The sequence below is a fragment of the Lineus longissimus genome, chromosome 14 (genome assembly GCF_910592395.1).
Source record: "Lineus longissimus chromosome 14, tnLinLong1.2, whole genome shotgun sequence".
In the NCBI taxonomy this organism is placed as follows: Eukaryota; Metazoa; Nemertea; class Pilidiophora; order Heteronemertea; family Lineidae; genus Lineus; species Lineus longissimus.
In genome coordinates, this window is record NC_088321.1 from 7,733,738 (window position 1) to 7,805,384 (window position 71,647).

The 71,647-nt window shown below is 41.9% G+C and overlaps 4 protein-coding genes across 10 annotated transcripts; 2 read left to right on the forward strand and 2 right to left on the reverse strand.

The window, feature by feature from the left end:
* The first annotated feature begins 10,427 nt into the window (after positions 1 to 10,427).
* On the forward strand, positions 10,428 to 12,288 carry LOC135499056 (uncharacterized). Of its 2 annotated transcripts, none has more exons than XM_064789695.1 (4): positions 10,428 to 10,448; positions 10,722 to 11,369; positions 11,671 to 11,915; positions 12,054 to 12,288. In XM_064789695.1, exons 2-4 carry the CDS (start codon positions 11,101 to 11,103, stop codon positions 12,245 to 12,247), a joined length of 708 nt encoding a protein of 235 aa, XP_064645765.1. In that variant the 5' UTR covers positions 10,428 to 10,448; positions 10,722 to 11,100; the 3' UTR covers positions 12,248 to 12,288. The 2 variants fall into 2 exon arrangements, with proteins under 2 accessions (XP_064645765.1, XP_064645766.1); XM_064789696.1 differs by lacking the exon at positions 10,428 to 10,448 and having other exon boundaries at positions 10,650 to 10,911; positions 11,100 to 11,369.
* An 8,679-nt stretch (positions 12,289 to 20,967) lies between these two features.
* LOC135498745 (uncharacterized) lies at positions 20,968 to 40,520 on the forward strand. Of its 5 annotated transcripts, XM_064789143.1 has the most exons (18): positions 20,968 to 21,057; positions 21,501 to 21,824; positions 22,406 to 22,520; positions 22,744 to 22,978; positions 23,407 to 23,540; positions 23,967 to 24,140; positions 24,419 to 24,514; positions 25,338 to 25,414; positions 25,693 to 25,871; positions 26,253 to 26,333; positions 26,818 to 26,889; positions 28,405 to 28,497; positions 28,864 to 29,539; positions 35,159 to 35,227; positions 35,547 to 35,615; positions 37,831 to 37,914; positions 38,249 to 38,371; positions 38,674 to 40,520. In XM_064789143.1, the coding sequence occupies exons 13-18, from the start codon at positions 29,531 to 29,533 to the stop codon at positions 38,752 to 38,754; spliced, it is 435 nt and encodes a 144-aa protein (XP_064645213.1). In that variant the 5' UTR covers positions 20,968 to 21,057; positions 21,501 to 21,824; positions 22,406 to 22,520; positions 22,744 to 22,978; positions 23,407 to 23,540; positions 23,967 to 24,140; positions 24,419 to 24,514; positions 25,338 to 25,414; positions 25,693 to 25,871; positions 26,253 to 26,333; positions 26,818 to 26,889; positions 28,405 to 28,497; positions 28,864 to 29,530; the 3' UTR covers positions 38,755 to 40,520. The 5 variants fall into 5 exon arrangements, with proteins under 5 accessions (XP_064645213.1, XP_064645214.1, XP_064645212.1 ...); XM_064789144.1 differs by lacking the exon at positions 22,406 to 22,520 and having other exon boundaries at positions 24,419 to 24,556; XM_064789142.1 differs by lacking the exon at positions 22,406 to 22,520.
* Positions 40,521 to 41,092: 572 nt separating this feature from the next.
* Positions 41,093 to 55,743, reverse strand: LOC135499039 (uncharacterized). 2 transcript variants are annotated; one of them, XM_064789672.1, is made up of 7 exons: positions 55,401 to 55,743; positions 54,772 to 54,868; positions 54,258 to 54,429; positions 53,329 to 53,422; positions 52,867 to 52,966; positions 52,603 to 52,702; positions 41,093 to 41,681 (listed from the first exon to the last, which is right to left on the reverse strand). In XM_064789672.1, exons 1-4 carry the CDS (start codon positions 55,551 to 55,553, stop codon positions 53,380 to 53,382), a joined length of 465 nt encoding a protein of 154 aa, XP_064645742.1. In that variant the 5' UTR covers positions 55,554 to 55,743; the 3' UTR covers positions 41,093 to 41,681; positions 52,603 to 52,702; positions 52,867 to 52,966; positions 53,329 to 53,379. The 2 variants fall into 2 exon arrangements, with proteins under 2 accessions (XP_064645742.1, XP_064645740.1); XM_064789670.1 differs by having other exon boundaries at positions 52,867 to 52,976.
* Positions 44,518 to 50,220, reverse strand: LOC135499229 (uncharacterized). The gene has a single exon (XM_064789890.1). The coding sequence runs from the start codon at positions 50,218 to 50,220 to the stop codon at positions 44,518 to 44,520; it is 5,703 nt and encodes a 1,900-aa protein (XP_064645960.1).
* Positions 55,744 to 71,647: the final 15,904 nt, after the last annotated feature.

The window sequence follows — 71,647 nt, forward strand, 5'->3', positions numbered from 1 at the left end:
AAGTATGATGAGGTGATGACGATAGTGCAATTGACTAGGTGGCGCATTTTAGAATCAGCAGTGAGCACTGTGTGTAACATGGTGGAGGCAGCGGAGATAATAACTGTGTCGAAAGTATTGTTATAGGGCCTTCCCTAGGCCCATGGGGTTAAATTTACAATCCACGATTGAAAAGACGTAGTTTGATCGCATTCAACTATAAATCCATTGAACAGTTGTGTTCCTTGGCTTTAGTCAACCGATGACCTTTTGTTGGGCCATGATCGGGGATTGTAAACTGTAAATGTATTATGGACTGGGAGACGGGGGAAACACAAGTGAAATAGACCAAAACAAGTGATTTTGGGGCTTTGGTTTAGACGCATGTCCCACATGCGCCATGCGGGATTATGCGGGATTATACGGTTCATGTGAACTTGTTGACATCTACATGATCTAGTGCCGTTATTGGTCATGGTACATGGTAGGCCTAATCATCATGGCAATATGTTTCAGGAAAAGCTCGGAGTAAAATGAACTGCCGATGAATAATGATGTTGTTCATGTTTACCATGTTTACTATACATAGCCATAGGGTATGCACTGGCCAGTGCACTTTCTGCACGTCGTCATGATGGTCATGTACGTGATACCTTGCATATTTTGTTTTTTGAATGCGCATGCTTTTTGGGCAAAATCACTTGTACCAACACTAATGAATAATGTCTTCTTATCCCTATGACTCCATACACAGTGAGGGCATTGTCCCATTCTCATCAAATGGTAACTTATTGTACCGTATTAGGGTGGAAGTTGGGGAGCAGATACCTACCGCTGCACGCCTGTCATAATCAGCAGTGATGAGCTTAGCGCGATATGGAACATTCTTCAGAAACTCAAGCGAGGGAAGTCTGCTCATTAGCATATCTCGCGCACTGCTCCTTATTGTCAAACATCGTAGTGAAATCGTAATGGGAAACGTCTGGCTTTGCGCCAGACGTTGAGACTAATAAGTGAAGAACTAGTAGGTAAAGAACTTCTACTTGCGCGAGACTGCTCTGATAAAATTATCATTGCAGAGACTACGGTGACGTACACATATATTTTTTACAATCAAAAATGCCCTCAAAAGACGACATGGAATGATTATTTTATTGATATTTCCTACTATATACCTTCCAATTATCACTTTATACAAATAGATCGGCGTTAGGTCGCATGCTTTTCTTTCCTGGTGACACTATAAAGCAAAATAGTTGCAACCCCGTAAATGCGCTATAAGTCCAATAATAAGTGACGGTGACCCGTTATAAATGTTTCGCCAGCTTCGCTTTTTTGCCGCTACGCGGCGCGTTGGGCCCTTGCGTCCAGGACGATGCCAATAGCAGAAAGAGGGTGAGTTGGTAACAACTTTCAGAGTTATATTAGGCTCAAGGTCGGATCCAGGATTGGTGCAAAGCGGGGTTCCCTGACAAGTGTTGACTTGCGTCTCAAAGCGATAAAAGCTTGAAGTTGTAATTTCTCATATATGGTGGTGCATGCCTGGGAGGTACCACGTCTTATCTCTGTCAGACGTAATGAGCTGTGGAGGCCACATTGGTGAAAATTTTGGCACATACTAAAAGACTGACTCCCACGGAGTGAACGTGCGGATAAGGAAGAGGATGAGGTGTGGGCGCAAGGCTGTTACTAGGTAATGAGGGAGTATGTTTTCCAATGTGCAGGTTTCTCAGTAAAATATCATAACCCATCCGGCAAACCTTGGACGTGTTTTCCTGAGCCTGTCCCCATGCGCATGTACGGTCGGAAAATCAACTTCGGTGGGAGAAGACTCCATCGAGGGCACACCTCATTTATCAAGTAGTGGGCACAACTTTGTGGGTAGCCTGTAGCAAATAATGTAACGAAAGCTGGCGGGGGGGGGGGTCCTTAACGTTATTTGATCCCTGCATAAGCATAATTTTTCGATTACAGGTTGCACCCATCGATGATGAAAGTGAGACTGAGAGCACGAGACTAGCCTCGTTGGAAGCAAAAATTAGGAAAATCCAGGAGTCATCGGCCACTGTTTCAGCGGACACCGCTTTGGCACAGGTGCGGGCACTAGCAGGGAGAGAGTCCTCCTTCAACTCACAGATTATTGCAGCTGTCGAGGTCCTGGTGGACACTGCAACAATTCACGACCACCCGGAAAAACAGCAGTTCAAGACGGCACTAAAGGTCATACGGGAGAAGGAGTCTCTTGGTTTTCCTCTGCAAGGCCTCGCCATTAAGCTGCTGGGCAATGATGTTGAAAAGAAAGTGTATTCGAGCGCGGAGGCCTGGGTCAAGACACAAAAGAAGCTAAAGCCTGACACTAAGGCGAAAGACGACACCGGCCGCCACTCATCTGGCTCTGACTTAGCAGCCATCTTGCAACAGGTTCTGGCTCAAAATCAGACCGGCCAAGGTCAAACCTATGGGGCTTATCGCAGAGGCAGGGGGTACAGGGCCCCGCTGCCTGGCCGTGGGGGGCAGAGGCCAGGAGGGGTGCGCTTATGTTACCTATGCAAATCACCCGACCACTTAGTGCAGTCCTGCCCCAAAATAACGGAAAATTCGTCAGGGAAAAATTGAGATATCGGTGTGTTAGGGCTGTGTCAGAGCCAGATGAGGGCTGTCGGTGTCAGTAAAGTTTCTTCTTGAGTTTGTGGTTCTATTTGAGTGTATCTCTCTTGTTAGTTTAATTTGTCTTCTCCAGGGTGACTTGAATGGCACACTCCCCACTGCTGTGTGGCTTCTGTGGCTCCTAGTACGCATTCACTTTGTGTGGTAAATTTTAGACAGGTCTGAAATACTGTAACTAGGGGTAAAATAAGTTATTTGCTCACTAGTTCAAGTAGTGTTGGTGCTTCCTTAGGGGTTCTTTACCCTTTACTGGTTCTCTCCATCCCCCAGGGACATCTAAGTCCCAGTGGTTCGCCACGCGGGGGAGGGAGGGGGCACCTTGCAATTGTCTGTTTAAAATTCGGATACCCTGTTCTTTTCAGGACACCACAAGAGCAGGGTACGACTTTCCCGCATGGGAATGTGATGCAGGTTTCGAGCCGGAAAGGGCTCTTAGTAATAAAAACCAGGTGAAGTGGATAGATTGCAAGGGTAGCCCCCTTCCTCCCCCAACCGCGGACAAGAATCCGTTGGAGGTTCCCTGGATACAGGAAGGAGAGCGGTGGGAAGACATCCTGGAAAGGTTGCCTCTTAGAGACCCCGAGACATTTGTTGCTGGCCAATTACACAACAACTTGAAGGGCTGGGAGACTTTGACTGCCAAGGTTAACAATTCCCACTCAAAGCGTGTGCGCCAGTGGATTAAAAATGGGGTGGATGTTAAAGAGTTTATGAAGCCCTTTAAGGGTAATTTTATGGGCAGGGCATTTGACCATGATAGTCCACCAGCAATGATCATGAAAAATCATAAATCCTGTGAGAAGTTCAAAACAGAAATTTCCCAACAGCTGGAGGCTCGTTTGCAGAATGGCTCCCTGAAATTGTCGGGTAGGGTAGGGGAGGTGGACCCACCTCTCCTCGTGATGCCAATAGTTATGGTCGAGGGTTCCAAGAAATATCGTCTCTGCCATGATGAAAGGTTCCTTAATCTCTTCATGGAGGGTGAACACTTCAGTCTAGAGACGCTAGCTGTTATACCTCAACTGATCACTGCAGGGGACTTCATGGCCAGTACTGATGAGAAATCCGCGTATGATGGGGTGCGTCTTACTCAGGAGTCGAGTACCTACTTTGGGTTGGAGTGGGCAAGCTGGTACATGGTTTATACTACCCTCCCCTTTGGTTGGAAGTTATCCCCTTTCATATACCAGACCATTGGCATGCAGGTGACCCAGTTCTTGAGAATGAATGCTATTGTCACAACCCAATATTTGGATGACCGGTTCCTCGGCCCCTCAAACTTTGTACAAGGAGTAACTAGGCAGCAGAGCACTGGCCTATCACTGGCTTATTCCACGGCCACCCTGACTTTCTTGGGATATACTTTTGCCCTGAACAAGATTTCATGGATCCCAGATACATGCTTGAAGCACTTGGGTTTTTTCCTCCACTCCCAGGATAGGCATTTCTCCATTCCGGAGGAAAAATTAACCTCGTTCTTAGCCTTGAGGGAGTTCATTTTGGCTTCAAAATCAATTCACATCAAACTTCTGCAAAGATTCATGGGCAAGTGCATTTCCTTTTTCTTATGCGTGCCAGCAGCAAAACTCTACATAAGGGAAATGGCTGCGGCGGTTGCTAAAGCAACCAAATCCTCCAAGCCCATTGAGGTAGGGGGGTCTCTGGCTGAAGAGATTAAAGTGTGGGACTTTGTGGGTATGAAAGAAGTCCAGTGGCTTCCCTGGAAGTCAGACAGGCATGTCTCCATCCCTCTGTCGTCAGATGCAAGTGGTTTTGCTTGGGGTGGCGTTGTAGGGGATATACATGTAGTCGTTAGGGACCTATGGCGCAGGGACGATAAGCGTCCCATTCATCTCAAAGAGGCCGAGGCCTTAGAGAGAACACTGTTATCCGTCCCAGATCTAGTCAGAAATACAAGGGTGGATGCATATGTAGATAATCAGGCACTATTAGCCGCTTGGGAACACCAGGGTGCCAGGGATAGGCTGTTGAATGAGATTCTTAAAAGAATTTTCACTCTGACGATGGAACTCAATTTTGACCTAAAATTACGCTATGTGCCTTCAGCCCTTAACCCAGCAGATGCTCCATCCAGGCAGCTGTCTCCTAGTGACGCCTGTTTATCCAGAGACTTCTGGATTGTGGTGGAGGAAAAGTTCGGCCCACATTCATTTGACCTCATGGCGTTAGATTCTAATGTGCAAAATGATAGTGCAGGAAAGCCTCTGCCACACTTCACTCCATTTCCACTACCCCATTCAAGTGGAGTTAAGTGTCAGTCCATGATACCACCATGCAGGATCATGCAAATGGTGGCAAGGTGGGGGGTCAACAGATCTAGTTGTAATTTCTACCACAGACCTGTCCTAGGGTACTATGGAGGCTGGTGGATTGGTTTCGAAAATAACCCCACAGTTTTGGGGTACGGCTGTTAACCATTTCCTACTCATTTTCCTTTTAAAAAAACATGCATTATCCCTCAAAATAGGCTAAGTCTTTTGTCAATTTTCGTGCATCAAACAGAATTATCACTAAACACCGCCTATTGAAATTGAAAGTACATGATCTGAGCTACCTTTTCATGCCTTTTGTTTTGCCCCAGGTACATTTTATGACAGGTACAGTACGTCCCAAAAACAATGCAATCTCAAATTTCAGTAAAAAGTTTTAACTCTCCTTTAGCTCCAACACTGCAGTTTTTTAGGTGATGCCACTTCCAGGTAAGGAAGTCAGAGTGCTGTTTTTTAATTTGCAAAAGAAAAAAATCCGGCCGCCCTTACGGTTTTCCGGTGAGGGGGTCGAGTCGCGCCCTTCTCACTGGTGCCCATTTCTTGCCCATTCCCTCAGATAACTGACGAAATACACATTTCCAAATAAAATTACATTTTTAGATGTTAGTGAACCCCCCTCTCCCTTGCCCCTCCCACACACTCCCTCAAACAACCTAGAGGCCTTTATTGCCCCTGTGGAGGCTTAGCGGTCTAGGCGGAAACGTACACCAGCAACGACAACAACAACAAGAGTTACAGTTACAATGCATTGTGTACATGCACGTGTACATTGTGTGATAGTCTATTGAAAATGGAACCTGAAAAATCACAGTTGAAATGTGGATTTGCTGTCATACCCAAGGATATCGAGTGTGGTACTGACGCTTCATACCCCAATGATAAGAGTGTGATCCCCTTGAAACAATGTAAGAAGGACGTGCACTCCCATTTGATGCGCTGGATGTCCTCCAGGAAAGCCAGTCAAGTCAAAATGAATGGGAGCTCATAGCACTTCGTGCTGGCGTGTTTGATATGAGTTCTCCAGTTCTGGACACCACAATATGCCCGAACCACCGATACAAGTTGAGTTTATCATGGAATCAGCAGAGGAGATGCCAGCACCCACTTCATCAACCCTCTAAAACAAGTCGGAAGCCCAGAAAAGATGGAGGTTCAGTTCATCGAGTGATGTCTCGGGAAATATACATCATGGGGAGTTTTTGTCCCAGTTGGCTCAGGTAAGGGATCAGTCTCAAAATCACTGAAGTAGAAAAGAAGCAGTAGGCCTGTGATGATACCCACTCTGACTAAACCTAACTTTGGTGCAAAACCAACTGAGTGATAACGATTTACCACTTCACTTGTGTTCTTCCTAGAAAGTTGATTGAATTTGGAGCCTTGGCTTGATGATCAGGAAGTCCCAGTTATGATTCCCTGCCAGTGCCACTGGAGGTGATGCTTCACTGCCGTACAAAATCAGCATGGCCGGTCGCATTATCAAAACAAGTCTATCATCATCATCATGTCCTCACACTATTATATTGCACATCATATTATCATTACCCCCATAATCTGGTGCCTTTTCAGCTCTGTGTAAAGGATGTGAGGCTAAACATCGAGTATCTGTGGCAAATGTAGAACCAGAAGTAGAACCAGCACCCATGGATACAGAGGTGAGTTGAATGAAAAAAAGGGGAGAAGATTCGGGGCAAGCCAAAGTGAATATTTGTTAATTCTGCCTTTCAGCGACTGATTGTAAGAAGGTCACTGATGAGAGAGGAGGGACTAAGCTGAAAACCTTGATGCCATTCTGGCTCCCATCTCCTTGGCAATGAGGGATTCTAAGCCAAACCTGATTCTCCATCAATATCTTTTTTCAGTCCGCTGTTGCCTCTTCCTCTGTTCAACCAGCCGACGCCTTAGAAAACCCAGCAGACGGGACAGAAGGACAAATTTGATGGGTAATGTTGTTGCAACAGTATCATAAGGACTGCTGATCAAGCACTCTTGAGCTGGGAGAGAGAAATGATAAGAGGGTGGAGACAGATTTTCTGAAATGTTGGTCTTTGAGTCATGACTGGGCAGAATTAGCCCAGTGAAAGTTGTCAGCTACACATCAAGAATTCTTGATTTAGAATGAAAGGGTACGACTTTATTGGATGTACATTCATCAGGCTTGACCTGAGATTTTCCACGCCATTGATTGCAAATGCATTGTTCGCATTCTGCAATACATCTCTCTTTTTCTAAAAAAAATACATGGTGAATTTCCTAAAACTGTTACATGCTGTGTTTTTGTCTCCCTTGACTAACATAACCTGCAATATGAAGGACATCCAGATTTGATGTTCTAGTATATCTAGCGGATGGTTCATCAGGTAAAATGCGGGGCTTGGTTAAAAAATGATTTTATAGCGATATCTTGGGATAAATTTGAACTTTGGCTTTCAGTAAACAATTGTAAATGCCAAGATAGATTTTTAATGTCAGTATACTTAGTAGCGCTAATGTCAGTTTTGAACAACCAAGCCTGCTACTGGAAAGTGGGACTCTCTCCTGATACTATCCTGCACTTGGGCCTGACATGTAGTACCGTAAATGAGGTGTTACTAGTATTGGTCCCTCCCTAGTAGTGGTTAGTAGTGGTTTGGCTATTGTCTGCAAAATAGCCTTTTTTCTATGTATCATTATATTAGCTTGTAAATAAATCACCCATTTGTAAAAAAAAAGTGTCCCTGCTTCTTAGGTGGCAGCACTGTTCTCTGCAGACAGGTACAAGTGTAGCATGTGGAAAGTTGTGATCTCTCCTAAGGGACTGGACAGTACCGTAACTCAGTTCATGAAAAACTTCTCCATTCAAGTACATGTATATGTACAATTTAGCCAATGCTAGAGCAACTCCAGGAGAACATTTCACCGCCAACCAAGGAGCTAAAAACTTCCAATAGCAGTACTCTGACGGTGCAGCCAACTGCAGGGTTGTCCTCATCAAACAGTAATTACAGTAGGAACTGCACCTTTGGTCAATTGGCTCCTTAGCAATGGAAGGTGTTACTAGTATGTGAAATGAGCACTTCTGCAAGGTTCTTAGGAACAGGATGATCCCTGCATGGGTTGATAAAGATGTATTAGTAGGTCATACCACATGCCCTTCAGGTGCCTTAGCCATGGGGGGGGGGGGGGGTCCAACCCTTACAACATGCTCTGGCAGCATGACACAGGCTAATGATGGGTCAACATTAGCATCCTCACCAACAGGGGGGTTTCTTTAGGTTTTCGGACTGTAAGAAGGCCTACATGTAGCTTATTCAATTACGTTGCCATCAGGTAGGCCAAGGCCGAAATGTTATTTGAAATTCAAATCAGCATTTCAGGACCTATGGGGCCCAATTCCCCAAAGGGCTTTCATCAAGGGCAAATTTGTAGTGATGAGCTTGTTCTTTTTTGGGGGGAAAATGCAAGTGGAGTTATTTACCGGTAGGCCTTAAAATAGGTTAGTAGGCCTAGGCATGGGGGGGGGGGGGGGGGGGGGGGTGATCATGGTGGTTGACAGTAACTACTAATCCTCATGGCCAGCACCAAGCATAAATTATGTGTTCATTATGCATTTATTTTATAATTCATCAAGTGTACACAAGGTGGCAGCACTAGCCAATGAGTGTCATTTTGGTGGAAAATAGCACTTTTTCCTTGGTTTATCCTGGGAAAACAGTAAAAGCGGCCGGAAATTTTATTTCTGATTTTGAAAGTAGGTATCATTACCTTTATCATGTGCAAGCCACAGCATTCAAAGACCTGCAGTGTTGGAGATATGAGCGTCGATAGAGAGCTCTTCCTAAGCACTGCCCCTAGGTATGCATAATTACTAGGCCTAGCACGACCAAAGTATGAAGTGTTACTCAATGACCTGTTGCAGAATGGAAGATCTCATCAAATACTTCCATCATACAAAGGGGGAAAATGCAGCTATTTTTTTTAGTCTCTGCAGGAGTGCCCAACATTGACCCAAAAATACACAAAAAATAGGGGGAAAAAAGCTAAAACAAGCCCCCTAACTAGGCCTGCCCCTAACTCGGTTGCTGGTGATTTTTGAGAGTCATCAATTGCTGTGTAATGATGTCTTAGTGGAAGGATCTTGCATACCTAATCTCGTTAAAAACGGTTGACCCCCCACCTTGCCACCCTCTGCATGGTGGTATCATGGACTGACACTTAACTGCTTTGCTCAGAGACTTAGTTCCCAAGAAAACTATTACGGTTTCCCACTGGTGGCTCCATTGGTAAACTTCTTGATGTATGACAACCCAAGGCCCCTTCAGGTGACTTTAGTGGTACCAAAGCTGTCACCTTTGCCCTGTTGGTGGCCATTGCTACAGGCTCGCTCCACTCTGCTCCTGTTGGCTAATCCTGGGGAGTGTGCCATTCGAGTCCCCACACGGGCTGGCCAGATGCCCCAAAAGTTGCAGCATCCACTTTTTATGGCCAGGCTTCTTCTTGAGTAAAGGAAGGGCCTTCGTAAATAAATGACTATTCAGTGATAATCAAATTAGAAATAGAATAACTCCAGGTATTTAACTTTTCAGAACTTACAGTCTGAATTACCACTCCTCCAGGCAAGAGTCGACTCTCTGAGGGCAGAATTTGCTAACTCTTCCTACCAGCGGCAAAAATCCACTACGCACCAAAAATTGTCAAAATTTGTAGGCTGCTTGGGGAAATCCTGGTCCACCTGCTCTCCGAATGATATCTGCCTGTTCCTAGCTTGGCAAGACGGTAAAGGTAAAACCCCCGTTCACAAGTTAGACTGTGCTTGTATTGGGGACAGAAACCCTTCCTGTGACTGTCCCAGAAGATTAGCGTATAGTACAGTAGCGGGGAAAGTATCTCAGCTGAAAGATGTTCTTGAAAAGCAGGGTTATAAGGGGCGCTGGAATGGCTTCCTGCAGTGTGGTAATCCAGTGGACTCTGATACAGTGGGGATATTCCTGTCCCAAATTAAAAGAGAGCAGAGCATGGCTCGGGTTTGCCCAAAGCAGGCCTTGCCAATTTTTATGGACAAGCTGGCACTGGTATTCATGTACATTGACAGGAGATTAGGGGAAGCCTCCACTCCCCCTATTAAGAGGTTCATTTTGGCCAGGGACCAAGCACTAATGAAGCTCCGTTTTTTTGGTGGTGACAGGGCCAATGATGCAGGACTTATGCTTACCCAGGAGATTAAAGCATTGCCTGGAGGAGCCGGTATCGTGATAAGACATACTCGGGGCAAAACTTTCAGGCTAGATAAAGCCAATGTGTTTTCCCTATTTAGGTGTAAGGAGGAAATGTTTTGCCCAGTAAAGGCGATCGAAACGTACATTGAGGTGGCGAAATCCGTATCGGTGGATGTTACTCGAGGGTACCTTTTCAGGCCAGTGTCGGCGGGGAAGTATATCGAAGACAAGCCCTTTTCAGCAGAAGCTAGTTATGGACGTCTAAAACACTATTTGTCTTTGCTGCATATAGATAGTAGAGAGTATTCGCACCCGCACGGTTAGCCAAACGACTACATTTAGGTCATCAAATATTGCGGTCTTATGACGTTTACACATACGGTTTGGAGAGATTATTATCCGAAGCTAGTTACAATACGTGAGTGAAAAACGGTTTGACAAAACAGCATGATTATCCAAAAAAAATCTTCCCACAATGATAGTTTTTCTTTTAAAATCATAAATGAACAAATATCTTTGCAATTTTTGTGAAACATTTCGTTTCTGGCATTTGTATCCATGTTTATTTCACTTTTAAATATCTTGTTTATAGCCGTCCATAAGTGCCTTTTTCATTGATGTCCAAGGCAGTCAAAAGAGGCATTTCGCAATTTAACTGATTACAAAATCAGCACTGTTAAGTCATCGACTTCTGTGCGGTCGTTACGTGTACACAGGCCCTTATAAGAGGCCTTTTGGCTAGCCGTCTGCATTTCACGCATAACAAGCTGGATATCCGCAAGGTGAATGGCGTTTAGCATGTTTGGTAAAATACACTACGGGTAGCTTGATTTTCTCTGGTGGTAGATCTCAGTGCCAGAAGTAGCTATTTGTTATTAATCCTTTGTTTCGGAAATAATTTCGTATTCTTTAAATGGAATTTTATGATTTTAAAAAAGGCCTGCATAAAACTTTCATGATTCTCTTTTAGCATGGCGACCGAAGGTGCAAGTACCAGCAAGTCAACAAACAAAAAAAACGCGCCTACTCGATTTTTCCCAGCACTTGACATTCTTCTTCTCAGAGAACTGGTTGCGGTACAACCAACAACTAAGCCAGCGTGGGATGAAGTCCACCAACATGTGAACACAGCTTTGACGGAGGTGAAGCGCGACAGCTTTGTCACTCTCCGGGCATGCAAGGATAGGGTGAAAACTCTCCAAGAGGCTCATACGAAGGACGAGTTGAAATCTCTTAGAGCGTAAGTATATCTTAAACACTGAATCATTGCAGTGTAACACAAATGTGGCTAAGAGCGGCCCCATACACTCTGTGTCATTAGGCCCTTGGTGATTTTAAGTTACCAGGGAGATATCATTTTCTTGATGGAAAAATTGGTCCAAGTATATACATGTACTATGTGTTTTTCCATTGCTTTAGCACCAATTAAAACACTATTTTATAATTTATACTCCCAGTTTCTTTCTCGGCTGAAAATGCGTCACGCTGACCTTTGATCAGGACCTGCAATGTTACTCATCAACTTTTGTGTCACTTTTTAGGTCTGGGACAGATGAGGAATACGACGAGCGAGCCCAGCTGCTTACTGAGTTGGCCAGCCTTAGCGAGGAAAGGGCGGCCAAAAAGCAGGAAGAAAAACCCGATCTCAAGGAAGCCCAGGGACGACAAATACGCCAGGCTGCTATGGAGACGCTGAAAGTAAGAGACGATCCGGAAGAACACGCGGATGGTTTTGATCGTGAGTTGGACGGAGCTGATGAAAATCTCGAACATCATGGAAAGAAAGGTAAGAATAACTTTTTCTTCTTCACGAAAGTATGAAACTCGCTTTAATGGCAGCTACTGATTGACAATACGTACATTGTATTACATGTAACATAACCCGACTCTGCATTAAACGGCGGGTACACTATTCTTTTTGCAGCTGCGAATTGCACCACCAAGCCGGCAACGAAGAAGCGTCGAACTGATTCTGCAGAGTACGTGACGTATCTAAAAGATAAACTTTCCTTTGAAAAAGAGCGTTTCGAAGTAGAAAAGAAGGAAAGAGAGGCGAGGATCCAGAGGGATCAGCAAATGATGGAAATGATGATGGCGTTGGCCAAAAACAAAAATTAGATGCTGCTCGCAACGATGTAAGATTTGACAAATAAATAATTACTCGCAGAATAAATTTGGACTTTTCGTCTGTAATTTGCACAATTCAAATATTTTCTCTACATTTACAACGCAAAGTTCAGGCTAAATAGTTCTCTAAAGTTGGATGGTCTAGTTGAAAGTACTGACTCGTCTGATTGCCATAGACACATGTACGACAGTTGACCAGAATAGCACCTACCAAGTAATACTTGGCTACTGGAGACAACAGTACTTTTAAATTTTTCCTAAAGTCCAAAAACGCGTAGTTTCGCACCAAATTTCCGAACTCCCATTCCACGCATTGACGGACAGAGGACATTCTCCTGGTGAATTGTTCTTCTGCGGCACACAGGTTTGCTCCTCTGAATGGACTCGACAGATACCTTCGAATGGGATAAGCCGGATCGCCGTATATTGCAAATGGCAGGCCATTCCTATCAGTGAGATCTCTAGCCTCCATTTGCTCCATCAGTCCACTCACACGAAGCAAAGCGCAATCATGTCGACGCCCTTCCAGTGGACCATACAGATGCGTAATCAACCCGTTTGGTATGACTACTGACTGAAATTTAATCGCATGTATACGCTTATGCCCATTATAACACACGCGTTGATGGCGTGTTGGCCGGGTATTCGAAAACCCTGGATCAACAAACACTGGACTGGACTGGACTGGACTGGACTGGATTCAACGTCACTGCTCACCATCGCCTGCATCAACATGGCGACAACAATGTATTGAGAAACGACGGGGAAATGGGACATGGTATCCGTCTATGCTACACTGTGCATGATATGTGCATGCTATGTACATGAGTGTAGGCGATACACTACGATGAATTATCGATATTATCAGGCCGGTCCGGTGGCACACATCTGCCAATTTCATCATGTTAATGGCGTGTCAAGACCCACAAATCACTCAGATGTCTAGAGCAGGCACTTGTACATATTTCTGTTTACATAATACATAACCATACCTATTCTGTCGTCGCCAATTATCGTAAAATCGACGATAAAACCCGGGCGACTTTTCGGGTGACGCCATGTTCATGATGTTGATGATGGAATTAGGCGGGAAGAGATTCGGCAGGGTTGTGGGAATTGTATAACTTTTAGAAAAATCCAGGTGGTGGAGGGCGCTGAGTCATAGTCCAGTCCAGTCCAGTCCAGTCCAGTGTTTGTTGATCCAGGGTTTTCGAATACCCGTGTTGGCCTGCATATAGGACGAACCGTGCCATCTACGAAACCTATGCAGTTCAGCAGCGGGGCACCCTTCGCGTGTATCTGGTCTGCATAGATTTGAAGTTGTGCGGGACCCAGCCATGGGTTGTCGAGGGTCCTCAAACGATGAGCATGAGTGTTGTACAGAAGGCTTATAGTCTCATTAATCACCATTGACATGGTAGATGCAGGTCGTCCAAAAAACCTTTCCAAATCGCTCAGTCTGTTCGGATACGAAAATCGCCTTAAAACCATACACAATGCATCGAGTCCGCTGCACGTGCACCTGTTTGTTACAGTAATCACATCAGGAAGTCCCGACAAGCGATACAGACGATAGAGTTCTTCCTTCCTGAACCGAAAGTTGAACCATGACTGGTCATCAGTAAGCTCATCCAAATTAAACCTCGGCCATTGAGGGTCGTATGTAATCTCGCGTTCCTGTGGTCTATCGTGAAAAAGAATGTATAGAAGATCTTCATCCTCTTCCTCGACTGCCATTTGTAAAAGGTCCATGTTGAAAGTCTATTGAGCGTCGACTGTTCACTTTACCACTTGTAGGTCTCCTCGGACATGACCCGTTCAAAGTTCAGAAAATAATTACCTAACCTGTCGAATGCCATTGACAAATTGAAGGTACCTGCCTTCTACAAGGGACTTACATAAACCTTGTCTATTAACTATCCGTAAAGGCTAACCGAATCTATCAGCGAAATCACGATAAATTAAACGTTGACCGTTTCACGGTTACGGATGACTAAATGTAGTCGTTAGGCCTAAATGTACTGGTGCGAATACTCTCTAGTGGTGAGACCCCTCACAGCCTACGGGCAGGCTGTGCAATTGCCCTCAGATCTAAGTTAGGCGATTCTCCGGTAGAACCAGCCGGGGAGCCAGCAGGCAAGGGGTTAAACGTGGTTGGGAGCCATGTGGGGTGGTTTTCTCAAGGGTCAGTTGGCTACTATACTAGGAGTGCGCAGGTGGATCAAGCCTCTGCATTGTCTAAATTAATGGCAGGATCTGAAGGCAGACTGAGGGGAGAGGGTTATGTGGACATATCCTCCCTGGGAAAAGCATTTTGATCAACCCCTAGGATCTGTTCCGGAACCGGGCACCAGGTAGACATTGTTGGCCCAACAATGAGAAAATATGTTTGTTTTGTTTGTTTTGCCCACTCTCTAAGATCGGCCTTCAAATCGGGCCATCGAGTTTCTCTCCAATGACAAATCCCGGCAACTCTTCAAAGCTGGATTTTTGTGTTCAGCCAATCTATACAGCAATGCATACTTGTAGGCATTGCTCAATGGGTTAATTTTATTGACTGGCTATTGTATACATTAACACATCATCCTATGTCGCTATCCAGAAGTATTAAGGTAGCAGGAAGGGTTGGGCGTTTGTGGTTTCTGAGTCTGAGGGGGTTGGTGTCTGTTGACTGTGACTGTGCTTCAAGAGAGACTAGACATGGCGCCAGTCTCTCTTAAAGCACAGTCAACAGGCATTTGGTCTCAGTATTTGGGTTTTGATTGCCATGACTGTACCCCTGTAAAAGTCAGAGGAGGAGAAGTTTGGAATGATGAAAGCATTGAAGAAGAAGAAATGTTATTATTGAGGAAAGCAAAATTTATTATGAGACTAGAAGGCAGTGACCTGACTTGATTATTTTGAAAATGGCGGTCTGAACACATTAAAAGGTGGAACATGGCATTTTATCGACTTTGAAGTGTTCCGCAGTTAAAGGGAGACTATAGGCAGCAGCTAGGTAGGCAAGATAAAGTCATACAAATTTGCCAATAGGGGTCAGTCATACCTCTAGGCATGGCGCCAGTCTCTCTTAAAGCACAGTCAACAGGCATTTGGTCTTAGTATTTGGGTAAGTATAGAATCAAGGCAGCTCAGAGAGCAATGATTGAACGATGCTGTGGACAAGTCCAAGGATACTGCATCAGTCACGACCAACTTCTCATCAGAAAGCGTCACCACCAGCATATTCAATGTTCAGTTCCAACCTGTACCAGTCCAATGCACGCCTGTCATGGTCAGCAGTGGTCAGCTTAGCGCGATATGGAACATTCTTCCGAAACTCAAGCGAGGGAAGTCTGCTCATTAGCCTATCTCGCGCACTGCTCCTTCTTGTCAAACATCGTAGTGAAATCGTGGTACAGTGGGGCGTCCTCGAGGATTGCAGCTGGTCGGACAGACGTGAGGTGGAATGTGGGCGGCTGCACTTCTTCGTTGATGTGCGATGGCAGATAGCACAGTTGTTGCGTTGCATGACAGCTGAAAGTGAATGTGATATCATAGAACTGAGGCGTTTGCAATGAGACTATAGGTGAAGTAGAAGCAAGGAGTGAAATGGGCCATCTTCCAGTGACTAATATACAGAGTAAGGGCACTGGGTGTTGTTAGATTCAGCATTGAATGTATTCCTCGTACAAGCGTGAATAGTGTGGACATACAGTGAGAGGTGAGAGACCCCTATTGACTACAGTACTTATTGTAACTTTATCTTGGATATTATATTAGTATTGAACTTCTAGTCATGGAATATGAAGAAATTGAAGTTGTAGGCATGGAATATGAAAAATTATTCAACGGTGAAAGACATTATTCCATGAGGCTTTGCCGTGATCGCAAAGGACGCGACGCGATTGGTTCACATGCTAATGAGGTATGATAATGATAATTACCTCTATAATGCTACTTGGATAGCGACTGTGTCGTTGATTGCAACAGTGGTCTATGTCAATGTGTGCCTGTAATGTCAATTGAGTATGATGAGGTGATGACGATAGTGCAATTATTAAATATTGGCAAGAGATCATACTACAACATAGGTCTTGTTTTTGACAGATGACTGTGCGACATTCCCATTGGGTCTTGTTAGAGTCAGCGCTGCATGTATTCCTTGTACAAGCTTGAATAGTTGTGACAGACTTTGAGGGGTGAGAGACCCCTATCGGCTACTTCGGCTAACTTTATCTTGCCTACCTAGCTGCTAGCAATAGTGCCCCTTTATCAAGACTGAAACCCACTGTGCAGGGCTAAGAAATTACCTTTATAATCCTAGTTGGATAACCACTGTGTAGATGAGCCGATGAATAACGATGTTGTTCATGTTTACCATGTTTACTAGTACATAGCCATAGGGTATGCACTGGTCAGTGCACTTTCTGCACGTCGTCATGGTCATGTACGTACGTGATACCTTGCATATTTTGTTTTTTGAATGCGCATGCTTTTTGGGCAAAATCACTTGTACCAACACTAATGAATAATGTCTTCTTATCCCTATGACTCCATACACAGTGAGGGCATTGTCCCATTCCCATCAAATGGTAACTTATTGTACCGTATTAGGGTGGAAGTTCGGGAGCAGATACCTACCGTTGCACGCCTGTCATAATCAGCAGTGATGAGCTTAGCGCGATATGGAACATTCTTCAGAAACTCAAGCGAGGGAAGTCTGCTCATTAGCATATCTCGCGCACTGCTCCTTCTTGTCAAACATCGTAGTGAAATCGTAATGGAAAACGTCTGGCTTTGCGCCAGACGTTGAGACTAATAAGTGAAGAACTATTAGGTAAAGAACTTCTACTTGCGCGAGACTGCTCTGATAAAATTATCATTGCAGAGACTACGGTGACGTACACATATATTTTTTACAATCAAAAATGCCCTCAAAAGACGACATGGAATGATTATTTTATTGATATTTCCTACTATATACCTTCCAATTATCACTTTATACAAATAGATCGGCGTTAGGTCGCATGCTTTTCTTTCCTGGTGACACTATAAAGCAAAATAGTTGCAACCCCGTAAATGCGCTATAAGTCCAATAATAAGTGACGGTGACCCGTTATAAATGTTTCGCCAGCTTCGCTTTTTTGCCGCTACGCGGCGCGTTGGGCCCTTGCGTCTAGTGTGCTCATAATTTCCTCTTGGTGAGGTCTAAATTGTCCACAGAGTCCGAAAGTGTAACTAGTGTGAATCTGATCCTCGTCGCTGGTCTTCCATGGGTCATTGGGATTATGAGCTCAAAACCCTCTGTTAGTAAGGCTAGACTGCTCCAACATATATCTCTTGAATTTCACTTTGATGTAAAGCTGTTCATCAGATTACAGATGTAAGTTCTCAGTGGCAAGGGTACTATTATATCGGCCGCGCTGTACTTGTACGCACTATTCAGGAATTACAATACATACATGTAGCTGTGTTTTCTAAATTTTTAAAATCTGGTGTTGAATTTCTTTGTTTAGGTGATTCCACCCACAGCTGGGCTAGCTCTGCATCCTAACTCGAGATATCTCAGTCTCAAAGGAAAGTTAGGGTAATATAAGCTTCAAAGTTAGATTACTTTGGAAGGTTTGCCTTTTGTCGTTGAAATTTTAGAGACCTTTGGCTGCGATTCAGCTTGGAAACTGGGCAGGATGCAGTGCTGGCACAAGGTGGGATGGACAGCACCCTGTTTTGTCGGGGGACAATCATGGCCCGATTTAATTTCCCAAAGCACATTGTCTTCTGCCCAAATTTTACGATTGAGGATTGAGATTTGGAGGAAATTTGGGCTAGAATCAAGGTTGCAGGGCCCAGAATTGCAACTGGAACCCGACAGGGCACGGAGAAATGGTTGTTCCATCCCCAATTCTGAACAAGGCATGAAGGAAGAGCCAGATGGAATCTCACTTTGGATATGTACTTTTCCTAAGTGAATTCCAGGTGGCGCTGACGACAGCCAAGCAGTCCTTTGCTGGAAAGCAAGCAAGGCTTGGGGAAGCCTGGAAGGTTGAGAACCTCCCTCAGAACCAGTGGATAATGGCTGGTTGTGACAGGGGTCAGGTCCAGAAGGGGTGTGCTGATGACACCATCCAGGGGACAGGAAGCTGAGGTGGAGAGGCCTCCTTCGGTGCCTCCAGAGACTAGAGAGAGATTTTCCCCACCCACCCTCCCTGAGATTCTATCTAGTCACTTCCTACATGTCTCTCAAATGGTTGTTCCATCCCCAATTCTGAACAAGGCATGAAGGAAGAGCCAGATGGAATCTCACTTTGGATATGTACTCATCCGGGTTTGGTGGTTTTTTTCCTCACCCCAACCCTCATTTTGTGTCATCAGACATACCGGGCCCAGGAGACCGGGATCACCATCCTGACCATATGTCTGACGTACCCTCCGCAATGAGGCTGTAGATGCGGGTAGAAGTGTTCTGGTGCCACAAACGGGTCTGTAAATAAGTATAAAAGCAGTCCCAGAGCAGTCCCAGAAATAGTCCTGTCGCCCCCCCCTTCCCCTATCTCTTTTAAGCTGAAGATGAGTGAGGCCTGTTCTAAAGTCCAGACGAGTCATGACTGTCCAAGAGGGACTCTCTTTCTGACCTACAGCGGGACCCGCAGGCATAGAACAATAAAGACGACAATAACATCGTGTTTTCCAATCTCCCCAGCGCAGGTTGTGTGGTTATGTCTCTCTGTTACCACTGTCAACGATTTGCTCCGATCCTCCGCCGTCGTTTCGGTATTCTCTCCATCCACGCGCTGGTGCAGCTGTATGCTCAATAATAATTGTGCCAATAATTGTACTGCCAACATTTTTCAAGAATTTCTTGAATATGTTGATTTTCTACTTTTTTGCGGGATTTAAATCTGATAAGTGATGTATTTGCATTATTTTGGGCAGACCTGCCCACTACATACGGAATCAACGAACGTGCGCTTAAAAGTAGGTCGCAAAATATTACAAAGCAATTCGTTTTGAAGAAAATTTTTGACATTGAGTCCTTATATCTCTGCTTCGAGTGCAGCAGTAAAATGTTCTTATTTTAGTCCGGGAATTGGCTTTGCCCTCGTCAGTTAGTTACAGAACTCTAGTCTCGCGAGATTACGTCATTTGCCGGCTCTGCTGATTGACTCCACTGATTGACATACAATGCCAATCGCATGGCAGATTAGTGCCATAAAAAATAAAATATTATCTCGTTATTACGAGATCTTTTCTCGTTACTACGAGATCTTTTCTCGTTATTGTGATATCTTTTCTCGTTATTACGCGATGTTATCTCGATATTACGAGATCTTTTCTCGTTATTACGCGATCTTTTCTCGTTATTACGAGATGCGAAAGTGCACGCAACATCGAGGATTAAAGCTCAGGATCAAGCGCGGGAAAGGTCCGTACCATCATCGCGTAATAACGAGATAACATCTCGTAATAACGAGAAAAGATCGCGTAATAACGAGATAACATCTCGTAATAACGAGAAAAGATCGCGTAATAACGAGAAAAGATCGCGTAATAACGAGAAAAGATCTCGTAATAACGAGATAACATCGCGTAATAACGAGAAAAGAACTCGTAATAACGAGATAATATTTTATTTTTTATGGCACTAATCTGCTGCCGTAGATAATTAAGCATTTGCAGCAGGTAAGAAGAAATCTTTTTCGATACTGATCTCTTGTTATGTATGTAGCGTTGGCCTCCGTGTGTCGTGTCGGCGCATGCTTTCAGAGCCATACCAGCTGTGTGTACAAAGTGTAGGCATTCAGCGTCGTGTGCATTCCCATTGCCACATGGCCATGGGCATAGGGCTTTTCGACAAAATTGATAATTAATGATTAATTCCAAAGCATAAGAATGGCTTTTTCCTTCAGAAAATGGTCAGGCCAAGGAAAATAAGAGACTTTGCTTTTACCCTAGAAAACGGAAAGTATGTCCAAGTTGAGGTACCACTTCCTGCACCCCATATGGTAATTCCTGGTATTGACAACAGTGCTGACAATGTGCAGCCCTGTCCTACAATATCATATGAACCAGAAGGGAATCTTCTTGACATTGAACATACAGGTAATTTGCTTGACAAGAGGGGGCATGTGTTCTTTCTATTCTTAATCTAGGCTGTTTTTTTTCCATTCACTGGGATTCAGAAAGAAAAAAAATCCTCCTACTACTCCACTCATGATAATCATATTCTACTAAAAAATTGATTGTTGACACTCTAATATATGATTTTTGACCAGGTTTCAATTCTTTGTTGGATATTCCACTCCAGTATACAAACATTGAGTCCACTCGAGATACCTATCATTCGCATGTTTCACTAAAAAAATATCCATGTATTTTGACTCTGTATCCTGGCAATTTTCAAATGAAACTTAACGACCCATCCATGAATATTTTTTTCTGATTTAAACTCTACTTGATGATATACTTAATTGCCTATCATATCATCTCATCCCTCTCCCTGATTTTGTTTTAGCTCTTTCTTCATTGAATTCAAAATAAATGTTGTTCTATTGTATTTGATGAGTGTTCTGAAACACAGTATTTTTTACGCATTTATCATTAGTTTAATTGAGGCGCTCTTTATTCTGATACTTCGTCATTTGTATTTCGCGCGCTTTCCGTTGCGCGCGCTTTCTATTTCGCGTTTGCATCTCTGGTACATCACTATACGTCATTCGCCATTTTAGATTCAGAAGACGGCCCTCGCGGATTTGTCTTCTTCGTTCGTTGAAGGGTTTTGACCTTTCTATGTGTGAGAAACTGGATGAGAGCAACTCCAGGTATAAGATCAAATGTATAAGAATCCCCCTTGCCCCATCATGTTGGTCAATATTGAGTAAAGGGCTCATAAAACACACTTGAAAGTGATGGCTAGATTTGTCTCGGTCAGGTTGCACGCTGATGTGTGTATTGATACATTAGGCCTATTCTTAGGTACTGGTTCCAGGGCGAAGTCTCTTTTGTAATATTCGGGTAATATTTGTGAGTTCCCGTTATATTTTAATGCCATGCTGGTAGCTGGTAAACTGTTTGTACTGATCTTGGTTGGGAACTATGGACTTTTCATGATTGAAAGTCATAATGTGCCATGTGAGACTTCTCTGGTGACCTCGTAGATTGTCCATCTTTGTGAAGGTGGCAGCACCTGTCGGACCATGTGTTATGGGAATTGCTTATTCAATGACAAAGTGAACTTATTTTTGTATTATATTTTATTTTGCAGAAACAAAGTTTTGGAACTAACATCCAGTCGTTCTCGTTAGTAATTCCTTCGATTCGTCACAATGAGGGCACTGCACAGCCAAAGAAAAGAAGCAGATACGGTCAAGAAAAAGTTTCTCAGCTTGAGAACTGGAATGCTATTCATGATGGAATGTTCACCAGTTTCCAAGAGTCGCTTGTTCCTGGTATGAACTGTGGAGCGTGCAGTGTTCGATTGTTATCCGTGTATCGATAAGATGACTGTTATGTTGGCTTCTTTCTTTGCGGCAGCTGTGTTGAAGAAGTGCATAAACACACATTGTTTCACCAACCATACAAATGGCAGGTCAGTGTCTAATACTGTGTTTTGTGACATAATGCAACTTTTTTGCTGCATGTCAGATAACTACGTATTTGTATGGTACATTTCAGTTTCAGTAATTGTGTTTCGGGACACCAAAACAATTCAATCAATTCTTTCAGAAATGTATTGTTGTTATGCCAAATCTCAATGCTTCAGTTTTGCTGAAACAGCTATATGGTTGTTACAGTATTATTTTCAAGTTGAGGGCAAAACTGGTCGATCAATAATGCATGTAGGATGTAAATACAATGTATTTAGAAGAGAATAGTTTTTGCAGTGAAAGAAAAACCCCAACTGGTGATCAAATATTCTTTAGTTGGATTTCATGATGGCCTTACAAAGGAGACGATAAAAAACCAAAAAAGTTTTCAGGTAAAAAGGGAGGCCATTAAGGCATTTGCCCCCCTTGCTTGGTGAATTTCCATCCCCAGGACAGCAAGTTGTGGAGCGTATAGTGAAAGCCCTGGACGATGATTAGTCCATTCATGTATAAATCAATTTGGGTATGCACAGATTTGCTTGGTTGATATATCACCCTCTAATCTGAATCATTTTCTATGCAGGCTCGAACTTGGAATTCATTTGTACCCAGGGGTAGTTGTGAAAAAGTTGTCCGGAGACATACCTATTCCTGCTCTACAGCATTTATACGGCCCCTGGTCGTTGTTGATGATAAAGGTTTGCATTGAAAATTTCTCTCTTAGATACAATCTTAAATACTTGTTGTACCTTAGCTCTTTTATTCTCATTTTTTAAGAAACCAATTTCTTTCATTGTTTTCATTAATGCGTAATGCTGTTTGTAGTAACAAGCCTGTGAAGAGAACCAAAAAAGCCTAATGACTGCTTTTAGTTTGTAATTCATTCTTCCATTCATCTCGACTTATCTCATTTTGTTTCAGGACGATATCATCGATTGAATTTCCAGTTTTGCCTCTGTGAACCAGAGTCTGTTACCCTGATACTTCATCACCTGTGGCCTTCGTCTCCAAAGAAACCACGCATGTGTTTTCATTTCCACTTCATGGATTTGCTGCGGGTAATATCTTATAGTGTCTTCAAGGAACAATTCTTATCATGGACTTCTGTGAAGCGTTCGAGCACTTATACAGTCCTTATGTTCATTTTGAAGACCCGGTAAGTGGGTTGTATGTCTTTGTCATGAATTTTTTAAAGGAAAGATTGGTTACACTGAGACTCTAAGACTATGGCCAGGGAATTGATAAAAACTAAGCGGACCCACACTGACAGAAACCAATGTATCGCATTGACATTGTTTACTTCGAATACATGTATTGTATAGTATCTCAATGTCTCACTGACTCAGAAACGTTGTCGGCGACCACCCCTAGTTGTTATCTACAGGGTTTATTGTTTGTCCCTCCAATAAGATTTAATATAATCAAAATCCCTGCTGTGAAATTCACTATTTTTGCCTAATTGAATGTTGGGGGCTAGGAGCCAAAAGTAATCTTTTAATTTTAATAAAACGAATCTTTTGTATCCCCCTTTATGGCTTTAAACCAGACTTGCTGATCTTTATTGAAATTTCTCTAAATTCACAGGCAATCCAGAATATCTACAGAGTCCTGATAAATGAAAGCTTCGAGGAATACAGGGCTTTCATACACCAGTGTGAATATCTCTGTAATGTCTGCCTGATTTTGGTGATGGAACAGTGTGTCCTGCTTGTCCAATGGTAAGACTATCTGATAATTATTATTATTTGCTGTCCATTGTGTATATGCACTGTTACTGCTACTGTAGAGTTGAGGTTGACTCTTCAGCCAACAGCGTGATAATGGTTCCAATGGTGGTCCTTTAAAGACTCCATCATGGGGGCATGTTTATTGGTCAAAGATTGAATATGTTCTGGTGGCCCACCTGAACAAAATTGGCTGCAGACAAAAGATATTCAACAGAAATGACTAGGACTTGACCTGTCCTGGGTTGTCACTATGGGCCTTTGCTGACCTTTGCTGATGGGAATTTAGGTTAACAACTTGTTTCTAAGTGTAGGATTGTGATTGCAAGAAGTGTTTATAAAAAATGTTGTGTCTGTTTCGCTAAATCATATAAGTGTCCAATTTTGATAAAGTATGTTTTTGTTTTTTTTTTACTGCAGGAAGATGATTATCCAGTGATAATTTCAATGGATGGTAACTTTGGGCTTGTGCAAAAAAAGTCGTCTGGTGTCAGTTTTTCCGAGCCGAAGCATGCGGGTCACTTCTTTTCTAATCAGAGTGAGGTTGATGAGTTTGTTCAAAAACATAACGGAAACATGAAGAAAGTTGGCTACGTAAGATCGTGTTAATCAACCTATTAATTGTCAGCATCATTTTGAATGCCTTAGAAACTTATTCTCAATGTATTTGTTCGCACAATGCGCTTTCAAATAAATTACTGGCACTTAATGTTCTGATTTTATCCATTTTCATGATTCCACTTGTTAAATAGATTATGAAGTTTGCAGTTTTTTTATGTGCCACATTTATTTTCATTGTGGTTTAAAATTGGCATTTATTGAATGATAACCATTGTTTTCCATTGTACTGTTATTGCATTTTTAATCTTCAGGCTTGCAGCAATTTCAAGGGTGGAAATACTTTGAGGACAAATAGTCGATACGAAAAATTGGATGAGACAGCAGTTTTTGGTTCGGCATGTCGTCATGTAAGTGCCCGTCATTATGTTTAGCCTAAAACATGGAGAGAGGTAACGGTTTGATTTGCTGTTTTCCTCAGTCAATATGACTAAGATGTGTTGTATCAAAGTGATATTTCAAAAATATTGTCATACATGTGACTGTTCGGAAATGTTTTGCATTGTGATTTTCAAGTACGGTTTAGCTGAAAGAGTGTTTGATGTGCAACTATTTTCCCTTTATCCAATTGGCGCATAACCGTAGTGTCACGTATAAATGATCATCCTGCCTTGGAGGAGGAATACTCCCTGGAGAAAATCACCTCCAAGTGCGTGCAGAGCAAACACTGAAGAAGAAGATATTTTGACACCAATCCCTATTGACTGTTCAACCTTTAACCTTTAATAACCCAATCACTAAAACTGAAAAGTTGCTGCCTGCTGCACACGCTGTGGGTTTGTTTTGTTGCAGATAGTTGCTGTAAGAATTTCAGTAAATATTCAGTTGCAGATCGTGCCCCAGGCATAGGCCTTATTATCATATTCATCATGATCTAACTAGTTTGGCTGGCATCTATTCCAGTAATCAGTTGCTGCCTTTTTCTGTATGGTGCTTTGATAAAGCTTTATGAAGATACATCTAGTCGCAGATGAAAAACCCATTCTTCAATACAATATTTGGATAAGAATTAGCTTCTTGATTTTTAAGGTTTGCATGCAAATTATAACAACTCTTTAACTTGGAATCAAAAGTTGTTCCCATCACAGGCTAGAGATGGTTGTATCAGCTTGCATTCATGTTAGTTTGACAATTTCCTACCCTAAAAATAATTATTGTCCTTTTCATGTTCAGGTTCTGGTAGTCTTTTAGATAGGTTGTAGCTGGCAATTCCAATATTTCACTGCTATGGTCACAAGTTACCTTGTAAGGTAGGTTGTTTCACAAAGTATATTTTTTGGGAAAGTGACCATCCTTGGTCACTCAGTATATGGAAAATCATCCTGGTTGGTTGCGTAATATTTCGCATGTATCATAACAAACACACGCTCCACTGTATTTGCATTTGGTTTTGGAAGGAGTAAGTCAAGTGACATCACCCTAGCTGTGTTGTTTCAGAGTTCATTATTCTTTTACATGTGCAGACTGATTACTGAATGGGCTTTGGATCAACACCTTCAACTGACACTGCTCTTTGATTTCTTTATAGGTTAAGTACAGTCCTCGGCGAGTTGTTGGTGTTGGGTTAACAGACGGTGAGACACTGGAATGTCTGGTCCTTTTTGCGGAGTTTCTCAAAGATAACGAAAGGAATGACCCCCAGTCACAGGATAGATGTTCTTACTGATGCTATGATCTATTACACAAACAAGAAGTTCGCAAAGATCGGTATGTTTTAAACAGTTGCACAGAGTGGTATTCAGGTGGCGTTGATGGCATTTAGCCTCAATCAGAATGGGAACTTTTAGGCTGTTTTGTGGTCAGGCCATATCTAATTGGATGCATAACTGTTGACCTTAAGCTTAGCTGATAGTATAAACTTCTTCTTGGCACTGACAAGACAAAGTAATGTGCTTATCCTTCTTCATGTAGCAGTATTCAATCACTTTTCAATTGCACTGCTGAGTACTTGATTCCTCAAAATGAAAATTTGTGGTGTTCTTTGTATCCTTCTGAATACCCAAAAATATCTGTGATCAGGTACTATTATACAAGCATGTTATTGAAATTCAAAGTGTGTGCTTGGATTATATCTGTTATGATTTCAAGGTCCGTATCTGGCGTCAAAGCTGACGAAAGCCGAGGATGTAATGTCAACAACAAAACAGGAATTGAAGGCTCTCCTTGAAGGTATGTGCATTTCTCTCTTATTCCAGCAGCTGCAACACACTAAACACCATTGGCAGCATATTACAAGCCTGACTCCTTAGATCAGTTCTCAGCAGTCAGTCATCTGGGGATAATTCAAGCTTGGCATCAGTGAAACATGTCAAAGTTGATAAAGAGGGTCAAAGCATCTTTTCTCATCCCTGGCAGTTCAATCATTCATGGCTGTTCAAGTTTAGACTTTGTGTTGTGTTTGTGGATCATTATGATCAACCAAAGATAACATTCAGTAAGGCCTTTTTCCTGGGCTTACGTCTGAAGCCTTGTTTTAGCCGATGCAGTGATATGCATGCTGATGCAAAATACATTTTATGAGGGTAACCGTGAGTATTTACCAAGTGCATGCCATTACACAATCCAGACACATTGAAGCACATTTTCACAAATAGTAACGGCATGTCTGTGCACTTATTTTGTTCCAATAACAGTGTATCCTTATCTCTTTTAGTGTCAGAAAGTCAGGTAGAACTCTGGCTTGCAGAGTCACAGAATCCTGCTAGTTGTCAGCGACTGAGACGAGGTAAGACCCATTATTAATATCATTATAGGCCCCAGATCCCGTCTGGGGACTATATTGATATCACTGGAATTCTCGAAACTGTTATTTTCTTCCACCAAATTAACACATTTATTGTGGTAGTCCAGCAAAACGGCTTAATAAACCAGAAATCAATCACCCTTACACCACCAAACCCAATTCCATCTATGGACTATCGCAAAAGTATTTTAAAAATCCTGAGTATTTCGATATTTTTGAAGCATTTTTTGCTGAGATATGATACCGTCTTCTCCCAACATGCCGAAGCCGCGATTCAATCTGACATGCGCTGTGACATGCGCTGAGGCGAGACGCTGATACATTAGCATAAGCTCCGCCCCGTCATAATGACGTCATTATTCTCAATCTCAGGAGTTGGTCGAGCGATGGGGCGATGGAGGTATTATAAAGAAACCCAATTCGATTCATGGACTATCGCATTTTCAAAACTCAGAATATTTCGATGCTTTAGATGCGTTTTTATGACTCCAGCTCCTCCCTCTGGGAGCTGGAGTCAGTATTGTTTTCGCTCAGGTGTCTCGTACAATCACGTGACCTCTCCAACACTCGAATGCACTCTTTTCGTCCACGTTTTAGGCCAATCTTCGGCATGAACATGAAATCTAATAAGCGCAGTACTTAAATCAGATGTTTCTCTCGCCTTGAAAACATTCCTGGGTAAAATCCATTGAGATTAGCCGAGTTAATCTACTTTTTCCGTGCTTAAAATCTCTGCCGCTGAATTCTATAAATAGGAACTATTAACATCGCGGCAGTGTGGTTCCCATTGTGCGCCCTCCCACTTCACACCACGTCAGGAAGTTTTACGGAGAGGGAGGGCGTGCGGGAAGAAGAATGGCCAAAATGACGTCACGTTTTCCTGGCAATGCTTCTTGCCAGACCAGTCAAGCATTGGGAAAGCATCTTTAATTCAGACAACGTTAGAACTAGAAAAACGAATAATTTGCAAAAGTAAAAGCAGATTTCACCACTAACCAGTCAAATCGGAATACGACGGCGCAAAATGTTCTCGCTTTCCTCCTGCTTCCTCCTCGCTTTCCTCCTTTGACTACAGTCGAGTTTGTTACTCGGTTTCTACTCGGTTGACATGACGACTACCTGGGGACTATCAAATTTGCTACCAGCAAATTTCGGAATTCTAGTTATCATCATCATCATCATCATTATTATTAGGAAATAGCATCAGTGGGCCAGTAAAAAGTTAGGTGGAGTCCGGTGCATAAGTTTGGTTGCAATTTACCCTTTTGCCATAGTATGACATTTTGTCAATTATTTTGTAGCTCCAGTTGCTCACTGGTATCAACAAGGCCAAACACACCAAGGATGAGATATTTCAAAGTAAAAGGTCATCAGATTAAAAGTCAGTCCATTGGAAAACTGGCATCCACCGAGATGAACTACCAAGTGTGGTGGAAATTGGTTTCGTAATTCAAAACTTGCAAAACCGTAACCTCTGCAAATATACTTAAATTTCAGATCTGTCCAGCATAGGCCAGTATCTTACATTCTGTCAACAAACACAGTGTTGAGAGGGCTGCATCTCGAAATGGTAAAGAAATAATTATGCCGGTACGTAGAAACATCCATTTAACCTTTTTGTTGGCTCGCCAGTTGATGAGGCGATAAACTAGTGCATTGTCTGTTGTTTTCTTTATCTTATATCATAAACAGTGGCAAGTTTGCAGTGAATCACTTCCCTTCTGAATGTTGTAATGAACCCAAAGACCAGATGACCTTTGACTGAAAATCTAATTTCAAATATGGCACTCTTGGTGTTATTTTACATTGATAGCTTTGGACCCCATGTTGAATTCCTGGTCCTGAGTGATGAAAATTCAGCTCGATCAATTTTGGCTTTCATTTCAATGTCCATTCTTCAATCTATAGATGAATTTATAGAATTGATCTCAAATCCTTCATCCCCTCACATTACAGATGGCCAGGCTATTGCAATTAAACTGCAGAAAAACATCAGCAGAACCAATTGGCATATTAAGAAGATGGTGGAAATCTTCAACACAAAGGACATGGATGAGAGTCACTTGTTTACGAAGATGCGTTGAAGGGACATTACTTAGGCATGGAAGAAGCACCAATTGCAGGTTCTAATCATAGTGTGCCATTCTACAAGCTGTTGACTTGTTTTGCCACCACTCCCGAGCTTTTGAGGAATGGTGGTTGTTGTGAAAGATGGTCAATGTTGACTGCGTCTTTCGGAAGCAACAACAAGTTTTGTTGGCCTGTGCAACATCGGATTATCTCTCACAGGGCCAGAAGGCAATGGTAGTTGCTAAGGCAATTTCTAAAGAAGAACTTCACAATGAATTCTATGAGGCATGCTAGGGCAATGTGGAAGTGCCATTTCCTGAGCAGACATTTATTGCATCTGTCATTAACAATCATCAAAGCATCACCACTAGTGACCCTGGCCTTCCTGAGGAAGAGGTCAGTGACTTCCTTGAAAGGGCGAAGTGTTTGGGGGAAGAGCAGGAGCAGCATGGTGATGATGGGGACGATCATGAGATAGAAGAGGGATTAACTGCAGTTCAGGAGAGTGATTATTTGGATCTGATTGATCGTAGCTACAATTTTTGAGGTCTTCATGTTTAAGGTAAAAAAAAAATGTATATAAGGTAAAATGGGGTATTTGCAGCCCAGGTCTAATTGTAGCCCCCGTGGCTCTTGAGTATCACAACATAATTAGTTTTGAATTATGCAACATGTTATGTAAGAGCTTTGGCTATAAGAAGTAAACAAATCGGACACATGCACAAAAAAAGTTGGGATCGAACTTTTTACAGGTCTGAATTTTCCACACTATACAGAGCATTGATGTATTTGAAACTTGGTTCAGGTGATCAGTATTGAGTGTAGAGAATGTTGTATGCAGCATTTATGGTCATTATTACAGGTAAATTTTCAGAGACACTTCTGACCAAGGTGTATTTGTAGCCCTTTGGTTCGGGGTATTTGTAGCCCCATATAAATAGCTCAATATATCCTGTCATAAATCATGAAAATGCTAGGTTTTTAGCTCAGCTGACAAAGTCAGCGGAGCTAGTAGTATAGCTGTTCAAATGGTGTCCGTCCTGCAATCCATCCATCTAGGGACCCATCTGTGGACAAAATTGGACATTTCTGACCGGGAAGGCCTAGCCACTTCGTTGACGGTGCTAAATTAGGAGTTGCCCAAGGTGAACTCAAAAAACGAAAAATCGGCGCGATCCGACCTGTATAAAGAGAATGAGGTCATTTCGCGTTTAGATTTCTTTCCCTTTTTACCTCGGTCCACAGAGCAAATATTGTTTTCAAATGTGGCTGAATATTTTTTAATATTTTTTCATTTTTTACTTTTAATGGAATTAATATAGTTTTCACCGCCAGTTGGCGCTGCAGGCACATTGCCTGAATTTTGGCGATTTCAAATTTGGCGGTGGCTTAACTTTTTTGCAAGCAGTGCCGCTGATTGGCCGATCGATAGAAGGGTTTACTGTCGTTTCGCTACATTGCCAGTTCGCTACCAGTCGTTTCGCTACATGTGGCGGTCGTTTCGCTACATGGTAGGTCGTTTCGCTACATGGGTGGAGTCGTTTCGCTACATGGAGGACGTTTCGCTACATGGGTGGAGTCGTTTCGTTACATGGATGTAGGTAATTTCGCTACATCGTAGGTCGTTTCGCTACATGGGTGGAGTCATTATTTTTTCAAGTTTGTGCTAAACTCCGGGCTAAATATTTGTTGTGAATTTAGGGAAAAAATGCTCGAGTATACTACAATCAAGATGTACAGACCGGGGGAGCTGGCGGTACGTACCCATAAGTCTTTGCGGTAGTCTCGCGCGTACCGGATATAACCCATCAAGCTTTTCTCCTTCAGAGAAATACTGCGTTGCGCTCAAGTGCCTTATAAGGCTGTGAACAAAATTAACAAGATTCAACACAAGCAAGAGTCGCTACAGAGTCCCAGAGAAGTACAACAAATGTGTCGCCAAGATCAACGCGTTATTGAGAAAAGATAAGAGAATCGACTTAATCGAACTTAAGTCTATCCACCGGCAGTCGCAGATGAAGAGTGATGGTGTGCATCTCAACGACGACGGACAACATAGACTGGCACGAGAAATCCGGGGCGGTATCCTTAGGAGGCGCTAGGCCTTTGGTGCAGCATTGATATACGGCCCTTTTCAGGGCCCTCAAAAAAGTAAAAGAGACAAATGTGCATGGCCTACAGATATTTCTAAGCAAGTAATAAAAATAAAGAAATAAATCGTGCAATTCTGACCCTATAGAACAATATACCAACTTTTTTAGGATTTTAACAAAAAAATGGGGCCGGGCGTTTTTCGTAGGGGCGGGCGGGGACGATCACCAACTCTTTTTTTTATGTGGCCTAACCCAGGCCAGGACGACAAGAACCCCTTGCGCGCCATCAAACCGTATAAGTTTTTTTACCGGCAAACTGTGCTATAATAAATTTGTAGTCACCACCGGGAATTATAGTAGGGTAAAATAGAGTAAAAATAATGACTCCACCCATGTAGCGAAACGACCTACGATGTAGCGAAATGACCTACATCCCTGTAGCGAAACGACTCCACCCATGTAGCGAAACGTCCTCCATGTAGCGAAACGACCGTACCCATCATGTAGCGAAACGACTCCACCCATGTAGCGAAACGACCTACCATGTAGCGAAACGACCGCCACATGTAGCGAAACGACTGGTAGCGAACTGGCAATGTAGCGAAACAGCCTGATACCGATAGAAGAGATGCCACCATTTAAAAATGGCGGTAGTCGCTGCTTCAATGAAGGTGAGTGAACTTTCTCATGTTCAATCGGTTGATACTCTTTTAATCAACATGACCATGTACCTGAAATTTGTTTAGGTACTGAAAAGAGTCTATATAATTCAGATTTATCAATAGTTTTTTATAATATTCCGGAAATTTTGTGCACAAATCAGCGGAGGTTGGTGCTCGTCTCATGTCATTTTAGAGCGAGAAATTTGTTTCCGTCGATCTCTACCACTGAAAAATCGCTTGCATAGCTTCGAATTTTTGTGAAAATAAGTATCTGAACTTGGTTTCAAATAGTCTAGAGAGTTACCTTTGTGGTGATACATATGGTATGTGATAAATATTTGTGGAATTTGTGAAATTCGGTTTTCAAACGTGCCGATGATGCAAGCGATCTCGCGTGAATTTTGCAAGTCCTGATATGTCGACCGGGTGTCAAAAATCACTCACCTAAATTCAATTCAAAGATCGAAAATGACATCTGAACTTAGTTTCAAATAGCCTACGCAATTATCATTTCGGTGATATATAATGCATGCATGTAATAATTGATTAATCTACCTAAAACGCGCAATTAAAACGGCGAAAGATCGTGATAAACACTCTGCTCCAGGTTGTTAGAAAGCATGTTAGCTCTTAACATCATGCTGACATGTCATTTCATGTACATCTATCATATGTAACAACATGTCAACATGATGTTATGAGAGAAAATGCTTTCTAACAACCGGGCCCTGGTGGCGGTCGCACTAAATAACGACCGGTAGGGCCCGGCGTGTGGCGGAGAAAAAAAGGTAGCGCCCGGAGGTTGAAACGGGATTTTTATGCACTTTTAACTGTATATATATGTTGTTTAGATGTATTTCTAACAGTTCTGTAACTTTTATGACCAAGCTTGCACCCAAAGTTGGTAAAATTGATGCTTGTTTATGGACTGCGCTAGCGACCGGAGAATTCGCCGTCGGCCATTTTGGGACGGTCAACAAATCTCGCCATTTACGTTTGTTTACAATTATTTTGAAAGTCACATTAGGCCTATGACATCGTAGTATGAATTCCACTGCAGTTTCCTTACGCAGCAATGCTAATTTTTTTGGTTGGCAATCCTGTACTGTCTGTACACTGCGCTGTGCAGGCTTAGAGTATAACTCAACAGGCCCTCATGATTCATTTGATGGACACCTTATTTGATAGTACCTCATCATTAAGTCCACTAGATCCTGTTCTGTCACATGTCGTAGACGATAGACAATTTTCAAAATGTAGTACACCACTCGCTCACGGCTCACATCATGTGGGCACGGTTGGCTTTTGAGTGTTATGGTTCAGTCTGTGAGACTAATTTAAAGAGGTTACACTTTTATTTTGAATTGGAAAACAACCCCCAGGACTGACTTTTCACTGAGTGATAAGTGTGCCCTTCGAAGGTTAAGTCTCTTTCTGGATTTGCTTCCATAGATGCCTTGTTCAGGATATCATCTGACCGATGCCTGATCAAGCACAGACTGTATCCGGTGGTGTACATTTCCCCGTCTATGTCACCCTTTTTTATTCAGTCAGTGTTAATTTCTCTTCTCTTTTTTTACAGATTAACTGTTGTTGGTTATTGCAAGAGGAGTCGTTGGCACATTTCAAGTCCAGGAAAGCACTTGCTGTTCCCACATTCAGAGTAAGGTGTGCTTACTCGTTTTACTGCTTTCCATTCCTGGAGAGCGTTATCAAATATCTGCCGCAAGGCAACAAATATCTGCCGCAAGGCGCTTCAATATCTGCCGAAAGGCATCAAATATCTGCCGCACCAATAAAGTTCATTTTGTTAACCAACTCTTTATCTTCTTCATTGCCTCATAATAACGGTACCGACACACACTTGACCCTTGCCTTCACCTATCCATTTCAGCTGAGCGCCAGGCCCTTGGGCCTCTTGTTTTATTTTTATACCCGAATTATATTATTTGATCATAAATTTATCCAAATTAGATACAATGTTAAACCTTCATGTATCAGCAATGATACATTTGAGATTCCATACTAGTTAATCTAAATTTTTTTCGAAATAATGTTGATATTTTCAAAGTTACTGGTGTCTCTAGTTAAAGCCACACCATTGACTTGATAGCAGCATTTCTCATGGCACATGTACACTGGATGATTTCAAAGTTAGTTTTGGTTTTAGTGTTGGGTGTTAGTGTCAGTTTTATTCTTAATTTCTACCCCTAAAAACCTATGTCTGGATAAGACCAATTCGAGGTTTTAGTTTAACACCAACATCTGGTTTTATCTAAACACCTAAAACCTGGGCTGAAACTAAGAAGAGGTTTTATTCTGCAGGTAAACTAACACCAAGATGCCACAGAGATAAAACCTTGGAAAAACCAAACACGCATGTGTTTCGGGTGTTTCCCTATTGAAACCGCTTCCGATCTATATAAATTTGGTCTTCTTCTTTCACGTCCATCATCATTCCTATCAGCGTTCAAAATACCAGCAACTACTTCTTGAAATGGTACGAACAACATGATTTTTTTTTCTGAACACCAACACCAACTTTGAAATCCACTTGGTGTTAATGCCTAAGGTGTTAGTTTTATTGGTAATACAAAATGCACTACAAATCTTCCAAATATAACACCGAGCTGGGATTAAGATCAGACCTTGGTGTTCCAATTGGTTTCAGTGTGAAACTAAAACCTAATTTGAAATAGGATAATCTAAAACTGAGTGTCAAAACTAACACCAGAACTGATTTCATTTCTGGTGTTGTGGAGAGTTTTAGTTTTAGTCCCGGTGTTAGTTTTTGACACTAAAACCGTCCCTTAGTTTTAAGCTTAAACCGGACATAATGCTAAAACCAACGAACACCGACTTTGAAAAAGGATGAAACTAAAACCCGCTTCATTTCAATGCTGGTTTAATCAAGGGTTTTAGTGTTCCATTTAGTTTTAAAACTAAATCTAAAAACTGACTTTGAAATCACCCATTGTATTACAATTTAGTGGTGCCAGCTATAATAGGGGTCGATACATGACTCATAACTGAAACTAAAGTTTTTAATGGCGCACGACAAGACCGTCAGCAAATTCAGAATGTCACAAGCTGTTGTCTGACACAAGGTGTAATGTACAACAGAGATGATAAATAGAACTTTTACCCCAGTTTAAAATCAGTCTGATTTGAGACGATTAAAAATTTTTGGTAAATGATTGCATCAAAAAATCACCTACGTGTTCAACAAATATTGATTTATTTCAGCAAAATCTCGTCGTCAACCTAGATTTTGATAATATTGAAAGCTTAAAATGTATAAGTAAAAAGTATCAATTTTCAATGCCAATTCTTTTAATCGATGGAGGTTTTTTCAGTTGAACAAGAGATCCAGTTATGGTAGTGGTAGGTCATGGTAATCAATCTTTTTGTCTTTTTGCACTACAGGATCAAGTTGCTAGCTGTTCTTTTCAAGGTGGCAGCCTTCTGGACAATGAAAGTACTCGGAAACCTACTGTGAGTATCTGTATTTTCAAAAGCTAGTAAAGGTTGTGGCCATACTCTGCTGCTAAGGGTTTTTTTAAATCAGGTTAGATTTATAAATTTTCAAATGAATGAAGGAACCACTAATGTAGATCTTTATTGTAGTAAAAAAAACCCCTAAAAAGCAGAATTTTTTGTGCACATTGAAACATGGAAAACATGGATTGCAAAGATTTCCGAAAGGTGTGGATTTCCTTATGCTCTGTTGACCTACCAAACTCAATTAGTCAGTTCATCAAAAGTGTTGACATGATATATGAATTAATAAGAGCATGTTGATATATGCTTTTAGGCACCTGTTGCTGATTCTTCTCATCAGGATGACTGCAGACAAGATACTGAAACACAGGAACAGTTAAATGTACCTAAGTGTAAATTTCTTAGAATGAAAGACTTGGTAATAATCAGGGGCCTGATTCACAAAGCACTCTTAGATTTCCGATCTTAGATCACTCTAAGAGCACTCATAGGGTGAACTTACGTGAAAGGTTAGGGAACCCTAAGTGTTATTCATGAAGCTATCTAAGAATTATCTAAGCAATTGCTTACGCAAAGTGAATGAATAAGTCCTGAGTGAACACACGTAGCTTGCTATAGCAAACTTTAAAACGTCTCTCGTAATGAAAGGGTAAGGTATTTTAGCTCATTGCATTGCATGTTTATACACAATCGTGACAGATGGCCTAAGGGTTTGCATGGCAGTACAGAAGACTTCTATGTGGCATTCCAACGGCGTTTCCCAATTACAATGGCCTAAAAACGACCTAGAAAAACCAATTTCTCTATGAAAGAAATAGACAAACTCACTGACCTGATGCAACAGCATAACGAAGTGATTTCATGCAAATTCAGATTTGATTACTTTGTGTTACATGAACTTTGGTGTGTTATGAAACTTAAAATACCGCGCGCCCAGGGAGCACAGGGAGAGCAGACTTGAGAGTGACGCCGAGAAAGCAGAACGTGATTGAGAGCAAACGAAAAAGCTCGCAACGTTGAGACGGAGCCCCGGAGTTAGGCTGGGTACAAGGAAGCCAGCTCAGTGCTGAGGCCGAGTGCCGCCAACGGTTGAAACGAAATAGTATGCTGTACGAGAAAGAATGGTTCGGGAGTGTCACGAGACGTCCACGAGGGAACCGAATGTAGCTGCACGTGCACGAATGATTCTGGAATCTACGAGGCGTGTCTAGCCTGTATACTGATGTTACTCAATATTCTGAACTTAGCGCCGAAATCTAGCTAGTATCGAAGTCTGCTCCCTTTCGCGAAACGCAATAATGTCGACACGCGCTGAAACTCATTCTGAAGTGACTCTTGAATAGAATTCCTGTACATATTTTGTATCAAACTTATATTTTTTTACATTTAAAACCAGTCTCGTTCAGTTTCTTCATTCACAGAAGTGTCGCATCTTGCATAGAACCAACAACCCACTTGAACTCACAGGGGGAGTTCGTAACAATTACAAGAAGATATGTTCTATTGCACCATGCATCCGGATGAGAGAAGAAGTGGAAGGACTTGAAGCAAAAGGCAAAAAAAGGGGTATGACGAAATGAAAAAGAGGCAGGTGACAGGAAATGTTCCATTTTCTGATGACGGCGAGAATGGTGGTGATGAGAATGCTAATGGTTTAAACGATACAGAAGAAAAAATCATTGGCTTGCTGAGTGTAGATCTTGTGTGTGGCCTTGAAGGTGGGGTAGATACTGCGGGTAAAAATGCTACTACCGAAAACACAGGGAAAATACGTAAAGTAAGTAAGCGTGTTCATACATACGTCAATAGGCCTATGAAAAGGCTTTAGCTATTCTCTATCATTACCAAGAGCAATAAATGGTCTGGCTCTGAAGGCTAGCTAAATATTTTTTTCCGAGAATATGAGGGCGGCGTGAATTTGATATGTTGCTTGGTTCATCATGGGGGAGGGAGTTGGGTCCGCCCGATAAAAAATACTAACATTAAGTTTGACATGTGTTGATTATTCTGCGTCGCTCGCTGTAGAAACTCTCAATAATACGTTCCTGGGCATCCGGCTGAGGGAATGAAACGAATTGCTGTGCCTTTCTCACCAGTGCCGAAAACAACCCTTGAGACATTAGGTTGGCTGATGTGACTGGCATCACCGTTACATCACCGATACATCCTGTACCGTTTGAACAAATCGACATCGTCATATTCATCAAGAGGGTGCAACCGATCCCGAAAACCCGTTCCCGACGGAGAGGTCGTCTGACGTCTTCTTCAGCAAATATTACAGCCGCCATTCTAGCGCGCGTTGCCTTACCAAATGCCCTAAGTGTACACTAAGATGGGTCCGGTACCTCACGTAGAGTTACGATTACACTATGTATTTGCGTAATTTTAAGGGTCTTTTGTGAATACCACTTAACTCCTTAAGTGTTATCTAAGGGTATGTTACGGGCCCGTAAGTCCTTAAGAGTGCTTTGTGAATCAGGCCCCAGGACAGAGATGTCCTTGACATTATTTCTAACGGTTTATGAACTGTATGAAAATCTGAACAATTGCCAAACATTATTACATCTACAAACTAATGACGATGATCGCATTTTCAGGGAGCTGTAGTGTCAACAAGTTCACCAAATAAGAGTCATTGTGCTGCTAGCGCATATACACAAGCATGGATATCAAAATTTGCCGTAAGTACATGTATTTTTATCAAGAAAGCATGTAACTAGATGAAATTCAATTTGAGGTCGTTAGAGTAAATAACAACTTAAAGTGGTGTATGTCTCCTTCAATAACTAAGATGATGGCATTGACGAGTTCGACGCCAATAATAGATGCAATGATGATGAGGTTTTGCTGTTCAAACAAATTTGTTGTGGCATTTAGTACATGAAATATGGTATTTAAATCCCGAAAAACATAGAGGCCAAATGAAACATTTGGTGAAGACAACGATCAAAGTTCTGGCTAAGTTATGTATGACATGAACACAATTGTTCTCATGAGTATCTTCTTTTATTACAGTCACACGGTGCGCCTACTGGTAGTTCAACTCTTACAAAAGAAGCCATAACTGTTCAAACAAGGAAGTTATGTCTGCAAAGTTCCACAGAGAGAAGGTCACCAGAAAAATGTCTGTCACAAGAAGTAAGTTCACAGAGTTGGCTTTGTTAAAAAAAACTTGAGTTTAAACACAGCGTTATAACAACTTCCAACAAATCAGTATAGATTCAAATGCAAGATGCATTTATTACTATTTGCACATCATCAGGCTGGACCAGTTACAGTGCTGTGGCCTAAGTGGGGATTAGCAGGTTGAAACCTCACCATACAGGAGCACCCCTAATACTTTACATGTATGTCTGCTTTGGGCAATGCTAGAGAGATTTTGGACACTGGTTGAGCAGAGCCTGGGTGTTGTGGTTACAGCTGCTCCTTTGCCTTTTCAGAGTTCCAAATTAAGACAACTGAGAAGTGACTACGAAAAGCTTGAAGACAAGTGTGACAGGCTAAAAGATGAACTTGTGTAGACAGACAGGCGCTATAAATACTTATATGAACAGTACAACAACGTGCAATTCATGGTCTCAGTGCGGAATGAACGACACAAAATTTGTACCCACTTTCGAATGGCGGAGCAAGTGTCGTCATATGTTGCCAAGCAGGTTGAAGAGAGTGTTTTTAGCAACATCTTTTTCAATCTAGACTTTGACATAGACAACGTCATTGTCCCTATCATCAATGTAAAGCTGATGAAAGTATTAAAAGTTGGAGACACTTGCCAAATATACAAAGCCGCCTGCCACTCTGTCAATAGGTTCGCTACTAAAGCAATACAGTGATGAGAACTTTGTATCCGTTGTCAACCGTGTGTTTCAGGTGCTGTCCTGTATTAATGCCACATTTACCCCATTCCCAATTTGAGTGTACTATGAGGATATTAAACCGGCATTGGTGACTTCACTCCACCACATTACGGGGACAGTATATAGCTTAAACTTAAAGGACTGTTTTTTGGATTTTTCCTTCCCATTTAAGTGGGAGGGGATGGGTGAAAGCAATGGTCACATTTGGCTTTCACCTCCGTCACCTCTTCGAAAGACGGTTTTTGCACAACAACTTGAAGGCTGATAATGTTGTGCTGGATGCAAACGAGAAGGGCATAGATGTCATTCTGTGCAGTTGGAAAAATTCTTGTAAAATCGAATCTGGCCGAATTCTCACGGAGAAGCAAACAAAAAAGCTGGCGGACAATATTGTGTCCCAGAGGTTTTGCACAGAGAGAAGCCATTTTCAATTGCAAGTAACATTTATGCATTCGGTTGTCTTGGAATCTTGGTTGTGAAATATTGTAGGGCATATGAAATCACGGATTACAATTTACAAGTTGTGGAAAGATTCTGTCTGAAATGTGCGAGTCCAAGATCTGCAGCAAGGCCAGATGTTGAGCTGTTCAACGAATACCTCGAATCATTTGACATGTAATAATGTGTGACTCTAACTGAAAAGACAGTACATTCCTCTGACATTGGCGGATGGTATTTTGGAGAACTTTGTTTTCCACCTGGAGGATCTATCTTAACTGAGAATACTTGGCCTGCAAGGTCACATACAATTTACCAACTGTATGACGAGTTTGGGTCTTAACCCTTTAGCTCCTGCGGGTCTACAAATTTTTTTCCAGCATCTCCCTGAAGATTTCCAGGTATTCCTATAGTGTATAGACTTTTGGCAAAAGAGATACAAAATGTTGAAAATGAAGTACTACCAGTTATTTTGAAGCTAACAATCATACCTACAATATGATATCATTAATTTTTCATTTTAACCCCCTGGTATCGACAGGATTAACCCTCTCAGGAATTTAGTGAAAATTCATAAAAAGGCCCTGTAGTAAACAACAGAATCATAAGAAGTTCCTACCTAATCAAAAAAATCCATAAAGAAACCCAAATGTACGATAATCCAACCTAATATCGATCGAAAAACACAACCCGGCATACTCCTGTACATGAATACATGAATGGTTTGATATGAAGTTATGGTTTGACCATGTCACATTTGTTGGTCAAGTTGGACCATGAGAATTGCGAAATTAAAACACCTACAAAAATTTCCAGGGTGTGGTTTTATTTGCTGAATTGACATGTAGACGATGGATATCTTTTTACCGGTGAATACTAGTTGTATGTTGTTATTATCAATATGTCTGGCCTTCCTAGTTGGTCACAAGTTGTCATATTGACTTGTCTAGTTCGAAGTGTTCTGTTCAATAAAAACACTTGAATTCACTTGAGTCATATGTTGTGTTTTCCTTTAAATTTTATTACACAGTGGCGAGTATTGATACTTTCAATTATAGCCTACAGTGGAAACCAACACAGACCAGAGCTACAAGGAGAATGGCATGCCAAATCAAAGAAGGGAATCTTTCTGTGTTCGCTTGCTACCACACTGTGACCAAAAACCGGAAATTACAACAGCTTTTTTAGGTGACGAGGTGCATTTTGGAGGACAATCGGGACAATGTTGAGACTAGTCCACGGTCTGTCTGGCTTTGGAAGAAGTCTTCTATTTCCGATACATTGTACCAATTATTTGGGAAATTACACTGTAAATTTTGTCTAGTCTCAGCTTGTGGAAAATTTTACAGAAGAGGGTGTGTCTGTAGGAGAAAAGCCTAGATGTGCACAAGTGATGCGTCTACACAAGTGGATTTTAGTGGAAACACCCTCAACTGACACTTTCACATTGGCACCTGCTCATGTGAAATATTTTGACAGCAATGAGCAAAAAAGCTGTTAAAATGTAGTGAAGTCCGAGTTGCTTTGAATATGGAGAGCGCTAGACCAATCACAAACATGGACTGTAGACAGTGGCAGGCAGTATTCAGCACTGTTTGATTTTGGTTCTTTCCTTGCACCAGGAGTCTAAACAGACCTTAAATGTACACACAGGTATCCTTTTCCTGACAAGGAAATTATTTCATGTTGTGACGTTCTCCCATGAACTGTTGAGCCAACTATTTCGAAGTTGTGCACTAAAAGCTCTTTTCTCCACTGACAGTTGCCTCATGTACAGCAATGCATACATAAAACTGTAATCAATGTTGACAGAGACCATGACAAAAATATCACGAAGTAATCATTGAAAAATAAATCTTGCTTTATCTACAGAAAACAACATTACATGTACATGTCACAAATGATTTTGAAAAGCGATTTTGTGTAGTAACATTGTCGCATAATTAAACAACTCATCATGTCTGCATGTATACTGGCTTATTTGGCACTTGAAGAAGTCCGATGATCTCTCAGCATGGCTTGTGAGTGTTCACTCGTGAGGTGGCGGAGTGGTTCCCATGTATCATCTTGTGGACCCTCATAGCCAACCCACTTCACTCGATATTCGAGAACACCCTTACTTTTTCGGTGCTTGTAGATCTTCTCGACTATACCTGAAATATATTTGGAAAAAGTTGTTGAGAGATACCAGAACAAAAATTACATTCATTGACATTTAAAGGCCATATATCAAGGTTTGAAAACATGCTTGATACTCATGAAATATGTTGAGGGTTAAAAAAACAAGATCCCAGACATTAAACAAATTCTAATAATAAAGTCATTATTTAGTTATTTCAATTTTCAATTTTAAACTATTTGAATTTCCCACCACACACAACTTTAGATTAGTTCCACATGTGGCCGCTAGGGATTTTTTGATGACGTAGATCAGGCCAGTCAGAACAAAGCAAGATGGCTTCCGCATACAGTTCAGAGAGTGAGAGCAGTGAATTTGAGGATGTTTTGGTCGATACAGAAGGATATTTAAACGTTGAGCCGTACATGTTCGAGCCATTAATATCACTAGATCATAATGAGAGTGATCATTCGGACGAAAGTGATTAGAATTTGTGGTTAATCAATTTGCATGGCAGACCTGCCGATATAGCAAAGAAGACATTGATAGACGGTTGCAGATGCATAACATAAAACATGTATGATTTTTGAACAGACTAATGTTGCACAATATTGTTTCGCCTCGTCTGTGTTGTATCGCCAGTTATGTCATGACGCTGAACTACTATTGAAAAGTGACGGTATTATGCACAATCATCTTGACGTGACGATATAATGCCGTGCAACGTTAGATGGGCCTAGATGTCAGATGACAATAATCTGTCATTGACAGTGGCTGTCACTGACACTGACCTGTGTCGCTGTCACCTTGCTATGGCTGGAACACAAGAAGACACTATGCGGTATCACAGGCCCCAATAGGGCCTACACATTATGTATAACAACCACCTCAGCAGCCTCGGGCATTAAATGCAATTGACATGGTTGGAACAGCTGTTTTAACAAGTGGCATTTGATATTCAGTTGGATGCAGATATCCGGCTTCATGTGATAATCCGTATCGATAAAGTGATCACTGCAAAGTTTGGCCGAAGGCCCAGGCTTCCAACACTCCAAACGTTTGCACTTCCGAATCCACAGCTTCCTCCTCTCTCGTTCAACTGGCTTTGGAAATTCATGAAAATGGGTCCCATCCGTCATTCGATTGTTCTTTGTGCTAGCCTTGACACAATTCGGAGTCACACAATACACCATAGTGAATGAAACACATTACTTCCAGGTGTGCATAATTAATTAAGGCCCTCCTGCTTTTATGATTGCATGACATGTTTCGGGGACCACGGAACCAGCCCGAAATTGGCGAAACTTGCCGGCTAAATAACGGAAAGAAACCCTCGTGTTTCTATTTTTTTTTTCTATTTTACAAATCTAACTCTTTTATTAGCACCTTTAAAATGTAAAAACAATAGGAGAGCTCCAACAAGTTTAGTGGCGGGAAAGACAAAAAGGGGTTTTGGTTACAAACTACAATCACAGATGGCGACACAGCATTAGGCCTAAGATTAAACTAAGAGGTCAATCTCCAACATTCTCCCCACCTTGGAGGGATCCAATATCACTCCAATTTAACCTAGAGGGAAAATATTATACTATACATGAAAATCATACTTTCCAAGTGAGAGTTCAATGTAAGCATTACTCAAGAGCAACAAATAACCAACGTCAGAATTAGACAAACGCACTAAGGCACCAAAAACCAACAGCTCAAGACTAATCAATAAATCATGCCTACATTAAAGTCTACACCCAGAGCTACTATTATTAGACTGAAAGAAAAGGTTCAAAGGGGTCTAGTTTTAACCAGCTTCACAGTAAGGAACAAAGTTGCTTCTCTATTATACATAGCTATCTGAGAGAAATCCAAAATACCAGCGGTGCTTAAAACAAGAAATCATAAACACTAAAGATTTTAACTTTACCATACATACATGTAAAAGTGGTATGATTACAACCAACAGTCAACAAATCCTACAACTCAAATTACACAAGTATGAAACATACTACAACCCAATAGTCACAGGCTTACTGTTGCTAATTAGTAGTCAACTTAGACACACATCCAATTCAGAAATTAACCCTAGTTTACCTAAACATTCATCTCTGCATACAAATTACTGTAAACTCCAACAGGTCATGTCTGTCCACTTAGCAAATATTGACAATACTCAAACATGGCAACCTTAATTTAGCACAAATCTTACCAGCTGCCCTTGAACACAATGTAGGGGTAAAGAGACCTTAGCAGCTAACACACTCTTCTACTCCCAATGAGCATACAACTTCTCCCAGTCAGACAAATTACCTAGAAGCAGATACACTCACAAATATCCGGGTACTTACAAATGTTACACACAGTGTCCCTTATCAAACACGTCTCTACATGTATGTCACATTCTAATTTCCTCAGCAAATACAAATCTAGGAACATCCAAATTGGGTGCACAACTGGTACACGGTTTACCTTACAGTATCAAACATTTCAAATCACAATCAGAAGAAATCTTGCTCAAATGGCGCTTCTGAGTAAAACACTGTACACAATACAAAATTACACCTCAATATCACTGATTCTGTGTTGTACATGTAACACATACAGGCGAAACATACTAATAATCATGCAGTTATCATGGAATACACAAATATTCTTCACATTCACCAATAGAAACTGTCTCTGATTGTACCTATACCCAATATTGTGGCAAATTCAGCACATCCTACTAAAATCCTACAATTACTGGTAGAAGAAAGTGTATCAGACAGATAACCAATGCAGACAAATTCAAGTTCAACAGCAAGAGTACGGAATTTACAGAAAGTCACCTTTAGAAACTCAACGCACCTCAAGACAGATAGTTACACTATACCATATCTTCACAGATCCAATCTATCCCGTGGTCTAACGACCCGGCCAGTTCTAGTAGTCTTCGCTACAGCAACGCTATCATCAGATTCACAACTAGGCCTAGAGGGGGTCTCTGTGCTTGTCTCAACGACAGAGACTGCCTCAGTGTCAACATCAGTATCAAGATTTCCTCTCAAGTCAGCGACAAGGTCCTGACTGAAGGATTCATTCAAATCAACATTATTGGTTTCAGAAGCATCAGAATCTTGGTTAGGCAGGGGTGCACTGATTTCAAGGTCATGTAATCTCTGAACAGATCTAGTGAGAAACCCAGTGGCAGTCTTCAGGCGAACACTTCTCACAATGCCATCCCTACCAGGAAAGGTCTCAGTGACCACAGCTAGGGGCCAAGACATCCGAGGGACATGATCCTCTCTGATCAACACTACTGATCCAACCTTCACATTGCAAGAAGCCTGAAATTTCTTAGACACAGGGGGAAGGTTTCTCAAATAGTCATCGCTCCACACCTTCCAGAAATCATCCAGCCTAGCTTGACGGACTGCTTCTCGAGCACCCAAATCCTTCGCGAGCACAACCTCAGGATTATTGAGAGAATCCTTCGCAATCTCAACTTGAAATCCAGCGGGCCTACCAATGAGGAAGTGTGAAGGTGTCAAGGGGTTTGGGGAATCCAAACTGTCACCAACGAAGGTCAAAGGTCGCGAGTTGACATTTGCCTCTACCTCATGCAACGTAGTCTCAAGCTCTGATCGAGTCAGTGATTTCTTACCCAGCGATTTCCTCAGAGGCCGCTTCACTGAACCCACAAGCCGCTCCCAGAACCCTCCCCACCATGGGGACCTTGGGGCGAGGAAATTCCACTTTGGACTATGGGGACCAAAATACTGCGGCAACAAAGTATCTGCCCCAGTGAACGTGGCTGCATTATCAGAATGGAACTCAGAGGGGAGACCCCTCCGAGCAGCAAACCTCCGAATCGCCAGGATACAATCAGGTAGGTTCAATGAGTCTGTGAGCTCAAGGTGGACAGCCCGGACCACCGCGCAAGTGAACAACAGGATATAGAATTTCTTCTTGGGAAAATCTATACAAAACAATGGGCCACCATGGTCAAGGCCAGTGACCGCGAAGCAAGGAGCATCCTTTACTCGAAATCCGGGGAGGGGGGCCATGACTTGATTACATGCCCTCGCCTCAACTATTCTGCATGGAACACATTCCTTACAGACATGTTTGGCCAACTGTCTCAGGCCTACTATCCAGTAGTTGGACCTCAAGGCAGTCAGTAGAGTGGTGACTCCAGCATGTTTCATGAGGAAATGCTGAAATCTGACCAGCAAGTAGGACACTCGTCCCTTGGGCAGAATGATTGGGTGTTTACTATCATAACTGAGCTCAGAAAACTGGAGACGTCCCTTCATTCTCAACAATCCAGTCTTATCCAAGAAGGGGTCCAACTCCTTGTGAGCAGAATCCCTTGGGAGGGGTTTACCCTTTCTCAGAGCTTCTATCTCACGGTGATAAGAAGCATCCTGCATCAACCTGAACAACTGAACCTGGGCCTTCGACCTCTCATCCTGAGACAGCTGTCCTAGCCTTCTATCACAAGCAGCAGACCGTAGGTTGTGACAGAACCTCATCACTAAAGCCACAAGCCGAATTGTCCTTGGATAGGACTTCAAGTTGTTCAAGTCAAACAACTGAGAGATTGCCGGTTCCTGTTTCACAACTTCACCACCAACAGGCACTAGAAGACTTGAGACCGATTCATCACAATTCTCCAATTCCGAATCTTCCTCAATCAAGTCAACCGAGTCTGAAGACGACGCCAACCACACAGGACCATGCAACCACGACTCAGAAGTGATCAATTTCTTGGCTGATAACCCTCGCGTAACCAGGTCTGATGGGTTTTCAGGACCTGGACAATGTGACCAGTGAGAGGGCGAGGTGAGCTGTTGAATCTCACCAACCCTGTTCGCTACAAAACTTTTCCATCGACAGGGGTCTCCCTTGATCCAAGCTAGAGCAACCTGAGAATCTGAATAACAGTGATACGTCGTATCTTCTGGCAACTTCAGGGCTGAGCGAGTGAACACAAGAATTCGAGCACACAACAGGCTGGCTATGAGTTCCAATCGGGGCAAGGACACAGGCTTGACAGGGGCAACCCTGGCCCTGGCAAACACCAGCGATACTTCATAAGTACCATCAGACTTGGGAATCCTAAGGTACACACAAGCTCCATATCCAAGGGTCGAAGAATCTCCAAATGCATGCAGCTCCAGACCCACAATGCCCTTCCAAGGCCCACCTGATGTGTAACATCTGGGAATTTTCCACTGTTTGATGACACTAATGCCATCCAACCATGAGATGAAACGCAGCTTCAACTCAGGGGGCAACTCTTCATCCCAACCCAACCCAAGGCGCCAGATTTCTTGGAAAAGAATCTTTGCCATCATGATGAAAGGGCTAAGAAGCCCCAGGGGGTCGAAGAGTCGAGCAGTGAAACTCAACACAACACGCTTTGTACAACTGAGTTCTGCGGAGGGAGGAAGGGGAATGCCCTCAAACACAAAGCAATCCTCACGGGAAAGCCAACTCATACCCAGTACCTTTACAGACTCACTGTCCACATGCTTTGAACCAAAGTCGCTCCGAAACTTGTCCACCAACACCTTGTTGTTGGACGTGCACTTAGCAAAGGTCAACTCTGCTTCACCCATCACCTCTTGTGCCTCATCGAATACCTCACACCCTCTGGTAGCCTCATCGCAACCTGAAAGGAAATCATCCATATAAAAATTATCCTTCAACTCCTGTACAACTTCAGAGGGGGGATAACTATCCAAGTGATGTCTTATCGTCGCATTCAGGAGGAATGGGCTTGCTTTGTTCCCAAAGGGGACCCTGACAAACTTCATGACTCGTACCCTACCACCATCATCCCATAGGAAACGATGTACATCTTGATCTTCGGGTCGGACTCCTATCTGTAGGAAAGCTTTCGTCACATCTGCTGTGATCGCTACAGGCCATCGCCGGAAGCGAATCAGGATATCTACCAGACTAGCAAGCAATGAGGGTCCAGTCTCCAAACAGTCGTTCAAGGACACCCCATTATAACCTGATGCCGAGGCATCAAACACCGGCCTAACCTTGGTAGTCAGGCTGTCTTCACGGACGACTGGCCGATGAGGCAGATAGAATGTGGGGTTGGGATTTTCCATCTCATGAGCCAGCACCTCCACTATGAAACCACTAGATTCATACTCACGGAATACTTGGTCATACCTTTGCTTCAGCTCAGGGTCTCCATCAAATCGCCGGTTCAGCTGCTTCAACCTTTTCCAAGCCATTGCCTCGTTGTTCAGCAGTCTGCCCTTGGCTGTTTCCGATTTCCAAGGCAGCGCCACCTGGTATCGGCTCCCATTCTTCTGGACGTTCTCTGAAAAATGCTTCAAAACAGGATCAATTTTGGGGTTCAAAGTTTCCTGTTCAGTGAGAGAGATCCCAACGGACTCCAAGTCCCAGAATCTACGCAGATCAGAGTCACCGACATTCCCCAAGCACATCAACTGAGGGGAGACTGAACAAGCACCTGATTGAACAGACTGAACTCCACCACCTGAATCTGACCACGAACCTGATAAGACCCATCCAAAACACGACTCCTGAGCAACCAGCCCACCAACCTGTCTGAACCTCTGTGGCTTCATGAGTTTCCAATAAAGATCTAAACCGACGAGGATATCCACTGTAATCTCTCTGTTCTCTGAGACTGAGTCAGCCAACTGGATGTCAGAGCCGAGAATGTTCAGCAGTTCGCACGGGACCAAGGGCCTCACCAATGGGTTACAAATGACTGGTACCTCGGCGACATTTAGAGAAATGTTCTCACCTGAACCTGTGTGGCTGCCACTCAAATGCACATTGTATATATTACACTGGCGTTCCACACTAGGAGTGTTGCACCCAAAGGCTGCATAAGAAATGGGTTCTGTGCCAACCCACTCCGGTTTCACTCTCTTTACCATTGATGAGGTGATGTATGACCTGTCTGACCCACTGTCAAACATCAATGTTGCCTCAGTGCAGCCCTGCCTGCCCACTATCTTTACCTTGGCTGTCTGTAGCACAGTGTTCACCCTACTACCTGAATTAACACTGCTACCTGCTGAAATAGAATGCATATTAGCTTTCATCGTACCAGTATCCTGACCCTTAGACTTCTCAGGTGTCTTGACCCCAGTATCACTACTACTAGATTTACCTGTCCCCTTACTATCACCACTCTGGGTTTTGCTAACAGAGGGTGAACCACTTTGCCTAGCCTTGTTCACTTTACCACTACCACCACCACCATTGCACAAAATGGCATGGTGTCGACCCTTACACTTTGAACATTGTGCAATACAACCCTTGGCAAAGTGTGACTTACCCAAGCACCTGAAACACAACTTACATGACTGCACCTTCGAATGTCTCTCTGAAACTGGGAGGTTTAACAATCCCCAGCATTTCTCAGTCTGGTGGGTTTTCCCACATACACCACATGAATTACCACCAGAATGTGAGGCTACACTAGGTGACTGCAAGGCGGATGCAGTCGCCACACGTTGCTTGTCCTCAGCCATGTCAGCTGTTGCATCAATCCCATGTCCCTGGGTACCAACATTGTCAGTCTTGGTCAAAACCTTAAAGGTTTCCGATCTCTCTCGTCGATTTATCTCCCTCTTCATGAAGTCTAGTAGGAACTCCAAATCCGCTTCCCTTCCGTCACTCTCCCGTGCCCACTCCATACGTATGTCATTAGGCAAGCGTGACAGAATCAGGGGGGTCAGTAGGAAACCATATTCCGATCCCTCTATACCGAGGGCTTGGAGGCTGCGAATGTGTAGCAATAGTTCGTCCTGCAACCGCCAAAGTGCTGAAACTCGATTTCCAACCATCTTTCCACCCTGTCCGTGTCCAGGCATAGACGCATTTAACAAAGCCTGAACATGTGTGAAAATAATCCTTTCACGTCTTCCATACCGATCCGTTAGCAACTTGCTTGCGATGTGATAGTTCTCCTCCGTCACTGGGAGACCCTTTATCACACACTTAGCCTCACCTTCGAGCAGCGAAGAGAGGTACGAGAACTTGCTTATCTCCGGTATACTCTCGTTTTCATCGACAAGTGCGGTGAATTGGTCCCAGAATGACTGCCATTCCGTTATCACCCCTGAAAAGGTTGGCAGTTCCAACTTGGGAAGGCGTACCCTTCCCATCGACGCCATGGAGCTGTTCGAGGCACAACTTGCCCCGTCATCGAAATCGTCATTACTGTCTTTCGATTTTGGACCCTTTGACATACGGGTCACAATCTCTTCCAACATAATCTGTGCCTCGTGCCTAGACTGCTTTGCCTCAGATATGAAAGCAAAGGCCTGATCAATGTCTTGCTCTTGTGCAAGCTCATCTTCGATTGTCATTTCAACTTCCGATTGGGCCTTCTCAAATGACACCAAATATCGATCGAAGTCATTGATACAGCTTTCTATTGCCACTTTACTTACGGCATCCTTCCCAAACGGTTGACGTGCATCCTTACATGCACGCTTCAGTGCATTGGATGCACGTGTCACCCAGCCTTTCGCCGCTGAGCGTGATTTTCGGACCGCATCACGTCCTTCAGGAACTCCGGCCTCGTTCTCCGGCATTTTCGCCAAACAAGTGTTCAAAACCTTCTCAAGTTCTTACTCTCCCGGGTTTACGGCACCACAATTTCGGGGACCACGGAACCAGCCCGAAATTGGCGAAACTTGCCGGCTAAATAACGGAAAGAAACCCTCGTGTTTCTATTTTTTTTTTCTATTTTACAAATCTAACTCTTTTATTAGCACCTTTAAAATGTAAAAACAATAGGAGAGCTCCAACAAGTTTAGTGGCGGGAAAGACAAAAAGGGGTTTTGGTTACAAACTACAATCACAGATGGCGACACAGCATTAGGCCTAAGATTAAACTAAGAGGTCAATCTCCAACAACATGTACAGATAACCTGATCTACATCACAACTTTTGCTGAACCCGCCACCTGGCTCTAACAAGCCAGTTGCTAGCCTGATTAGGTAATCAAGTTGTCAAACACATAATTGGCTATATCTTCAAAATGGATGGAGCTAATTGCATTTGGTTTTCTGTATTGTATAAAGTGTTAGGTACACTTTTGAAATCGTCTTACAGCAGAAAATGGCAAAAAACCTAGATATATGGCCTTTAATGATGGGTTCTGCTGTATTTGCCAAATCCCCTAAGACCCTTCTTGCAGCAACCACAACAATATGTTTTTGCTACAATATTGAAGCTGCCTGTATATCACTATTTCATTGAAGGAATTCATAATTCTTTGTCATATATTGTACCGGTAAAATGAGTTTTGATGCTTATTATTGCAAAAAAGGGATAATTTTTTAGGCCAAATATGTGATTTAAACCATTTCACAAACACTTCGTGCATACTGGATTAAGATTGGATCGGTATATCAGTATGTAAACAAAAGTATCTTCGAAGTATGCTGCATTTTGTGAATTGCCAAAAGCACAATTTCAATGTTTCACCAAGACTCTGATTGCATTGAACAGATTATGAAGATGAATTGTGTCTTTTTCTTGATGAAGTTTATTAAAAAACAGAGCAAGAAAAACAGAACAGGCCATAGGTAATTCTTCTACTTCCAGATTATGCGTAATCACAAAAGTGCACATGTACTTGTATGAATGAATGAGGAAATGACACAGTGGGTAGGTCATATTGTCACAGCCAGTCAGACAAAAAATGAAAAGATGTTACAGTATCAGACCAATTGATCTTTTTTAGCTCACCTCTTAACACAAGCCAATTAAGCTGGTCGCATCTCACCGCATTGCCACGTCACAAAAAAAAAAAAAAAAAAAACCTCTTAGCAGAGGTGAGCTTATCCCATACCGTGGCGTCCGTCGTCCGTCGTCGTCCGTCGTCCGTTAGCAGGGCACGTTTCGTAACTGTTAGAGCTATTGGGTTGAAACTTGGTACACATGTACCCTTATGTAATGACACCTTGGAGACCAAGTTTCGGTCCGATTCGTTTCATGGTTTGGCCACCAGGGGGCCAAACGTTAAAAGTGAAAATATGCAATATCTCCCTTAATAGTAGTCGGGAAATTTTGAAAAAAATATGGTAGGTACTTCTAGCAAAGGTGCATCATATATCCTCCGGGTTTTTGATTTGACCTCCTTTTCAAGGTCACAGAGGTCAAATGGTGTAAATTGGCCGTTAGGATGTAACGATGGCACGTTTCTAAACTGCAATGATTATTGATCCCAAATTTGGTACACATTTACCCCTTAGTCAGGTAATCTCAGGGACCGAAGTTTGGTCCAATATGATTCATCACTTGACCACCAGGGGGCAAAATCCAAAAACCTTAAAAATGTGATTATTTCTTAACTTCTTGCCCGATTGCCACCAATTTGATATCATGGGTACATCTAACCACCATACAGTATATATCACACAGGTGTTTAATTTGACCTTCTTGTCATGGTCACAGAGGTCAAATGGCGTAAATTGGCCGTCAGGCCGTAACTATGGCACGTTTCTTCACTGCAATGACTATTGATCACAAATTAAGTACACATGTACCCCTTGGTCAGGTGGTCTCAGGTACCGAAGTTTGGGGCGATCTGATTTGCCGTTTGGCCTCCAGGGAGGGGGCCAAATCCTAAATTCTTCAAAATGCCATTATTCCTTGTATTACTTGCCCGATTGGCACCAATTTTATATCATAGGTACATCTCATTCTAACAACCATTCAATGTGTCACCCGGGTCTTCTTTGATTTGACCTACTTTTCAAGGTCACAGAGGTCAAATGTACTGTAAATTGGCCATTTTGGGGAAATTGTAATTGCTTGGACCTACATCAAACCTAACACTACATGACACAATACCATACTCTTTATCCATCTTTCCTCCACATGAGGTGAGCACAATGGCCCTGGCCATTTCATTCAAAATTGCTCTTGGTGATAATATGTTGTAAAGGTACAGATAATATACTTACTTGAATAGAAGATTTCTTTGAAAACACTGCTGTCGTGGTATAGGCAAGGGTAAAACTGGAGCAACTCCAACCCCACCTCCCGCAAGGTAATTGAGCATGGCTGGATAAAAATAGTTAAGAAAGAATTAATAACACCGCAACGAATGAGGAATATCTCTAACAATAATTGTAAGCAATGCTCTGACGTTACTGGGAAGGCGGAGTGGTGACCATTGCACTACAAAACCTAACGTTTTCAAATAACACCTTGATATAAATGCTTACCTGTAGCACTGCCACTGGGTTGAACTTCACTGGTGTTTGTCAATGGTAGAGATCCTTCTTCATCTAGGCTGAGGGTGTCTTCATCATCCATCACCGGTACCTGTGGCATACTGCAAATGTAACACAGTGTCATTGTTTTACATAAATGCACGAACCAAGTAATTCAACCCTTAATGAAGAAGAGGCTAATAAGCAAAGATGTCAATGTCTCATGATACCAGCTTAAATTCATTAGGTTTTTTAGGCAAATATTGGTGCCCATTTTCTCAGTTTTTGTAGTAAATACATGTTTACTGGCCTCAAATTTAACAAAGGGCACCGCAGTAAGGTGGACATTGCCCTTTTAATGACATTTGTGTTATGATATTTATCACATTTACCGAAGCATCTGTCACCATTGAAGATTAGGTCAGTGTGATAATGCTTCTACTACTAGCAAATGTAGTTAATAGGGACCCTCACCTAGAGGTCATAACGAAAGACCAACGACAACGACAGCTCATCAAGTTGATCTCAGCTCTTGTTTATTGTCTCTCTGTCTCTTAAGTCATGTAAACTGAAAATACAAACGTTACAACGTGTACTACTAGTACAATAGAGAAAAGGTTATAAAATAAATTGTCACATTCAAGTCACATCCACTGTGTTCAGACGTTTTCGTTTTGACCAGATGGTTCTGCCATCTACACTAAGCTGGTCCAGTTACAGTATGACAGGTATTTCTTCAAATTATAGGCCCCCAACACACTTACAAGTTAGCCAACACATTCAGTACTGAGAATATGGTATAATGATACAAAATAGGCCTGTCTTACAAGGTTTAGGTATAAACAGAGGATGAAAACGATCAAGACTTCAACCCTGTACATCACGTGACCATGCAAAACTGAGTCCTGGACCACGCCTTACTTTCAAAGTAATCATTTATGATACTACATGAATCAATAGGTTTTCTAAACCACACTTATGGAATGATTTAACTTAACTCTTGACTCCTTTATATGGACCCTAAGTAGCAGTTAGCTGTCCAAAATTACAAGCTTTGTCTATACATAAACTATTCTGTGTCAATTTCTCCAAGAAGCTAATGGTTGGCGACCACCAAAACCAGTGACGCCATAAACAACCCTTAAAACAAAAGAGCACTCAAGGTGCCAAATATAAAAACGACCGCTGGTCGTTACAGAGGTGTTGGATGACATTTCTTCAGCAGCATCATGTGGTTGTTCAGGTAAGGTACTAGATATCAAGAGTGCATGTAAAAGCACAAAGGTACATCAGTTGCTTAGTTTTTGGTAATTAAAGCGCAAGGATCCAGCAATGGTCTCGCACACAACCACGCCTTGTGAAAGTTCCTCAAAACTGACATGACTTTGGAAAATTGAACTTACATGTTTAACACAAACTTTAAATTCGTAATCACTGCCAGGAGTTCTGCCATCTTTGCCTTCCCCATGCTCCCCGTGGAGCGTGGTATTTGCAGTCCATCGGGTAGGCCATGAACAGTGACCATCCCTTTGTGGTGATCACTGTAAGGGAAACGAGCCCTACCAGTGGAAGCGCCTGTCAAGTTATAAAAAATATATGAATTTAAATTGACAATGAATATGATTCAACAAGTTATGCAAGTTAATTCATCTTTGATTCAATTTGTCACTGATGACATCGTTACAACCAAAAGCATAACAGTAATCCAAAAATATAATAAAAATATCAAAGTTAGTGACAAGCAATCTTTACCAGTTTAATACCTACTTAGCTTTTCTATGAAATAAATTACCGGAATTCACATAAAATACAAAATGGAAGATTTTCCTTTATAAAATAAATAGAAATGTGACATACTATGGGCAATGGTGCATCAACTGAGAATTTATGAAGTAAACCAAAATAAAAATGACTTACAATATGCAGTATCAAGGGCCTCTCGAACCCACTTTTCAAGGCACTTCAGTTTCACCCAAAGTGCTGGTTCCAGCTGCAGCCTGGGTATACAATACATCTGAAAGTTAAGGACAACAATAATTTGTAAGATTTTAGAACATGGCAGCAATAAAGCTTAAAAAGACAAACCATAAGCTTTAAAAATAGGAATAAACTGATAGGTTCAAGACCTAGCTAACATCTCATCTTTATCGTGCAGAGGCAAACAGGTGTCTTTGAGGTGGAGGGCCTATCATAGTTTTCAATGAAGTACTGAATTGATAAAATGAAACAAATCATTGCGCGTGTTATTCTGCAGTCTGCAATTGTACCCCTGAAAAGTGTACAATTGCAGATTTCTGGTACAAGAAATTGTTTTTGTAGTGAAGGCAATCATCAACAATATATGGTTATCATATCTAAACAGTGCCAAAAGTATCATTGAGAGTGGAGATTAGATATCCAGATGAAAAAGAATTTCAAATGTTTATAGGACAAACAGGTCTCAGCAATCCCACAGAAGTGATATTTTCAGAGACAGCTGTCACATTATTTTGATTTGACTAAATCCTAAATCTTCAAAAACTATTCTGATTTAATATGAAACATACCTTCACATTCTTGTACATCAAACCCAATTCTTTCGCAACCTCTTCAATTTTGCTATGATTATTTTTGTTGGTAGTTTTCAAACCATCTTTGTAGTACTGAATTAATTTCTTTCGCTGGTGATCTGTGAATTTTACTCGAGATTTGGAAGACATATTCTGAAATGAAGAAATGTGTAGCGGTAAAGGGCTTATATAATTGTCACCGTATAAACGTCGCAACTCTGAACTCAAACCCAAAGACTAAACCAATTAAGATATCTTTTTACATTATTTATTACCCACGTCACTCTAACGATAATGGTTAACGATACTGGGTGTCTGGGTTCACCAGGGCCTGGGAAGAACACAGAAATAATAATTACAGCTAGGTTTAGTAGGCATTACCTAATATTGTCACAAAATGGAACTTGAAAGTTGACTCAAGGCTATACCGCAGCTGTTGGCACCGATTTTTGCGACTTAATTGCATGATCGAAGATGTTCAGGGGGAGAACGTTATTCCCTCTTGATATGTTATAGCCTATATATTTCATTTTAAACTGCTTAAGTTTGAAGAAACCAAGAAAATCAAGAGTCATGACATGACATAATAGCCTAGAGTATATATATAGAGGGGTGTCTCCCTCACAAAATGCCGCATCCCCTGAGCCTACCATGCAGAGCAAATAGGCCTAGGCTATGCGATCTAACGTCACGACAACTTTTAGGCAATGTCAACTCTTCGGTATCTTTGATCAATAGAATCCTTCCTGGCAAAGGGAATGCTTTGGGATGCCTTATATGGTGGGCGGTCAACAGTACACACAACACACACGTGCACATACTACTGTACAAACATTAAAAATGTACGCTAGCGCTACCACTATACCAGTGTACCACGTGGACCAATATTATGTCACAGTAAGGAGGTTTGCAAAAAATCTGTGGTATCTTCTTCAATAGAAATTGTACATCGTTGTTACAGTTGGGTCGGTAAACGTACCCGTCGCCCCGGACGAAGTGCTTAATCGCACCCCAAATCACCCACTGTCAACACCATTCTTCTTGTGTTGTCACTGAGTGGTGGGGGGGGGGGGGGGAGATGTCAGGCTATTTGGGGCTGTTGAGCTCTTATTAACTGCACGTGCTTGTGGTCAACGTAACTAGCTTTCGGGGGAGGGGTGGCCAAGGTGGTATCCAGTAACGGGAAGGAGCATATGTGGTACAAGACCACTTTCCCTACCACTACCCCCCCCCCCCCCCCCCCCATCACTCCTCACCTACAGCCCCGTTTTGGAGGGTACGTATATCTGGCCTACAATGGATCAGGGTGCGGCTGTATACGTATGATCGGGTTGGTGATTCCGGTTTACCTAAGGACACAATATAGGCCTAAGGCTTGAAACCGGGCAAAAGACCAGCAAGTCCATGGAGCGTTCCATCTGTTGCTGGAATAAATTATTGATCATTGACGCTACTACTAAGGGGTAGCGCCAGGTCAACAGCGGCAACACACACTGAAAAGGCTAGTAGGGGGCGGAGGCGGGGACGGGGAGGGCGGGGGCAGGGGCTGGCGGCATTAGCCTTGATCCCGATGCCTATGTAAGACATGGGCAATGCAGAAACTAATTTTATATTCCGGGTTAAAAACAGGGCCGTATTTACTAGATAGGGGGTGGGTGACTGACCTCAGGCATCGCCGACCAAGAAACGTGTTTGTCCTGCAGATTAATGGTTTTGTCTTGGTGTCTCAACCACTCCCCGAGATCATGCCCTAGTCCCATGACAAAAATATGACAAAAAATATGGACCCGAATGATGGGAGGACCACGCATCGCCCAGTGGTCCACCATGCAGTCAATAAAAATCCTGACGAGATATGGCGAGACGGTTTAAGAGCTAACAATATATCTCCGCGGCCGAGATATACGCAGGCGCATACATTCATGTAGTGAAGCATCGTTAACAAGCGCTCAACAAAATATCTTGGGATATGAAGATACGTTACCTGAGCGCTTCATACAGAGAGACGAACCCTAACAGAAAACGCTTCGTTACGATTAACATCTCCTGAATCAGTTGCATCCACGGTGATCTCAAATAATATAAGTGAGGATAGATTCCAAGAACGGCTGCCAAAAGTGGGTCTCATGATTAATATTATCATTTAGGCGAGCTCTGCAAATCGACAAAATGGTTCATGTGCACGAACTTCTGTATTAAGAAACTTCGCGGTTGAACACCGCATAAACCAAAGATAGACGGATGTGTGACCATAGCAAATCGAGTCATGCAGACCATTGCATTATGAAGTAGGCATAGTTTTCCACTAGGCGATCGGCTAACGGCGAAACAATGGGTTCGGGAGCACAAAGAAGCTGATACAAATGGCTGATTTGTCCGATTTTTTAAACGGAATTCCGCGGCCAGTTAATTACATGTACGTGGATCGCAACTCACATCTGCGAGCATTCAAACCGGTGATCTGGCTGTTCCCACCTCCAACCAAGACATGAGTTGCTTAGCCAGACAGGTTCGCCATATCATGGATGTGGTATTGGTAAGTTGACTTGTCCATTTAGTTTTTCACGTTGATCATCAATTTCTCCATCAGGGGATGAAGATTTTGCACGTTTCGCCGCTCATAGTGGTTGCCAACAGCGCATTATTTGATATCCCACAAAGAATATGATATTGATCATACGGGCTGGTCCTGGGTACGAAATTCTAACACAAGGACGATGTTCCGAAATATTTCGAAGTTAAACACGACCATGAGGTATATATTTATGAAAATAATTGACTGCACTGATGAGTATATGTATAGTGCTTGTCAACGAGGTAAAAAGGTAAATATTGTCCGTTTGTTATTGCATTTCAACTCTTAACAAAGGTTTGGTTTTTCTAACTTGGAGGGAGGGTATTTGCAATCTGCTGTTTTATTTTTTTCTCCGGTGAACTCATCGTTGACATTTTAAATCACTTTTGAATTCACTTCAACTACGATCCATGATTGCTTGCACCGTGAGTTCAGGCCTTATCCATCAAAGTAATTTTTATGTTCATGGTACACCTAGTATATCGGACACCAGTGCATTCATTATTTATTGAATTATTTTTATTTTTCATTCCGGGAACCATTACCAACTGTAATGTTTACTCACATTTCCAATGAGACCATACATACTCTGTGGTTTTATGACAACGATTATAGTGATCATGAAAACGCCTTTCACTAAGAAAATGATCTCTGAATCCTGTTATAAAGCTGTATGCTGTTTTCTTACCGTCAGAAGTATCTGAAAGAGTAAGAAGCGGGAGTTATAACATGTGAAGCCTATACTTACACATTGCAAGGACATCTATTACACTGGTCGACTGCCAAACCTCGTGATGACAAATAATTTATACGCACATGTAAAACGTGTGAATACTAGTAATAATATCGGATTACTTCAAAATGCTTTGAACGTCACCCATGAAAGTAAACAAATGATATTTATTCGACCATTTTAGAAATGCACCAGTTTCGAAATAAGTAGAAGGTAAGCCTGTTGGCTCATCACGGTGCTGCTTACTTTCTAATAACATATTTTTGTAATGTTCATGGCAACGCCTTCCACTTCAAGTACAATCGAAGGCTTTTGTCGTGGCATGTATAGGTAGCCATTTATTCGCCAAATTCGCGGTGGTTTCTGACCAGACCGCAATTTTTCAAAACAAATATCAATGATGGCATTGGAAAGTTGCGAAATTTTCGAAGGCATTTTATTCCTTATGTCGGTATTGTATTTCGAAACATTTTGTAAAACACGTTGACCGATGCTTACAATATTCAACGAACCCGAAATGATTAAAACTAGTATGTATTTCACAAATCATTTCCAGGCATCTGGTTTGCTTACGATATTCATCATAAGCACGGTGGCTAAAGGTATCGGTTTGACTAAGAAAAATATGTCCTCACTCGGAGAGGAAATGACGATACAAAAGAAACACACAAAATGTTATTTCATTTAGAGGGTCGTAAGGCCCGCATTTATTTTTGTACCCCTTCAATACTGTTATGGGAGGGCCTTGTTTCTATTGTGTTGCAAAGGTAAACCGATACCGTTGCCCACCGTGGTTTAATCTAAATGTGACTCGCTCTACCAAAACTAGGCGCTTGTCGCATCTGAACTTGACAGGTTGATACGGACTTGTTGTTCATTTCCCTATTGCAGACCTTTTGTGAAATGTGACCAAATCAGTTTGTAATAGATTTCACAAAAGGTCTACAATAGGGAAATGAACAACAAGTCCGTATCAACCTGTCAAGTTCAGATGCGACAAGCGCCCAGTTTTGGTAGAGCGGGTCACAAATACAGTATCTTCTTTAAAAAACGCTAGGTTTTGTATCAATATTAAGTTTCTATCATATTTACCAAAAGGTCTTCTCGGAATTTCTCCATCCTTGGAACGTCAGAGGTTTCTTTGGCAATCTGTGCGTACTTCAGCGTTCTATCAATCTGAAGTAGATTAAACAGTAAATAAGAAAATAAAGCGATACATAGTTAGGGTTAGGGCGAGGATACCTTGATTATCTCTGCACATTTGTAGCATAGTGAGTAACTTGATAAGTATTCTGTGACTGGTTCATTCAACAAGCTCTAGAAACAGTTCATATTTCGGTTAGTGATGGAAGAAACACGGACTGATGATATAAGGGTACGATTAAGTTGTGATCGTCGTTTTAAAGCAACTGGCCCGATTTCTTCAGCAGCAGCCCCACATTGAATGATTGGCGTCTTTTTGATTAAGTATGCACGCCATAGACGATTGGTGCCATTACGTAAAGCCGCCTTCGGGAAGTATCTAAAATTCGTGCACATCAAGGATCAACTGGTATAACATGCACGTTGGCTAATGTACAGTCCTTCAAAAAAGTAAATGGACACACAAAAATCAAATTTTCTTGAAAACGGCTGGTGATAAATCGATGCGGTTTGTTGCATTTGATAGGGCATTTAGTTGTGCATCATGATATCTACCACTTGGAAATTTGCTATTTTACCTATAAGTCAATTTTTTCGATTTATGAAAGGTCCCAAAATCAACTTTTTTATCACGCATTTTTTGGGGGCAAATTTTATATTGACTGGAAGCTTCTGTTGAGTTATGAGTGAATATCTAAGAAATTCCACAGTTTTCACTTGAATCTGCAACTTATTAACCCATTTGTGCAAAAGGGTTTTGTTACCCGGTCTTCTACTGCAGAGGTGCCCCCTTGATATTATTCACCTGGCCCAGAGAACCGGAATCATGTCACCATTTCAATGGCCTTGTTTAATATGCCTATGAATATCTCTCCCAGGCCTGGATTTGGCAGCTGGACAATGGGTTCACCAATATTACTTTACCCTCGCGTTTACAATACATCAATGTTAACAACATTTCCACCCCCATTCAAAACCTCAGCCAATAAGGAATTAACACTCGGGCTGCATGTTGAAACTGACATAATTGGCTATGGTCGACTTCTCCAAAGTAATTCCAAAGTCAATAAACAAGGTGCAAAATTTTGACATAAAATGCTGTTTTCCCAGCAATTAACACAAGATATTTTCATCACCTTGATGGGGACGTGGGTTTTTCATCATGGTGATTCAACCTATCAAGAAAAAGTACGAAAAAAATCGGAAACGAAAAAGTTGATTTTGGGGCCTTTTGTAAATCAATAAAAGTCGGTATTAGATAAAATGGCTAATTTTTATGTGGTAGATACCATGATGCACAACTAAATGTCCTATCAAATGCAGCAAACCGAATCGATTTATCACCAGCCGTTTTCAAGAAAATTTGATTTTTGTGTGTCCATTTACTTTTTTGAAGGACAGTACATGTTTTAGACGGCCATGAATCCTGTAAGACGTGTCATTAAAAATGTCCTTATCAAAATTCACGTTTTCAACCAAACAATAAGTTACGAACAGGCATGCAATGTACATAACTTGATCACCGCACAGGGTTTACTTCGACTCATTGTTAATGTTAATTACTCACTGAGACGATATTGATGAAATAGATTTATTTAGATGTTTTTAATAGATGTTTAGCAAATTATTGCAAACATCTGATTGGTTATCGCTTTAATGACGTCATCACTCCTAAATATCAAGAAATAGCAGTATTTACTACTGAAAGTGGTTCTAGCTCATAGTGATGACGTTCCATCAACGGAAGCTAATTATGTATCTAACCATATTACTAGCCAAATCTGCTACAAAACAATCAAACAGACATGGTGTGATATTCTTGAATCCAACAAACGATGCTATTTTGTTTCGTTTTGTTTGTCCCTGGGCTTTTAGTACAAATTTGATTAGTAGCGCAATCTCAAACAAAATAGTAAATCCTGACTAATACTGTAACTTTTGAGGCGCCCTACAAGTGCGAGTACTGTACCTTTTGTATTTCACTCGTTAACTAATTTTGGGCAATCAAAACATAGCAATCGGTGATAGAAGGTAAAATTTCAAGTTATTAGATTAATTGTTTATAAAAGTATTGACGTAAAAATAAAATGCATCAATAAAGGATGATAAATTCTGCACCAAGAGCATTTATTTACTGACAACATGAACGAAGTACATGGCAATACAACTAATATAGCCGCGTACAAAAACAGCGCTCCTAGATTAAACATAACATTCATATATTGCAGCGTACAAAAATAAACAAACAATATTTGCGACCTGGCGATATCGGCAAGTTGTGTGTACACGATTTCGTGATGGTAAATTAACTGTGTGCCATGAATGGTACTTAAAAATCTGTAAACAGTCCTATTTTACAGCTCATATTGAGTAAATCTTCATAATGTTAGGCCTGGGTTATCTTGAATATATACCCTTGAATGGGTAGGACGTAGTGTGATGATGAAGAGCGGATTTACGGCTATCCGTAATTACGTCCATCTTACCGACTTTTCTTCTAAACCGGAACCGTAGTATGTCTCGTACAATCGCACATGGCTTTGCACCTTGTACACAATGATGTACGTCTGTTCAATGGCTCCACGCTTTTCGCATGCATTGTGTGAAGGGCTGAGAAATGTACAAGGACTTCATTATGTATGACCGAGACTCACAGCAAACAGCATAAAGTCTTAGGCGGAGCTTTATATAATAATGAGCCTAAAATATAAATGCTTTGAAGAGAAAAAAAACCCTGTCTGTTGTTCTCACACCATGATGTGTACGGAAGCGCCTTGCTTGCTTACAATTGCATTCACATCATACTGTGGTAGCAACCATAATTTTTCTGTTCCATATATACTCATCATGTTGTGTATATATCCTTTAGCTTATTTCTAAGAGTGTAGCAGGGAAAAACTTGGACATGCTAGATGAAAATTGATGCTTATTGAATGCCATATCCGTCCCAAACAGACGGAAATGAGGACGTTGGTTAAAATTTGTGCTCTCATCGTTTGATATGACTTATAGCCGATCATGAATAGGTTATGTCAAAGTCATATCATATTGTTTTGAATATTTTTCTTGCTATCGAACCAGGGAGCATCTAGGGATCAGCTGGTGGTGTCAACTTCAAGCGCGCTTTCATTTAGTTTAACAGCAACTTCGTAGGCATAAGTTGGCATTGTGGATAAATCTTGACCGGCGTGAGTATTACACCTGGGCCATTACATTACATTATAGGGCTGCATGGGTTTACACACATAACTCTGCCGTGTAATTGACCTTTAATAGGATGGATATTCATAGTTCCAGGTTATATAAAAGTTTTAAAAACCCAATTTAGATTAGGAAATGTTGCATAATATAGTATTTTTCATTTTGAAAAAATATTCATATTGATGATAATCAAGTGCGGTTTCGTTGGTGTATAGCACTCACCAGTGAAGCATACACTCCCGATAAATAAATGTAATCGACATGTAATAAACAACCACCCCCCCCCCCCCCGTCAGATCCTCGGTGTGCATCCTTGTCTAAACTTGGTTCAACTTTGTCCACGAGCTCGAGCTCGGCAGAAATCTTGACCTTCGAATGGTATTTTCCTAGGGGTCGGGTAACAATAGTTTATACAAGTACTGAGTGTATGTGTCCCCTGTCCCGCAATGCCCATCGCCACTGCACCTTCAACCCTCCACTTTCCCGACCACCTTTAGCTAAATACCTTACCAGTTATCTGTGACGTCACTGATAGCGTACAAACAAAATTGCTATTCGGTGTGCCTAACATCGCCTGTAGCTACCGGAGTTTCTATTCGGGGATAGTGCCTATGGGCACTTTTGGCATATCCCACTGTTAGACTTTGATAACGCTATCAGAGTACGGATTCGTTTGACGGTCCCGACGGAACCGGTTCAATGAAAAGATGATTGCGACGCGAATCCTGAACGTTCGTTTTGAACATACTAGGTGCATCCTAAGAGTCAAATAATTTTCAAATTTAACATTGTTTAATAAGGACGATTGCTTGTGGGAGATGGTTTCAAGGTTATCATTGACAAGAGTGTACAGAAAACATGATTGACAGGTCAGACAGCCCAATTCTATGTCCCACTGGCTACTAGAATTGTACATTTCCAATGGTGGTCATTAATAACAGGTGGTTATAAATCTTTTGAGTGATCTGCTAGCCCTATGTAAGCGAGTATATTAGAGCGATTCATGTAATATAGATTCCGATCCTCGACCAACACGAATATATGCCAACATCTCCGAAACGGACAACTTGAGGTGACGGGCCATGTTAGCCAAATTTGCGGACAATGTCGACTTTAAAATTGAATTGCTCCTAGCCATGACGGATAAACGACTCTTAGTAAAGAAATCTGGAATCTTGAAGGAATTTTGCGCACGATAAAAGCAAAAATATATATTTTAATCACGCTGAGCTCCGTTGTCCGACACCTCAATTACCACTGGGAATCAACACAGAATAACTCTCTGCATCTCGTAACAGTGCCTCTTTTTGCTATTTAGGTCACGGTAAATGAATCAATCGCTAATTATTCACCTAAAACGCGCTAATTTCGAATTTCGAATTTTTTTTCTAGTAACCTTTCGAAAATTGAAAAAAACACTCTGTTACGTGAAAGCCAAAGTGTATCCGATGTGAATGCAACTATCAACTTCCGAATGCAGCGCTCCAAAAAAGGGCAATAAGACGTATTTTAAAATCGTTTGTGCTTCTTACTTATCAAACAAACATCTAGCTATTCAGGTGGAATCAAAACTTCGTGATACCTGGCAGATATTAAATGTTTAAGTCACGATGCCCCGCCTATTTAAGTAACATGATCCGTCACCTTAAATAGGTCTACATATACAATATAACGGCAACTACATAGCTATAGTCCCATCATTTTCACAGATTCTATTCAAATCCCATCGGATTGTCACATCATACTAGAAAATACCTAGATTGTCATTACGGGTTGGTTGCAGGGATTTGATCGGACATATGCCTACCCCGAAACAATTGTCAACCTACGAATTGGTCCTCAAAATCAACGACATACTCATAAGCAAGTTGCAGGGCGTCTCCACAACGTATTAGAGAGCAGACAGGCCAGTTTCTGATGATGAACACAACAGCACTACTATTCCATTGAAATTCTTACATGTAATTTAATGACTCCGATGGCATGCCAACCATTCGTCTCATCTTAAAATAAGGTTAAATTGTCATGCTTCTCCTAATCTTGACCTCCCAAAGGGACTCAACACGGTTTAAAACGTTCGGTTAAATTTTCAGGGAGAGTTGTTTCAGTTCAAAGTATCTAATCAATAGCATTTTTGAAAATGTTCGGCCAAGTTATAATCAATATGAAATACAAACGTTTCTCTCTGCTGTTGGTCATTTATTCCATGAATTACCCCAGGACAGAATGTTAAAGGTACGGGAGTCCTTTTGCGCAAGCGCACACAATTCCCGAATCTCTAGCTTATTCGTACTACGGCAGTTCTCCCGTACCGTTTTAGTGCGCTATCAGTATATACGGAACTATAACTTGTAACTTATATTTTTGAATACCGGTATCGAGTATACCAGTATAGAGTATTCGCCGAACGTATACACCCCCGTGTACATGTACGTGACAAGACTAAATTATGAAATGACGTTGAAAATCTTACACAACCAACACTTTTTGTTATAAGATACGAAAGATGTATGATATTGCCTGTTATTTTGGAGTGAAAGTCAGTTTTTAAAACAAATGAAGAAATATTATCACAAAATTTTGAAGAAAAATCCCGGGCACAATGGAGCAGAAAATTAGAAAAGGGGCTGTCGTGGGACTCGAACCAGGGTCAAAGGCGTCCGAGTCCTATGCGGTATACATTCGACCAAGCCGGCTCATCTGATTGATGCAGCCTATACCCAGTTTTATTTGTGAACCTCCTGTATGAAGCCCTTTGTCTCATGTTTCTTCACTTGAAATATTCTTCGAAAGTATTTTCACATTCGCACGATATACTAAATTTTGATTGTTTAAATTGTTTAAATCGAAGACGCGCGCACTGTCATTGTGAAGAGTATTATTTCTGAGCCGCAGTTGAGCAACAAAAGCGTGTTGGGCATGCGCAAAATAACTCCCGAATATGTACCTTTTGCATTCGGACATAGGGATACGGGTCCCGTAGCTCAAGACAGTGCATTATAATATTCAGAGAATCGGTTTATGTTGACGTTTACACACATGAAAATGTTAATCGTTTAATCGTAATTGCTTAGCCATGAAGTTTTAATCCGGGGACGGGGATAAAAATATATCAATATTCTCAGGGTTTCATACAGCGGGGGGGGGGGGGGGGATGGGGAACATATCCCCGCCACATTATTTGGTGATGGGGGGGGGCGGGGTGGGGGTGGGGGGGGGGGGGCGTGGTATATCCCCACATCATCCTGATGTTTTAAAGTCTAAAGTGGCATTTAAATATACTAAGAAGCAGTTTTAGCGTTTTCAGGTGCAAGAAGCTTTCGGAGGGGTCATTTTATAATTAAAAAAATATTTTCGATGCTTCTTTTCGTCCTGGCGGAAACCCTGATTGCGGTTCAGAAAATGTTCTGTGGTGATGTACATTATTTTTTGACACTCTGGATGTCAAAGTCATTAGCTCATTATCAATATCGAACGCCCAATGGTTTTTGATAAAACAGGTAAATCCCGATATTCATGTATATTGAGAATTCGAAATTATGAGAAACTTCCAAATTTGGGGCGCCCGTTGGGTATGCCAAAGTGTTAAACGACTGGTCGCCTGATCACGGTTTGGTCGATAAAAGGTGTCAAGTTTACAGCCAGAGGAAATGGAACACACAACGCATACACACAACGTCACAATATAAATCAACAGGTGCGAATGGCCATGCAGAGCGTATGCCCCCCCCCCGTCCCCTCCCATTACATATGTCTGTAACAGGACTAAAGAGCGGTACATCCATGGAATAGCTATTTCCTCATTGTTAAGTTGAGCTTTTGGTGTATAACGACATTCGACAATGTTCGATTAGGTAATGAGTACAAATGGTATCACGCAAGGTCGAAATAACACTCGAGTCACGCTTCTACACTCAATCCTGCACAACTTGACGTGCCGACACGGGAAAATGGACTACTTATGCCGGGGTGGAAAAAACTACGATCTCCCTTTGTCCACAAAATACTCCAATGCCCTACGAAAGCAGCTAGCAGTCAGGCACCAATCCTGGCCTTCCCTTTGCGGGGCTTTTTCTTCCAAAAGCGATGGTAAAAAGGCCGAGCCCCTGGTGCCTCAAGACCAGAGAGCTCTGGGCAGATTGGCTCATCAGCTGGGTAAAACAATTCATCAAGGATATTAAAAACTCTGACCGCCAACCGGGATGATGCTCTCCAAACACCCTTGGCCAAAATGTTGGCTGGGAAGCATCCGGGAGAAGGGAAACTCCGAGAAAAACACGTAGGCAGATTGTGCCCTGGGCGATTAAACTAGCTAAATTTTGCAGTAGCCAGCCTAAGTGAAAGATAATCTGACTAAACACCAGCTCTGATGGTGGAGCTGTAGGAGGCAACCCCCCCCCCCCCCCACCCACCCCCAACGGCCGGATGTCGTAAGGCCAACCACCTCTCACAGCCCAAACAATAATAGTTACAGAAACCAACAGCAAAATAAAGTGACGTAAAAAAGAATGACCAGACACCTGCCCGATTGTCTTACTCTGATGACACTAATTACTGGTAGGAACAAGAAACAAATTGCTTTTCAAGCTATGGCTGCCAACATCAATATAGCTAGGCCTACTATACATGGTCATTATCAGGATACTGCAAATGTTTTTGTTTCTTGCACTTTAACCTCTTCATCTGTGTACTACTTCAAACAAATTTTAAAATGGATACCAGACACAACAGTACAAATATACCGTCTTCGGAAAAATATTTGTTCGCCATTTTTTCATAATAACTCCTAGTGAATTTGCCCTAGCTTAGTCGGAAGACTGAATACCTTATACGCCAGAGGTCCCGGGTTCAATCCCTGGAATGTCATTGGTGTTTTTCATCCGTTACATTTGGCGCCCATCATGGTTAAATGGTAATAATAATCTATTTCCTCGATCGTGGGTATGAATTGGCTGATAAATTAACTCTTTGTATCTCGGAAGAGAAGAACACAATTATGAGCACACAACTTTCCCGGACGGGGGAGTATTTAGTGGTGGCATAGTATATAGCCCTTGCTAGTGGGAATTTCCCTTTGGCCCAGTCGGTAGATAGAGTGATAACTTATTAACCAGAGGTCATGGGTCCAATCCCCGGCATGACCCAGGTGCTTTTCGTCTGTTACAATAATCATGCAACAAATAGTGAGTATTTATCATTGTTATGAGAGTAAGTGCTGTGAGAACATTACGATGTAGTTTATAGTATATTTACCGCATTATCGGATTTCTTCTTCCTCTCATTCACATTATTCGGACATCTTCAACGGCAGATATTCATTGATGCTATTATCAACTAAGCAGACAACCATTTTTAGGTGGCAACATGGGGTTGATAAGTGTGTATACTCTCCAAGAAAATAAGACTAGAATGTGCTATTTAATAAGATCTAATTTAGTGATCACTCTTTGAGACAACAAGAAGAGCGAAACGTGGATTTATAGATGATCCCGGTGATAATGAAATAATTGCGAACTTACACCTGCAGGCGTGCTGAAACTAATAAACGCACCGAAGAACATTATAGCCGATTGTAAAATGTATTTCAGACGCAACAAGTTGCTTTTCCATTCCCATGCTTTCTGCTCATTTAGAAAGAAGGCTCACCAAATTAGCTCTCAATATAAAGAGCCTGTTAGTTTCTCTCTTACTTCTTTAGATAGTGCCGTATTAAGTAGAGCAGTGCAATAATGACCCTGAAAAGGGATCGGAGGCATGTGCCAGTCGAAGGTGACGTTTCAGTCAGGGGTCAGCACTGTGTTTTGCCTCGATTTAAACATTCGTTCTGGGCATGGGGCGTGGTTTTTTAAATGTCGTAAATCTAAAATCGTCCAATCTTTGAGGAATTATACTCGAAATTCGTCATAGAATTCGTAAATCTGGAGCGATTTTGATCATTGTCGTGAATCTAAAATCGTCCAATCTTGGAGGAATTATACTCGAAATTCGTCATAGAATTCGTAAATCTGGAGCGATTTTGATCATTCAAAGGCGGATTGTAGCTAAAACGCTCATGTACGAAATGGAACATACTGCGCATCTAATGTACGCATGTACTCAGTAGTGCAATTAACTACGCACCCTTGACTACCACACGCTAGTCTCTACGGCTCACGAGAGATGGCGTGACAGATCGAGGCCGAGTCGGTACCAGAGATGGATTACAAAGGAGCGGACCTAATTACTATAAAGTAAACACAACGGCCTTTGTTCGTTCATTGTGTGCGGGGTGTAATTACAAGATTAAAAATAGGGCATAAGCTCGTTGTTTCTCCTGTCAAGTATAATTCCTCCAAGGTCCAATTTACCTCCATTTTACCTAATTTTGAACAAAAGAGCAGCTTGGCCTACACATTTTCTTTCCAAGATATGGCAAGACGTGTTCACCGGGTTTACGAAACTGTTGTCATATGCGTCAACATTTTTTCGGCTGATTTATGCCTGTGAAGTTGGTATTAAGCTGTGAAACAATTAGACGTGATGAATGGCGATCACAAAAAGGGCATCCGAAATTTGGGTAGTAAGCGGTGGTGCCCCCCATCATCACCTAGGTCATTCAATTGCCGCCACCACTGTATTGTTTGTCAGCATCACTCCGAAAACACGAAACACGAAAAAGTTTGGCCTTGTGAATCATATTAGCCTCGGAGACCAAAACGAGAGTGTACACGTACATTAACTACACTCCGTCATGCCACATGAAAAAGAAAGGTCAATCAGCGTCTTGTTGTGAATCATCAGGATCCGCTTAAAAAATCCAGAAAATATCAGGTTTATAGATAATTGCTCGCTTCCCCTGCGAGGCACACTGATTAACTCTGAATGATATGAATGCATCTTCAAGTGATTTCGCGCCAAAACATCGATAAAGTTAACGGACTGTCCCGAAGGTTTCCGAATGAGCACCTTGAATATCTGACAAACATAAACAAAGATGGTTATTGGTTGAAGACAAAAGCACGTGTGCAAAATCTCGTGCAAATAAAAATGTCGCTTCCGGAATCGGGCACTGTCATTCTTGTAACACTTCAAAATACACGAACTGCATGACTTGTTTACGACTTGGTCGGGTCGTCCCCATATGTCCCGGATTCTATGTATTCAGCATGATGAGGTTCTATGCACCCGACTAACATTATTTTTTCACGATAAACGTAATGGCGTCATTGTTGTTACCGTTGTCGACAGAGATGCAATCTACATGCTTAGAGATGCGCTGCACTTTCCTATCTTGAAGTGCAAAAATTAGACATTAGTGAAAAGCGAGGAAGCATTGTGCGTTTTATTAGTGAAAACACACAGAAAGTTCAGAATCATTGGCCTGTAATGACCTTATGAACCGATCATTGAAATGGCAGGCGATGTGTGGAGGATGACGTCATTGTCGTTACCGTTGTCGTTTATCGTTCGAGTTCTTAACCTCCCTGCTTTCCCCCGAAAAACGATAGAATTATCGAATTTTAAAGAGATGAGAGTTTTAAAGAGATATCTGTATCAGTATTGAAATCGACAGGGTCATGTTACGGATTTTTGCTACATACAGAATCCATATCGGATCACGGATCTCGGTGATCAACTAGGATGTCGGGGAAGAAGAGAAGGAGTTAGGTGATGAGGGACTCAGTGCCGAGGAATCTGAGCAAATTGTTGCAAATTCAGACTTTAAACTTCGAAGCCGAGGCCGAGCAAGAAAAATAAGCAGTCGCGACAGAAGAATTTAGACTTGCTCAATTGGCGGAGGAGGAAGCGTTTATGAGCTTTAACGGCGAAGGCGAAACGATGATTTGGAGGCTAAAAGTGAAAATCTCCACTGCCAAAGCAGAACTGTTGGCTAGATTTGTGGTCCCTGTTGGAAAACCTGTTAGTGTTTATAGGTCAAAATCAAGTAGCGCGTTTCTGAATCCGAGGGCAATGTCAGTAGGATCCTACTAGAATAGTCCTCTGAAGAGAACAGTAAGTCATGTAATAGGTCAACATGATAAGCAATTGTCTGATTACGAGGGGCAAAAGTTATAGGTGATGTCATTTTCACTGCTGTTTTAAATTTTACCAGAGATAGGCCTACAAATTCGAAGTATTAAATCCTAAATTCACAGGAAAACAATTAATTTAGGAAAAATATAAATTTTGGTTGAGTCTGTCTGCAGTTTGGCAAAATGAATATCCCAGTCACGTTTGCCATGGGCTGTGCAGTCGCGATCATCCGACGTTTTGATTGCTGCTCTAGTTGTTGGAGATGATTCAGTTTCGGGCATTTAGAGTAGAATAATCAGATGCCCATCCACCATATCCCGACCAGGGCGATATGGTGTCATATCCCAACAGGAAATATGGCGTCGGGTATCTTTCAGCCGTTTGTATGCGGGGTGAGGGCAGCAATCTCTCGAAGAAGGACTCCAAACCTGTTAGGATCGTGCCGAAGTCGACAAAGGCTGCTTCATGAGCCCAAGTCCCTTTGAACGTCATTTGATCATTCCTACCAGCCATTGGGTTGGTTGTGGACTGGAATATAGTTCCAGAACTGTTCAGACCTAGAACTGTTCAACTGTACCG

Bases quoted from the DNA above. Each gene is read 5' to 3' on its own strand.
- LOC135498745 (XM_064789140.1), top strand. From the start codon at position 35,108: ATGGTAGTGGTAGGTCATGGTAATCAATCTTTTTGTCTTTTTGCACTA. The intron at 35,616-37,830 runs GTACCTAAGTGT...TCGCATTTTCAG, and splicing joins AAACACAGGAACAGTTAAAT to GGAGCTGTAGTGTCAACAAG. The intron at 38,372-38,673 runs GTAAGTTCACAG...TTGCCTTTTCAG, and splicing joins AAAAATGTCTGTCACAAGAA to AGTTCCAAATTAAGACAACT.
- LOC135499229 (XM_064789890.1), bottom strand. From the start codon at position 50,220: ATGCCGGAGAACGAGGCCGGAGTTCCTGAAGGACGTGATGCGGTCCGA.
- LOC135499039 (XM_064789672.1), bottom strand. From the start codon at position 55,553: ATGTCTTCCAAATCTCGAGTAAAATTCACAGATCACCAGCGAAAGAAA. The intron at 54,869-55,400 runs GTATGTTTCATA...CTTAACTTTCAG, and splicing joins TGATGTACAAGAATGTGAAG to ATGTATTGTATACCCAGGCT. The intron at 54,430-54,771 runs GTAAGTCATTTT...ATAACTTGACAG, and splicing joins GGCCCTTGATACTGCATATT to GCGCTTCCACTGGTAGGGCT.
- LOC135499056 (XM_064789695.1), top strand. From the start codon at position 11,101: ATGGCGACCGAAGGTGCAAGTACCAGCAAGTCAACAAACAAAAAAAAC. The intron at 11,370-11,670 runs GTAAGTATATCT...GTCACTTTTTAG, and splicing joins GAGTTGAAATCTCTTAGAGC to GTCTGGGACAGATGAGGAAT. The intron at 11,916-12,053 runs GTAAGAATAACT...TTCTTTTTGCAG, and splicing joins CGAACATCATGGAAAGAAAG to CTGCGAATTGCACCACCAAG.